This window comes from Cannabis sativa, chromosome 3, assembly GCF_029168945.1.
Source record: "Cannabis sativa cultivar Pink pepper isolate KNU-18-1 chromosome 3, ASM2916894v1, whole genome shotgun sequence".
NCBI lineage: Eukaryota > Viridiplantae > Streptophyta > Magnoliopsida > Rosales > Cannabaceae > Cannabis > Cannabis sativa.
In genome coordinates, this window is record NC_083603.1 from 38,273,815 (window position 1) to 38,345,903 (window position 72,089).

The window sequence follows — 72,089 nt, forward strand, 5'->3', positions numbered from 1 at the left end:
TACACTAATATCTTGAATTAAATTTAAAAAATATTAAATTAATTCAAAATGATAATTAGAATTGAATTAGGAATAGTGATAGTATAAATACAAAACTATACCAAAAATCGGAAGTTAATTCCATGAAAAAGCATGAAAAATCGAAGTAAAACAAAAAAATTCGAAATTGTACGGACAGATTTGCGATCGAACGAAAATATCAGCACAGCCCCGATTTTTTCAAATCTTCAAAAAATCATAACTAATTTTAATAAAATCCAAATTAAGTTCTGTAAAAGGCTAACTTGCTTAATTTTTTCCATACTATCCAATAAAAATAATTCCAGAGATAAAATCGCAATTATTTTTCACGAAAATTTCACAAACATCAATCAATCATCAAATAACACTCAATACAACATGATACCATCCAAAGAACATACAAACAATCGTTTTAAAGTCCAAATTTCATGTAAGTAAATCAATTACCATGGCTCTGAGGCCAGTTGTTGGAAATTATTTTACCAGGATCTTAGATCTACTCGCAAGTATGTTATTTAAACACCCTAAATATGAACTTTCTAAAACGATAAAATAAATACATATAAAGTTAAGAAAACCTTACATTGATGCAGCGGAATTAATGTCTCCTTCCACTTAGATCTCTAACCCTTGATTCCTTTCTGTAGCAGAGTATAATCAAGATCTGAGCCCGCATGTCCTTCTTCTTCAAGTTTGATCCTTCACAGTCTTCCAATCTATGATTGAGTTACTGCTTGCTGTGTGTGGGCACTTACTCTTTCACTAGGGTCACGAAAAAGATGAAGGAAAAAGAGAGAGAGGTATTTCGGCCAAGGTATAGAAAGTGGGGAAGGCTCAGTTTTCTGAAGAGAGAAAATTTCTGTCAGAAAGGCTTATTCAAAGATGTATATTTGACTGAGCCATCACTTTCTATTTATAGGCAACTACTAGGTTTAGGTTTAGAATTATTTGGCATTAAAATAATAAAAATATTAATTTGAAAAAGCTAATCTAAGTGGCCGGCCATGGTGTTGATTGGGCCTCACTTGATTTTGCAATTTTATCAAATTTTATCTCTATTTTCTCAAAAACGCTAATGTTCCAATTCTAACCTTTTAAATGCCAAAACTAATTATTTAATAACTAAAATAGATTATTAAATAATATTGTCATTTAATTTAATTATTAATTAGACATAAATAGTCTATTAATAAATAAATAAACCTAGAAACTCTTTTCTTTACAATTTCACCCCTGAATAGTGAAAATTCATAAAATTAGACATAGTCTAACTTTAAAATTATAATTGATCAATCACGAGTCAATTAATGAGTCTTACAAGCAGAATGTTCTCAACTAGAATGGGGACCATGGATCTATATGCTGAGCTTCCAATAAGTGAACCAAATTTACCAAGTAAATTCCTACTTATTAATTCTTCGTTGAATCCACTCTTAGAACTTAGAATTGCACTCTCAGACTTATATAGAGCATATTGTATGTTCCACGATATCAATATACTATCTCATTTAACCATTGTTATAATCTTATTGTGATTTAAAGATCCTCTATATAGATGATCTACATCGAGATGGGATTTCTATTTGCTAAGCTCGAAGGGAATCATCACTTGACTTCTATACACCAGTAGAAGCTATAGATTCCATATTTATGTTCAGCACTCCCACTCAATCATACTATCATGTTCCCAAAATATAAGTATCACCCTGACCCAAAAGTAGGCTTAACTAATAAATCAAAGAACATGAATAGCACTCCTGAGTTGAGCCCAAGCATATCAGGATTTAGATTCTTTTAATCTTAAGATCAACTATTGATATTGACTTGGAAAGATATGTATAACGGTAAGTTTGTAATATCTTAACTCAGTTGCAATATCGGTCCAGTCCAATGTATACTCCATACATTCGAAACTAGTATACTTTACTAATGTCCTGGAAAGAACATAACACTTACTCCAAGTGTAAGTACACATCATTGTTGATTATCACATTAGTGTAAATCCAATAACACTGATGAAACAGGGACCCAAACTTTTGATTCATATGATCACAATCACATTCCACTTTGTTGACGATACTGTAATTGTGAATAAACATATGATCTGGATTTAACTGATTTTGTGTGTATGAATGTAATAAACATATTAAACATATTAAACCATTAGCATGTAAAATTCATGCAAACATCAATCACTTCAAATTTCTTATATTGATAACTAATCAGATTGTAAAGAGTTTTATTTAGGGCATAAAACCCAACAGCAACCACATCTTGAAACCCCGTGAGAAGCCAATTCGGATACGGTCTCCCTCCCCTTTTATCACCATTGTTTAGAGTATTATTTAAATCCCCAAACAAGCACCAAGGAAGAGTCGACTCACCTAAAAGCTCTCTGATTAACCTCCACGAGTTACCCCGCAAGCTTCTTTGAGGCTCACCATAAAATCCTGTAGCTCGAAATGTAGGATAACCATCCATCTTCACCTCCATATCGATATGGTTATGGCTAAAGCTTAACAATTTTCCTTCATATTCTTTCTATTGGGTTTTGTGCCCTAAATAAAACACTTTACAATCTGATTAGTTATCAATATAAGAAATTTGAAGTGATTTATGTTTGCATGAATTTTTCATGCTAATGGTTTAATATGTTTATTACATTTATACACAAAATCAGTTAAATCCAGATCATATGTTTATTCACAATTACAGTATCGTCAACACAGTGGAATGTGATTGTGATCATATGAATAAAAAGACTAAGTCCCTGTTTCATCAGTGTTTTGGATTTACACTAATGTGATAATCAGCGATGATGTATACTTACACTTGGAGTAAGTGTTATGTTCTTTCCAGGACATTAGTAAAGTATACTAGTTTCGAATGTATGGAGTATAGATTGGACTGGACCGATATTACAACTTAGTTAAGATATTATAAACTTACCGTTATATCTTTCCAAGTCAATATCAGTAGTTGATCTTAAGATTAAAAGAATCTAAATCCTGATATGCTTAGGCTCAACTCAGGAGTACTATTCATGTTCTTTAATTTATTAGTTAAGCCTACTTTTGGGTCAGGGTGATACGTATATTTTGGGAACGATAGTATGATTGAGTGGGAGTGCTGAACATAAATATGGAATCTATAGCTTCTATTGGTGTATAGAAGTTAAGTGATGATTCCCTTCGAGCATAGCTAAATAGAAGTAAATGGATGAGCTCTTGTTTAAGTACCTAATTCTTAGATCACTAAACATCATTTACAGGTAGCTAAGTGTTTTAAGGGGCAAAATACATTCAGGGGTGAGAACGGTAAAATTATCCCATCTCGATGTAAATCATCTACATAGAGGATCTTTAATCACAATAAGATTATAACGATGGTTAAATGAGATAGTATATTTATATCGTGAAACATATACTATGCTCTATATAAGTCTGAGAGTGCAATTCTAAGTTCTAAGAGTGGATTCAACGAAGAATTAATAAGTAGGAATTTACTTAGTAAATTCGGTTCACTTATTGGAAGCTCAGCATATAGATCCATGGTCCCCATTCTTGTTGAGAATATACTGCTTGTAAGACTCAATAACTGATTTGTGATTAATCAATTATAATTCTAAAGTTAGACTATGTCTAATTTATGAATTTTCACTAAGCAGGGGCAAAATTGTGAAGAAAAGAGATTTTAGGTTTATTTATTTATTAATAGACTTTATATGTCTAGTTAATAATTAAATTAAATGACGATATTATTTAATAATCTATTTTAGTTATTAAATAATTAGTTTTGGCATTTAAAAAGTTAGAATTGAAAAATTGGCGTTTTTGAGAAAATAGAAATTAAATTTGTGAAAACTGCAAAAACCAAGTGGGGCCCAATACACACCATGGCCGGCCACTTAAAGTGGTTTTTCAAATTGATATTTTCATTATTTTAATGCCAAATAATTCCTAACCTAAACCTAGTAGTTGCCTATAAATAGAAAGTGATGGCTCAGTCAAAATAAGAACTTTGAATCAGAAAATTTTCTCTTCAGAAAAACTGAGCCTTCCCTTTTCTCCTCTATAGCTGAAATCTCTCTCTCTCTCTCTCTCTCTCTCTCTCTCTCTCTCTCTCTCTCTCTCTCTCTCTCTCTCTCTCTCTCTCTCTCTCTCTCTCTCTCTCTCTCTCTCTCTCTCTCTCTCTCTCTCTCTCTCTCTCTCTCTCTCTTTTCTTCTTCATAAATTTCGAACCTTAGTGATAGAGTAAGTGCCCACACACAGCAAGTGGTAACTCAATCATAGATTGGAAGACTGTGAAGGATCACACACAAAGAGAAGGACATTCGGGCTCAGATCTTGATAATACTCTGCGACAGAAAAGATACAAGGGTTAGAGATCTGAGTGGAAGGAGACATTAATTTCGCTGCATCAATATAAGGTTTTCTTATCTTTATATGTGTTTATTTTATCGTTTTAGAAAGTTCATATTTAGGGTGTTAAACAACATACTTGTGAGTAGATCTAAGATCCTGGTAAAATAATTTCCAACAACTGGCCTCAAAGCCATGGTAATTGATTTGCTTGCAAGAAATTTGGACTTTAAAACAATTGTTTGTTATTTGGATGGTTTGATGTTGTGTTGAGTGTTATATGATGATTGATTGATGTTTGTGAATTTTCGTGAAAAATAATTGAAATTTTGTTTCTAGAATTATTTTTATTAGATAGTATGGAAAAAATTAAGCAATTTACTTTCTTATAGAACTCAATTTCGATTTAATTTGAATTAGTTATAATTTTTTGACGTTTCGAAAAAAAATCAGGATCGTGCAACCGGGCCACGCGCGCGGACAGCACGCATTCATGCAAGCTGCTCGATGAGCGCCTGTCTGAACCGCTCATCTGCGCACGGAAATGCTGCAATCCCTCCCCTACGCCGAGGTTTCTCGGCCAAGCACTCCCCATGCGCGCGCGGACATGTATGCACAGCATACTGTCCGTACAGCTCGCATTTTTTTCGTTTTACTTCGATTTTTCATGATATTTCATGGATTTAACTTCCGATTTTTTGTGTAGTTTTGTATTTAGACATTTACTATTCCTATTTCAATTCTAAATATCATAATTCAATTAATTAATATTTTTTTTAATTTAATTCTTGATATTAGTGTAATTTGAATTTGAAAATAGTAAATATCTATCTTTTTGCTTAATTATCTATCTTATTTTTAAATTTGATTATATCTTATCTTATTTTTTAAATTTAAGGTCAGATATTAATATTTTTTTTAATTAATATTTTTTTAAAATTATTTACCTTATTTAAATTTAAAATAACATAACTATAATCATGATATTTTAAATAGATGTAAGATATTTTGCTAACTTTTAAATTTTGCTAGTTTATTTATTTAAATTAAATCATAAAATCTGAAAAAGATATTTATTTATCTTTTTTTAATATTTATTTATAAAATAACATTAAAAAATTTTAAAAGTAGTTAGCAAATTTTGAAATGATATTTAGGTTAGTTGAAACCTAATTTTTCAAAATTGTAGGTTTAATTTTAAATATTTATTTTAATTTTAATTTCGAAATATATATATATTTATTTTTTAATTTCGAAATAAATATTTTTTTTATTTATTTTTTTTCGAAATTTAGTTATTTAAAATTAAATAAATCTTACATCCAACTATCGAGCTAACCTTATTGCAGGAGTATATGTTTTAGCTTGTTTGTAAGTTTTTAAAACCTATTATTACTTGATTTAGTCATGGTTAACTTGTTAACAGATCCAATGATCTAATTTTAACTCATGACTCCCTTGGTCAAGTAAATAATTTGTAACAGGTAATTTTCACAATCTTCTTTCATTTGTGTATGACCTAGCAACATGATAGGATCCATCCAAATGTGTACCTGTGTGAGCCTATATGTTTATTTTATTATATAGATACATATAGGTTGTTGCTAAATAAAATGTCACACCATGATAGATTTTAGGGTAAATACTTATTTGGTACCTTGTGTTTTGTTAAAATACATACTTAGTACCTTATGTTTTGAATAATGATGAATTGGTACCCTCTGTTTATAAAAAACTACTCATTTTAGTACCCTCAGTGCATTTAAGATTTTAGTATTCCCAAACTACCCTCTTTTTAATATTAATCTGTTTATTATATTCATTTAATAAAAATAAATAAATTATAAACCATTATAGTGATTTTTATACATGGATAAAAAAATTATTAATTAACTTTAACATAAAAAATAATTAAAATATTTATTCAAAAATAAATTTAGTAAAATGTAATTCTAAATTACAAATATAATTTAATATAATTAAAGAAATAAATTTAAAATCAAGACAATCCACTAATATTATATTGCATTCATCTGCTCTTCTTCTCATTAATCCAGATAATTCCAACTTCAATAATATTGCCAATTCTAGCATGTTATAATCAAAAGTAATTAGAACATGTATTCAAATCATACCCAAATCCAAGTCGAAGCATTGAAACTAAAAGCCAATAACAAAATAAAGTCAAATAATTCATGTATTCACAATTTCATGTATTCAAATCATACCCAAATCCAAGTCGAAGCATTGAAACTAAAAGCCAATAACAAAATAAAGTCAAATAATTCATGCATTCACAATTTTCATCAACTTAAGTTTAACCATTCGAGAACCCTTACATCAAAACAAACTATAGTCCAGAACCCAAATCAAATCCAAATGCCAAAAATCAAACTCAATAAATTCAAGAATTCTAAAACTATTCCAAAATCCATATTCTCAAATCAATCTAACAACAAACTCACAAATTATTACAGATTTGAAGCCAAGAGCAAACACTTCAATAAAAACACAAATCTAAATTCAATGTGGTGAGTGAACCAAAAAAAAAAAAAACCAAATCGTCTCCCATGAAAACTTAAATCTAGAATCTATCATCCAGGTACACAAGCATATCCCCCGTCCTCATCGTCGACAATCCAAAACTCGGCTTCTCTGTCCACCTTCGTCACCGATGTTGTTAACCCAAAAGTCGGGAACACCAACCTCGCAAGCTAAAGCTACCTTCAACTTGCCATCACAAGGATGACGATCACTCAAACCAAGATCTGACATTGTCGACGGCGATGCCTTAGGCTTAGGGGTGTGCATAAATCGATCCAATCCAATGACAACCGACCGATCCAATTACAACCGACCACCGAACATTGGATATCCAATTGTGATTGGATCGGATTGGATGTTATTTTTGAATATCCAATTGGATCGGATCGGATGTTGGATGGAGTGTCAAAAAATCCAATACATCCAACATCCAATTAAACTAATTAGTATTTTCATTTAGTTTGAATGAGTAATTAGATTTTATAATGTTATACATAAAATATATATGTATACATAAAAATTAACATTAAAATTTTACTCTTTTTTTCTTAGATTGGATGGATCCAGTCTAATCCAATACATATTGGACCTAAAATATTTGATGGATCCGATCCGATACAAAAAATCTAGTCTAATATATTGAATAAATCTAAATTAAACCAATCAATATGTATGAAATACATCCAACGGATAGAAGCGATCCAATCCAACATCCAATGGATGTTGGATCGATTGGATGACTGAAATCAATTGGATCGAACCGGATGGTAAAATCTAACATCCAATATATAATTGGATCGGATCTGGATAGGCCTAAAAATATTGGATATGATCCAATCTTAGGCTTGAGAAGAGGAATAATCGAGAAAGAATAGAAGAAAAAAAAGGAAAATAGTCTTATAGAATTTATTTATTGAAATTATTTTATATTCTGGAATTAATATATGATAATTGATAAATTACTTTTCTATTAAATACATATAATAATCAGAAATGAGGGTAGTTTAGAAATACTAAAATTTTAAATGCATTGGGGGTACTAAAATGAGTAGTTTTTATAAATAGAGGGTACCAATTCATCATTACTCAAAACATAAGGTACTAAGTATGTATTTTAACAAAACACAGGGTATCAAATAAGTATTTACCCTAGATTTTATTAAGGTCCATTAGTTTTTGGACCTATTCAATGAATAACAGTTATTTATTTTAAATTCCTCTCTTTTGGGCCTTGTGTGAGAGTTGGGGGCCAATAGAAGTGGGTACGACATACTGAACCCAGCTCCCCTCACATGAACTACCCCAATTGTGAAGGCCCATTTGCCTGATTTGAATAACTGTGCTAGGTTAATTAAATTAGTTTAACCTAATAAAATTGAATTAGCAACATAATTAACTTTTAAAATATATGAAATTTATTTTCATTTTAATATTTTAAAGTTAATTTTAAGAAAAACACTTTTAGTTTTAGATATTATTTCTAGACAAACTATTTGTATTTTTCTTGTATTTAATTAAATAAAGAATTTTAACTAACTAGATTCCTTCTGGAGCTTATTTAATTAAATATTCCTATTTAAGTTATAAATTAGTTATCTTAACTGATTTTTCATATCTAACTTAAATTTGAATATTTTATTTAAATTTAAAATTAAGTTGAGGAATTCTAGGCATTAGTTATTAAAGATTCTTAAGATATTTTTTTAAGTTAGTTTTAAACTTAAAATGGAATATTTTTCAAATTAAGTGGTTACAACTTAATTTTTGATATTTAATTAAATTTAAATTTGAAAATATTTAAGTTCTAGATTTTTTCTATAACAACTTAAAAAATATTTTTTCAAATTTTTTGTTGAAAAGATACTTAGTCAAATAAGATACTTTCTAGATAGTTATTTCTAGACTACTTATTATTTCTAATATTTAAATAGGAAAATATCATACATTGTGAAATTAATTATTTAAATAATTAATTTTGGTACAATTTATTTAAGTATATTTTTTCCTAGTATTAAACTAGAAATTAATAATTAAGCTTTCTCTACACTTAATTATTTATTTCTTGAATTTAATACATTTAATTAAATTAAAAAATTAAAATATCTAAGTTGATTTTCATCATGATACTTAAATATTTATTTTTCATGACACTTAATTAAATAGAAAATTATTTTTTAGTTGAAATTTAATTTTTCAACTTTAATTTAAATAATTTTCAAAATATATATTTTTTTTATTTTATTAATCAATTTCGAAATTGCATTTTAATTATGCAAGATGATTTTGAATTTATCTTGAAAAATAGATTAAGTTGTAAATTAATTATTTATTTTAATTAATTCTTGGACCAACTTAAATCAATGATTTTTTTTCATTTATTGATTAATTTAAAATAAATGAATTAAAATATATTATTAGAAATTTAATTAATTAGTCAAAAGGAAAATCTAGATAGGTGATATTTTTGCTTGAAGTATTTTTTCCTAAGTATTTATTATTTAGTATTTTCGAAAATTAGTATAATTTTATACTTTCTTTTTCAAAATACAATAAATATATTCTCATGAAAATTTATTTTAAGTTGCTGATTAATTTAAATTAATACAACTTAAATTAATTTTTCTTAATATTTTTATATCAAAATTATTACTATGATGGAAATAATTCACTTTATTTCAATCACCATCTAATTATAATTTTATAAATATTAAATTAAATTCTAATTTGGAATTTTTAATTCTAAATTTAATATTTAATGAATATATTTTATTAAAATAATAAAGAAAATACATTTTAAAGAATGAGCTTTATTATTATTAAGACATTCGATCTCCATTGTTGGTTTTACATCGCGTTTGTTTTAGTGAGTAATCCTCCCTAATGGAGGAACGTTGTAATACCCTAACTAGCGTAGGCGTATTACGTGATTTTTTAAACATACTGTGCAGCTCGTTGCTAATCAACGAGGCTTATGGAAATCGTGATTAACTAAAATTTTTGCTTTTTAATTAAACTTATAAAATATTTCATACCAAAATACTGTGGGATCCCATTTACAAAAAGCTTTACAAAAGTTTACTGTCTAATACAAAATATTTGACGCCTAGCAACTATTTACAAAAGCACTGCTGTCCCGAGGATCGTACGCTCCAGGCGTAACCGCCCCGACATGTACAATCTTCACCGGCTCGCTCTCACTGTTCCTCAGCTTTGGCCTTGCCCTTACCTACACATAAACATAGCATAAACATAATCATACATAAATCCCGGGTTATGATCAGACGCCCATACCCCTGACCATAACCCTAACTGTCGTGTCCCACACGATACTGAGTCCCGAACGTTCATAAGACGGTACTACTGACAAGTAACAGCCTATACTCGGTTCACTGGTCATACTCCAGCTGCTAGTCATACTCTAGCTTAACCGATGTGTTACAGTATCAGCCTATACTCGGTACACTGGTCACACTCCAGCTGCTAGTCATACTCTAGCCTGTACCGATGTGATACGGTCAAATAGCACAGTACCACCAACCATAGTATCAGCCTATACTCGGTTCACTGGTCATACTCCAGCTGCTAGTCATACTCTAGCCTAACCGATGTGATACAGTCGGATGGTACGAAGCCAACATACATATCTAATGTAATCTAACAGGCTTCCTAACATGCACGCTAAACATGTAATACATATGCATACTGTCATACTAATCTTACCTCAAATCCGAATTCAGGTGTACCGGTCAACCTGACTGGAACGAACTGCACGGCAGTTTACAGGCTCCTAAACCATAACAATCACAACACTAATAAGTGATACGCTAAATCACTTCCCGGGGACTTAAACTAGAAACTAAAAGTTTCCCTATCGATAAAAAGCATGGCAATACCCCAAATTACATAAAAACGAGAAAATCTAGGGTTCCTAAAAATCCCCCAACCGGCAGACCGGTTCTGCAACCGGAATTCCGGTTCTGGGAATTCCTGAACCCCATCCGGAATTCTAGATGCACAACCGGAATTCCGGTTCCTCACAGGAATCAACCAAAAATTCATAACTCACTAGAATCAAATCCAATTCACCCCAAACCTTCCAGACCTGTTCTAAATACCCCAAATAACAAAACCAAAGCATCAAAACAGCCCAGAACACACAGATACAAAAAATGCCATGTGAGCTCCAAGCTTTGAGTTTCAAACTCAAACTTGGCTAAAGCTCACCTACAAGCATCAAAACCTGAATAAAACTACATATTCATGCATAATAAAGCTGTAGAAACCATTCTCAAACTCATGCAACAAACACAGCAACTAATTTCGAAATTTCTCTTTGAAAACTAAAGCTTTTGAACAAAAAACTCTAAACTAGATTAAAGCCAATCAAACATGCACCAAAATAGATTCAATCCACTCAATCCAACATGCTTAAACCTTTGAATACAACATATAAACACAGCAGCACAAGCAACTCAAAACTAGCATGCAACACTCATCATTTTCATCAAAGTTTCTAGAAACTAAAAGAGCAAGATGAAGAAACTTTACCAACAATTAGAGATTGAAAAATCTTGCTTAAAAGAGCTTGAATCACCAAGAAAAATTCCACTTCCTTGCTGCTCAAGGAGGGCCGAAAAGAGAGGGAAAGAGAGAGAGCTTTTTCACAACAATTTTTTTTTTCTAACTTTTTTCTAAGTTTTGAAATCTTGAATAAATGAGAGAAATACAACTTAATAAACGTTTATTTCAGCCAAACAATTGCCACATAATCACATAATTTCCAATTACAAAGTCCACTAAAGGACAAAATATCATTGGGGAAAAATGACCAATTTGCCCCTCCATACTAAAATAACATAAAGGGCACTAAAGGGGTATTTTGGGAAATTCTAAATTCCCGACCAATCCCGACATTCCCAATGTCTAATAAACCGTCCCACAATACTAACATACTAAGTTGTGATTTTACTGAGCCAAACACCGAGTTCCATGTTACCGGGCACCGGAAATGCAAAATTATGAAAATCACTATATGACATAAAATGCATTTCAGAATTCAATAATAACAGCATAAATAATTATTTAAATATCTATAAATAATTCTCCATAACTAAACATAATTAACGGCTAATTTCTAGATTAAACTAAGCGGTCTTTACAAACGTTCATTAGCAATTTCGCACCGTTTAATCTCGAAAGATAAGTAGCTTTGTAAGTGTTTTATATGGTATGGATCACCCTAATGGTGGCGACCATATTTGACTTGAAAAATACGAAACAATGGTAGAAGCTCATAAGATAGAATAGGCTTGACTCTCGCCTAAACGGGACGACGCTGGATTCCAATCTTGATCGAGTAAAAGGTTGCTAGAATGTTTAACATTTTAGATGAGCTGACAACTCTATTAAATGGATGGTAGCTTTGACCTCGCCTAAACAGGACACTGATATCAGTTTGTTGAAAACCTTGGAAATTATTTAGGATTGTATTTTTTAGTATTTTCTCTTATCATTCCTACATGCTATGTGCTTATAATTTCTGAATTGATTTTGTGTTAAACCATTATTGATTTCTATTTATTATTTTGTAGTATCATGTATAACCATGATGAATTCCATGTTATCACTGTTGACTGAAAATAAGCTAAATGGATCTAACTTTCCAAAGTGGAATGAGAACATTAATATTGCTCTCATAGGAGAAAGTGCCTTGTTTGTGTTAACTGAGCCGTCTCCAGAAGTGCCGGGGTACAATGCATCCAAAGCTGTGAAAGAAAAGTATGAGCGTTGGCAGAAAGCAAATGACAAAGCTCTATACTTTATGCTTTCCAACATGGTTGACACCCTTAAAACTCGGTTTTCTAAAACCGAAAAGGCTGCTGAAGTAATGGCGAAGTTAACTGAGCTATTCGGTAGGGCATCTCTTCAGTCTCGCTTCGACGCGACTAAGAAATACATCAATGCACGGATGGAACCCCATCAAAACGTGCGTGATCATGTTCTCCTCATGGCAAGTTATTTCCAAGAAGCCCAGGATCATGGTGCTGAAATGGATCATACTACTCAAGTAAATCTTATCTTGAATAGTCTAACTCCAACATTTCTGCCCTATACATCAAATTATGTCATGAATAAAAAGGACATAGACTTTCATGAGTTAGTCAATGACCTTCAGACATATGAAAATTTGATTGGAGGACCCAAGAAGAAAGGGAGTAAGCCTCAAAATTCTGGGAATGGTAATGGGACAGTCAAACCTGAAGCAAATGTTGCCTCTGCTTCTAAGCCCAAATCGAAGAAAAAGTGGAAAAACACCAAGAAGCGTGCAAAATCCATGAAAAACAATAAGGCTATTGCTTCTGGTGATACACTCAAAGGAAAGTGTTTCTACTGCAATGAGAAAGGTCATTGGAAACCCCAGTGTCCTAAACTTCTTGCAAAGAAACAAGATATTTCTTTTTATAAACTTTAAGAGTTTTAGTGAATTATTATCCAATTGGATTTATGATTCTGGACTAACTTTCTTTATTTGTTTCTTCTTCTTATAGGCCAAGCTACTTGAACTCAAATGAGTTGAATCGGAAAGCTGGACAAAGGGTGAAGATCGTCCAAGTTAGAGATGAAGCTCATTAATCTATTTTTTGAATTAATTGTTTTAGTTTAAAGACAATTTGGATTTCGAATTTTAGTTAGGGATTTTTATCCCTGTTTTTCTCATATTGTTGCAATACATTTTTTTATTTATTATTAATAAAGTTTATTTTATTTTCTATTCAAACCAATTACAATTTATGAGATTGAGCTTCATTTACTTTATCTTAAACAACTATTACCACATTATATTTATATGTTTGTATGTGTAAGTGTTTTTATTATTGATGCAAATTCTATAATATATACAACTCTTTATAGAGTTATATTAAATAAACACTGGAAATTATTTCTATGTTTAATAATAATTGTTAATTCTAATACAATTATTAAGAATTTGTTTAATAAAAGGATCTTTTGATCTGATAGGGGTGGAGAAAAGTTAAGAAAACTATGCAGTTCAACGATCTTTTATATCTAATGAACTCTAGATTGTTTTCAACTCCACATAAACTCTATCACACTTAGAGAATCATGATCTTTACAACCTTTAGGGGTGGATCATAATCTCTATATACTTAGGGTTGGAGTTTATCCACAATACCCTATATACTTAGGGGTGGAGTTTACTCCACAATACCCTATGTAACACATATTTTCTTTAAACATGGAAGTAATATAATGACTTAGCTATTATCAATATAAATTCTTGATCTTGATTGTATGTTCCAATTCGTTTTACTATTGTAGTGAAAATTGATACCTATAAAAGTTCTTTGATAATGTTTCACACTACCTTAATTGAGTGGGAGAATTTTAAAATTCTTTACCCATCTTCATTATTTTGACACTTGTGATAGGAACTTAAGAACACTACTGAAAAGGAAATCTAACCATTCATGTGGATAGATATAACTTATCAGAATTATGAGAATAAGATACAAGAACTCTAGTTCAGTCTATTCGAATGACTTGAACTATGAATTCTTAATCCTCATAAAATTTTATGGTATCTTAATTTTGATTACTTAATCTCTGGCAAGTATCTTTCACTTCAAATACTAATCTGCTATGTTGATGACATAGTATTAAAAGAAACTTAAAGTTTTGGACTAATACAATAAGTCACAACTAGATAACTCTCCAAACAATAAAGAGGTTAATGCATTATTTAACCAGACATCTGCTATTGAGTGGGAGCTATTGAGATGTAATCAAATAAGGAACATTAGAAGGTATTCAAGAAAGATTTATGAAAGTGATCTATATGTTAGATATTAAGGAACTATATATCAGTTATTCTTGTATCTTCACCAACTCATTCGAAATTGTGATATGGTGGTTACTTTGGGGGTGGAGGAATTATTCTATAATAATTCAAGCTCTACCAGAGAAGAATTATAACTTTGTAAATTCGAAATTACCAGAAAGTTATATTGCTGAAGAAAAGTCTACGCTGTATTATCTCAATTCCATATTTTAAAATATGAGAGATATGTCTTCTGTTTATTCAGATGTACTTTAAAACAGTAAGATTACAGTATCCCTTGATGAGTAAAGCATATAGTAAAGGATGTTTCATAAATGTATTTATGAACTAGTTTCCAGAAGTTTGGGTGGATTCAAATATACTACACTTGATTTGAAGATCAAGACATCAGATTGACTTATTTGCACACTTTGTTTTATGTTAGTGCAAGTGGGAGTTTGTTGGGTTTTGTGCCCTAAATAAAACCCTTTACAATCTGATTAGTTATCAATATAAGAAATTTGAAGTGATTTATGTTTGTATGAATTTTTTATGCTAATGGTTTAATATGTTTATTACATTTATACACAAAATCAGTTAAATCCAGATCATATGTTTATTCACAATTATAGTATCGTCAACACAGTGGAATGTGATTGTGATCATATGAATCAAAAGACTAAGTCCCTATTTCATCAGTGTTTTGGATTTACACTAATGTGATAATCAGCGATGATGTGTACTTACACTTGGAGTAAGTGTTATGTTCTTTCCAGGACATTAGTAAAGTATACTAGTTTCGAATGTATGGAGTATACATTGGACTGGGCAGATATTGCAACTTAGTTAAGATATTATAAACTTACCGTCATATCTTTCCAAGTCAATATCAGTAGTTGATCTTAAGATTAAAAGAATCTAAATCCTGATATGCTTAGGCTCAACTCAGGAGTACTATTCATGTTCTTTGATTTATTAGTTAAGCCTACTTTTGGGTCAGGGTGATACGTATATTTTGGGAACATGATAGTATGATTGAGTGGGAGTGCTGAACATAAATATGGAATCTATAGCTTCTACTGGTGTATAGAAGTTAAGTGATGATTTCCTTCGAGCTTAGCTAAATAGAAGTAAATGGATGAGCTCTTGTTTAAGTGACTAATTCTTAGATCACTAAACATCATTTACATGTAGCTAAGTGTTTTAATGGGCAAAATACATTGAGGGGTGAGAACTGTAAAATTATCCCATCTCGATGTAAATCATCTATATAGAGGATCTTTAATCACAATAAGATTATAACAATGGTTAAATGAGATAGCATATTTATATCGTGGAACATATAATATGCTCTATATAAGTCTGAGAGTGCAATTCTAAGTTCTAAGAGTGGATTCAACGAAGAATTAATAAGTAGGAATTTACTTAGTAAATTCGGTTCACTTATTTGAAGCTCAGCATATAGATCCATGGTCCCCATTCTACTTGAGAATATACTGCTTGTAAGACTCAATAATTGATTTGTGATTAATCAATTATCATTCTAAAGTTAGACTATGTATAATTTGTGAATTTTCACTAAGCACGGGCGAAATTGTAAAGAAAATAGATTCTAGGTTTATTTATTTATTAATAGACTTTATATGTCTAGTTAATAATTAAATTAAAAGAAAATATTATTTAATAATCTATTTTAGTTATTAAATAATTAGTTTTGCCATTTAAAAGGTTAGAATTGAAAAATTGGCGATTTTGAGAAAATAGAAATAAAATTTGTGAAAACTGCAAAAACCAAGTGGGGCCTAATACACACCATGGCCGGCCACTTAAAGTGGTTTTTCAAATTGATATTTTCATTATTTTAATGCCAAATAATGTTGGAAGTTATTTTACCAGGATCTTAGATCTATTCACAAGTATGTTGATTTAACAACCTAAATATAAACTTCTAAAACGATGGAAAATTAAACACATAAAAGTAAGAGAAATCTTACATTGGGTGCAGCGGAATATATGTCTCCTCCCACTCAGATCTCTAACCCTTGATTCCTTTCTGTCGCAGAGTATAATCAAGATCTGAGCCCAATAGTCCTTCTTTGTTGTTTCTGAATTCTACACAGCCTTCCTCACTATGATTGAGGTATTACTTGATATGTGTGGGAACTACTCTATCACTCATAGATTTCGAAAGAGAGAAGGTAGAGAGAGAGAGGGCGGCTCAGAGAGAGTTTTTGTGTGAGAAAATTCTGTTAGAATATTGGGTGTACAAAAATTGAAGTCTTTACCTTCTATTTATAGAAGACCACCTAATGCTATGGTTGAATTAATTGACATTTAAAAATTGAAAAATCAATGTGAAAAGGGAAGCATAGTGGCCGGCCTAGGCATTGTGGAAACAAGGCTTGCCACTTTTCCAACTTTCCTTTTCCTACATTGCTAGATTCCTGTTTTGTCAAAAACTGCCAATTCCTTTGTTCAACCACATAAATGTCAAATCTAATTATTTAATAATTAAAATTAATTATCAAATAATATATTGTCATTTATTTATTAATAATAAAACTAATTAAAGTTTCCTAATTAATAAATATGCCCTTCAAAATCTCTATTTACTGTTTTGCCCTTAATAAGTGATAAATTCTCAAATAGACATAGTCTAACTTTGAGAATTATAAACAGAAGTAAGGTTTTGGTTCTATAAATTCATACACAAGTTCAGAAAATAACAAATAATCACATGTGTTATAAAAATACTAAATCTAACATAGTTTATTTTCCAAGGTTTCCAACGAACTGATACAGTGTCCCGTTTAGGCGAGAGTCGAAGCATCATCCATTGAATAGAGTTATCAATTCATCTAAAATGTCAAACATTCTAGCAACCTTTTATTCGATCAAGATTGGAATTCAGCGATGTCCCGTTTAGGCGAGAGTCAAGGCAATTCTATCTTATGAGCTTCTAACATTGTTTCATACTCTTGTAAGTCTTATATAGTCGCCACCATTAGGGTGGTCATAAACAGTATAAAAAACTTATAAGAATACTTATCTTTCGAGATTAAACGGTGCTAACTTGCTAATGAACGTTCTTCCATTAGGGAGGATTACTCACTAAAACAATAGCTATGTAAAACCAACAATGGAGATCGAATTTCTCTTGATTAAAGCTCATTATTTAAAATATGTATTTGTTTAATCATTTATGTTCCATATCTCAATAATGAAACATTACAAATTAAAGTAAAACTTTAATTAAATTTCAAAATAGAATAAAACTGAAAAATATCTTATTTAAGTTCTTTAGAAAAAATCTAAATATCCAACTTAAATAATCTTCAATCAATGACTTAATTAAATATTACCAATTAAGTAGTAACCACTTAATTTAGAAGATATTCCATTTTAAGTTCCCATATTTATAAAATATCAACTTAAAAAAAATATCCAAAGAATCTTAATAACCAATTCCTAAAATTCCTCAACTTAATTTATAATAGGAAATTCAAAAGATATTCAAATCTAAGTTGATTTGTTAGATTTAAGTAAATCTCAACTTAAATAGGAATATTTAATGAAATTATAAAATTAAGATTCAGAAAGAATTTACATGGTTATAATTCCATATTTAATTAAACACAAGAAAAATACATATAGTTTTTCTAGAATATTATTCATCAAAATATGTTTTTCTTAAATTAATTTCAAGGAAGAATGAAATTAATTATGTTGCTAATCAATTTTATTAGGTCAAACTAATATAATTAACCTAGCACAGTTATCCAAATCAGGCAAATGGGCCTTCACAATTGGGGTTGTTCATGTGAGGGGGGGCTGGGTCCAGTATGTCGTACCCACTTCTAAGGCTCCCAAATCTCACACAAGGCCCATAAGAGAGGAATTTAACATTAAAATGAACAATTGTTATTAATTGAATAGGCTCACTACTAAATGAGCCTAAATAAAATCTATCAGGTTATGACATTTTATTTAGCAACAACAACCTATGTATATCTATAACAGAAATTAAACATATAGGCTCACACAAGCACACAAATTTGGATGGATCCTATCATGTTACTAGGTCATACACAGATGAAAGAAGATTGTAAAAAATTACATGTTACAAATTATTTACTTGATCTATCATCAATTAAACAATTGGTTAAAATCAGATCATTGGATTTGTCAATAAGTTAACCATGGCAATTTAGATCAAGCAATAATAGGTTTTAAAAAACTTACAAACAATAAACACATACTCCTGCAACAAGTTAGATTTGGATAGTTGGATGTAGGATTAATTTAATTTTTAAATATAAATTTCGAAAATAATAAAAAAAAATCGGTTTTTAAAAAAAATTATTTAAAAATTAAACCTAAAATTTTGAAAAATTAGGTTTTAAGTAACCTAAATATCATTTCGAAATAAATTGCTAACGTTCCTTTTAAATTTCAAATTATATAATAAATTAAATAATAAAATAGAAAATGGTAAATACATACCCTTTTCTTATTTTACAATTTAATTTAAGTAAGAATAACAAAATTTAAAAGTTAACAAAAATATCTTATTTCTTCTTTTAAAATATCATGATTATTTTGATCTTATTCTAATTAAGGTCAAGTTACCAAAAAAAATTTAATATCTGACCTTAAAAAAATAAAATAATCAAATTTTAAAGGAAATAAGAAAAGAGGTAAGCAAAACTTGATTTTTCCCATTTTCAAAAAATCAAATTACACTAATATCTAAAATTTATTTTGAAAAATCAAATTAATTTATTTCTGATAATTAGATTTGAAATTTGAAAAATAAAAATCAATATACAAAACTACACAAAAAATCGGAAGTTAATTCCATGAAATAGCATGAAAAATCGAAAAAAATTGAAAAATTGGATGAACAGTACGGATGGCATGCCAGGCATGTCCATCCGCGTGCACCCAGGTGATGCACACCGAGATTTCACGGCGCAGGAAGGCTGCTTGCAGCCATTCCGCGCGCGTGAGAGGGTGTTCATCATCCCGATATTTCCAATTTTAAAAAATTCATAACTAATTCAAATTAAATCGAAATCAAGTTCTGTAAAAAAGTAAATTGCTTAGAATTTTCCAAACTATCCAACAAAAATAATTACAAAGACAGAAAAGTAACTATTTTTCCCAGAATTCACAAACAACAATCAAACATCAATATGACACACAAAGCAACATGATACCATCCAAAACACAAACAAATCGTTTTAAGTCCAAATTTCTTGCAAGCAAATCAATTACCATGGCTCTGGTGCCAGTTGTTGGAAGTTATTTTTACCAAGATCTTAGATCTACTCACAAGTATGTTGATTTAACAACCTAAATATGAACTTCTAAAACGATGGAAAATTAAACACATAAAAGTAAGAGAAATCTTACATTGGGTGCAGTGGAATATATGTCTCCTCCCACTCAGATCTCTAACCCTTGATTCCTTTCTGTCGCAGAGTATAATCAAGATCTGAGCCCGATAGTCCTTCTTTGTTGTTTCTGAATTCTACACAGCCTTCCTCACTATGATTGAGGTATTACTTGATGTGTGTGGGCACTACTCTATCACTCATAGATTTTGAAACAGAGAAGGTAGAGAGAGAGAGAGGGTGGCGGCTCAGAGAGAGTTTTTGTGTGAGAAAATTCTGTTAGAATATTGTGTGTACAAAAACTGAAGCCTTTACCTTCTATTTATAGAAGACCACCTAGGGCTATGGTTGAATTAATTGACATTTAAAAAATAAAAAATCAATGTGAAAAGGGAAGCATAGTGGCCGGCCTAGGCATTGTGGAAACAAGGCTTGCCACTTTTCCAACTTTCCTTTTCCTACATTGCTAGATTCCTGTTTTGTTAAAAACTGCCAATTCCTTTGTTCAACCACATAAATGTCAAATCTAATTATTTAATAATTAAAATTAATTATCAAATAATATATTGTCATTTATTTATTAATAATAAAACTAATTAAAGTTTCCTAATTAATAAATATGCCCTTCAAAATCTCTATTTACAGTTTTGCCCTTAATAAGTAATAAATTCTCAAATAGACATAGTCTAACTTTGAGAATTATAATTGATTAATTAAAATCAATTAAATGAGTCTTACAAGTAATATTATCTCAACTAGTGGGGGGACCATGGGTCTATATATCCGAGCTTCCAATAAGCAGTTCTAGAATTTACTACTTAAATTCACTGACTTATTAATTCTTCGTTGAATCTACGCATAGAACTTAGAATTGCACTCTCAGTATATAGAATGCTCTATATGTTCCACCATAGAGACACATCATTAGTTATCCATTGTTATAACCCTAATTTGATCAATGATCCTCTATATGGATGATTTACATTGTAAAGGGACTAAATTACCGTAACACCCTACAATGTATTTTATCCTTAAAACACTTAACCCTGTATAAATGATATTTCAGCTAACTGAAATGAGTACTCCACCATTTATCTCGTTTGCTTAAGCTCGAAGGAAATCATCCTTTGCTTACTATTCGCCAGATAGAAGCTATAGATTCCATATTTATGTTAGCGCTCCCACTCAATTGCACTATCGTGTTCCCAAAATGTACGTATCACCCTGACCCAAAAGTAGGCTTAACTAACAAATCAAAGAACACGAATAACACTCTTGAGATTGAGCCTAACCATATCAGGATTTAGATCATGTGATCTAGGATCAACTTAGTGATATTGAATTGAATAGATATTACGGTAAGTTTTATAAATCTATTTCAAAGTTCAATATCGGTCCATTCCAATGCATACTCCATGCATCCAACCTGAGCTTTACTTTAACCAATGTTCTGGAAAGAACATAGCATTTCTCCAAATGCAAGTAAACTCTGTTGTAGATTGTCATATCAGTAAAACCCAGTGTTCTGATAAATCTAGGAATCATTTATTCACATAGTCATGTTTACTTTCCACTGTGTTGACAACACAATAAACATGATCAAGTATGTGAAAGAGGTTTGGATGAATTTATAAATCAAATAGACAAGCAATTGATAAAGTGAACCAAAAGATACACAAATGAATGAAAAATACTTCTGTTACTTTATTGATATTGAATAATCTGGATTACATTGAAATGAAGTTTTATTTAGGGCATAAAACCCAACAAATAATTCCTAACCTAAACCTAGTAGTTGCCTATAAATAGAAAGTGATGGCTCAGTCAAAATAAGAACTTTGAATAAGCTTTTCTGTCAGAAAATTTTCTCTTCAAAAAACTGAGCCTGCCCTTTTCTCTTCTATAGCCGAAATCTCTCTCTCTCTCTCTCTCTCTCTCTCTCTCTCTCTCTCTCTCTCTCTCTCTCTCTCTCTCTCTCTCTCTCTCTCTCTCTCTTTTCTTCTTCATAAATTTCGAACCTTAGTGATAGAGTAAGTGCCCACACACAGCAAGTGGTAACTCAATCATAGATTGGAAGACTGTGAAGGATCACACACAAAGAGAAGGACATTCGGGCTCAGATCTTGATAATATTCTACGATAGAAAGGATACAAGGGTTAGAGATCTGAGTGGAAGGAGACATTAATTCCGCTGCATCAATGTAACGTTTTCTTAACTTTATATGTCTTTATTTTATCGTTTTAGAAAGTTCATATTTAGGGTGTTAAACAACATGCTTGTGAGTAGATCTAAGATCCTGGTAAAATAATTTCCAACACTTTCTTCCATAACATAGCAAGCCCACCACTATGACCACGGGCCTCCACCACATAACTACCCTCAAAGCCCAACATTCTTTTAACATAATTAACTCTATCACTTTTACAAATAGTCTCACAAAGAAAAATAATTGCGGGTTTCTTTTGGAAAACAATTTCCTTAAGGAATTGATCCACCCTCAGGTTCCCAAGCCCTCGGCAATTCCAACTTAACAAACTCATAACGATTGGCGGGCCCCAAACTGAGTACCCGCCAAAGAATCGTTTTTTTGGAAAACTACCAACATTAGCTTCAGATTTCTTTCTTAAAAATCCATGTCCACCATTGGGCTTTTCTACTTGTATTACCCCACTATCTTTTTCATAAACCCCATTTTCAAAAATGCCACTTTCTCCATTTATTCCTTCCTGAAAGATACCCACGTCCACTTCATCACCATTCAACACCGGCCCCACAATATCTTCACTTGATTGACCAAGCACCTCCTCCCCATTCACACGTCTCCTCTTTAAATCCATATTAAATATACCCTCATTTTGAATTTCCTTATTTCTTCCTACCTCCCCATTCTTCTCCCTCTCCTCATTACTGTCCATGCTAATAGTGCTAGTAACAGATTTGTTATTAACACCAAAATACCTTCCACCAGTCACTCCACCAATCACTCCCTCCATCATCATCATATCCTCTGAATCATGGTCAGTATTCAATGCCCTCTCATCACTTTTCTCCATCGTACTATGTCCGGCAACCCCCTCCACTGGCTGCCCCATATTATCACGCAGCCACCGAGCCCCGATTTGTTTAGATTGCCTCCGGTCAGGCGCTTTCATGAACAAACCATAAGGTTTGGCAATGGTGTTTGCTGATTCCTCAAAAAACCTATCACAGAATCGTTCGGAGTGTCCGATAATACCGCAAATAAAACAAAACGTGGGAACCCTTTCATATTTGAAGTTAGCCCAGAACCACTCCACCTTGTTCTTGTAAATTCGCATAATTCGTTTAAGGGGCTTCTCCACATTAATCAAAACCCGAACACGGAAGTAATCTCACCATATACCGGCAAAATTCTTTGGACAAGAGGAAACATATTGCCCAATATAAGCGCCCACCCCCTGCAGGACTCTATCCGATCGAAACCCCACTTCCAGATTATAAACTTGAACCCAAATCTCCATAGTGTTCAGTGCTTTGTTCCTAGGATTCTCGCCTTCCTTCAAACGTTCAACAATCAAAGGACTCTTATTAAACGTCCATGGGGTACCGTCAAGGACTCTACCAATATCCACTTCATGGAAGAATTGGAAGAGATACTTATTAGTTTCCAATTCCTTGACGTACATTCCTTTCCCTGGCCTCCACAGCGATGCCTGTAAAGACGGCTTAGTTTAATTTGGAAATTAGCAGTTAATCACGTTTAATTATGAAATTATTTATAGCTATTTAAATAATTTATTATACAGTTATTAATGAATTCAGAGATGCATTTCTATGTCATTCAGTAGTTTTCATATTTTTGCATTTCCGGTGCCCGGTATTTTGGAACTCGGTGTTTGGCTCAGTAGAAATCACAACTTAGTATGTTAGTAATTTGGGGCAGTTTATTAGACATAGGGAATGTCGGGAATGGCCGGGAATTTAGAATTTCCCAAAAATACCCCTTTAGTGTTATTTATGTGGTTTTAGTGTGGAGGGGCAAAATGGTTTTATTGCCCCAATGATATTTTGTCTTTTTGTGACTCATTAATTGAAAAATAAATGTTTATTTAGTTTTTATTTGGCTGAAAGTAAGTGTGATATGCCTTAAAATTCTTTTTCTTTCACATTTTCAACACTTAGTCAAAAATAGAAAAAAAATTCAAAAACACACACTCTCTCTTTTCCTCTCTCTCTCTCGGCTGGTTGTGGGTGTGCAAAGGGCTGGATTTTCTTTGATTTTCAAGCTGTTTTTGGGTGATTCTAAGCTCTAGGTAAGCCTTGAAACTTGCTCTTTAGTTTTCTTAATTTTCAAGAAAAAATGAAAATGGTTGCATGTTCAATTTGGTTGTTGTTGCTGCTGTGTTTTGTTGATAATTTCAGAGATGTAAGCATGTTAATTTGAAGTTATTTAAGCTGTTAGTAATGCATGTTAATTGCTTTGTTTCAAGTTTGGAATTTTTAGCTCAAAAAATATGATTTTTGAAAGAAATGTCTTGAATCTGTTGCTGTGATGTTGTTGATGTTTTTAGTTGTTTTCAGAGGCTTTATTATGCATGTTTAAGTAGATTTAAGCTGGTTTGATTGCATGTTAGCTAGGTTTACTCAAGTTTGAGTTTAGAACTCAAAGCTTGAGCTTTAATGGTGATTTTTGATTATCTGCAATCTGGGTGGTTTTGATGCCTTAGAAATGTTATTTGGGTCATATGGAGTAGGTCTGGAAGGTTTGAATTGATTTGGAGTTGATTTGAGCAAGATATGAAATTTTGATGTTGCTGCCTGCGAGGAACCGGAATTCCGGTTGTACATCCGGAATTCCGGATGGGGTTCTGAAATTTCCCAGAACCGGAATTCTGGTTGGGCAAGTCTCTGGGTTGGGGAAAATTCAGGAACCCTAGATTTCCTCGATTTTATATTTTTGGGGGTATTGCCATGCTTTTTATCGATAGGGAAACTTTTAGTTCCTAGTTTAAGTCCCCGGGAAGTGATTTAGCGTGTCACTTATAGTGTTGTGATTTTTATGGTTTAGGAGCACATAATCCGCGCAGATAGTTCCGGTCGGGTTGGCCAAGCACACCTGAATTCGGAATCCAGGTAAGATTAGTATAATAGTATGCATATGTAGATTACATGTTTAGCGTGCATGTAGGAAGCCTGTTAGATTACATTAGTTATGTATGTTGGCTTCGAACCATCCAACCCTATCACGTCGGTACAGGCTGGAGTATGACCAGCAGCCGGAGGATGACCGGTTCGACCGATCAGGCTGACACTTAGGTTGGTGGTTTCGTACTATTGACGTATCCCGTCGGTACAGGCTGGAGTATGACCAGCAGCCGCAGTATGACCGGTTCGACCGATCAGGCAGATACTGTAACACGTCGGTACGAGCCGGAGTATGACCAAGAATGGAGTATGACCGGTTCGACCGATCAGGCTGTTACTTGTCAATGGTACCGTCCCTATGAACGTTCAGAACTCAGTGCCGTGTTGGACACGACAGTTAGGGGGACTCAGTATCGTGTTGGACGCGGCAGTTAGGGTTATGATCAGGGTATGGGCGTCTGATCATGACCGGGTTTTATGTATGAATATTATTATGCTTTTCTTACTGAGTCTGTCGACTCACAGTTCTACGTTTATGTGTAGGTAAAGGCAAGGCTAAAGCTGATGGACCGTGAACGAGCTTATGAAGGTTGTACATGTCGGGGCGGTTAGGTCTGGAGCGTACGATCCTCGGGACAGCAAGGCTAATTTTTGTAACTAGTCGCTAGGCGACAATTATTTTGTATGAACTGTAAACTTTTGTAAATGATTTTGTAATCGGGATCCCGAGTCTTTTGTATAAATATTTTAAAAGTTTAATTAAAAAGGAAAAATTTTAATTAGTCACGTTTTCCATAAACCTCGTTGATTAGCAACGAGCTGCACAGCATGTTTAAAAATCACGTAATACGCCTATGTTAGTTAGGGTGTTACAATTTGGTATCAGAGCCGCCAGGTTGTCTTCCGAAGATCGTCACGACATGTACAATCATCATCAACAGTTAGCTCGTTTCATGGTTCAGTAAGCCTTTATTGCTTTAGTAGTTTATTTATTTATTTATGAATAAGAAAAGCATGATAGGGATCATGTTAGTAGCCTGATAGTAGAATAGGCGCATGTTTCGTTTTTTAATTTCCAAATTAAGTGGCATTAGCAAGCTCTCCTTGAATACGACCTGATATGCCAACTCTTGGTTTCGCAGGCGGTTCTAACTAGATGGACGCCAGACGGACTACCAGGAGTCAGGGCAATTCAGTGGGGTCAAATCAAGGATAGGGAGCTCAGTTTCCCCCGCCAGTTAGGGGCCGAGGTAGAGGTCCTTGAGGCAGGGCTCGTGGTCGGGGTGATGAGAACCCGCCACAGGCTGCCCAAGCTCCCCCAGCCGATCAGGGAGCCCAGAATTGGGAGGTTCGATTTGCTGAGATGCAAGCCCGGATAGAAGAGCAAGACCTCGAGATTCAGAGGTTGAGACAGCAGGGTGCTCCTGCAGTTCCGGTGCCAGTAGTTCCAGTGGCACCTGCCTCTGCTGCCCAGGCCGAGATAGTGGTGGCGGCTAATAGATTGGAACCTTTGTATGAACGGTTCCGGAAGCAAGCACCTCCGGTTTTCTTGGGAGGTCCAGACGTGATGAAGGCCGAGCAGTGGCTGACGGTGATTACCAAGATCCTGAACTTCATGGGTGTCACCGGTAATGATAGAGTGGTGTGTGCCACTTTCCAGTTCCAGGAGGACGCTCTAGTCTGGTGGGACATGGTGTCTCAGATTCATGACGTCACCACCATGACCTGGGAAAGGTTCCAGGAACTTTTCAACGCCAAGTACTATAATGAGGCGGTTGGAAGCGCCAAGAGGAAAGAGTTCGCTCACCTGACCCAGCGTGAGAATATGAGTGTAACTGAGTATACTACTCAGTTCGATCGGTTGGCAAGGTTAGCCTCGGGAATTGTGCCAACCGACTTCAGCAAGAAAGAGAAGTATCTGGATGGGTTGAATGCAAGGATCAAGCACGATTTGATGATCACCACGGACGACCACACCACCTATGATGAGATGGTGGAGAAGGCACTGCGAGCTGAGGGCGCAGTTGGGTGTATGTCAGAGTCAGCTAGTACTCCGGCGAGTGGCGGGGCTCCTACCCCTCCTGCATCAGGCTTTAGCAGGGGGAGTAGTGGTTCGGCCATTGATCAGAGGAAGAGAGCACCCACTGCATCCGGTGGCTCGAGTCAGAACAAGAGGTTCCAGGGGAACCAGAATAGAGGTAGTCGTCCTGGTGGTACTGAGACCCGATTCTCCTATCCCGAGTGCCCTAGCTGCAAAAGGCACCATCGGGGTGAGTGCAAAGGTCAGGGATGCTTTCACTGTGGCATGCCCAGACACTTCAAGAGGGACTGTCCCCAGCTCCGCTCAGAGGCACCGAGAGCTCCGGCGATACCCACTCCAGCCAGGGTGTTCGCCATTACTCAGGCTGATGCAGATGCCAGCCCATCAGTTGTGACAGGTCAGCTTTCTGTTAATAACTCGCTTTACTCAGTACTGTTTGATTCTGGGGCTACACATTCTTATGTGGCAGCCAGAGTCTTTAGTAAATTGGATAGACCGTACGATAGTTATGAATCAGGGTTTGGAACCCTATTACCTGGCGGAGAATTGGTTATCTCCAACAGATGGATTAGGTCTATGCCGATCAGGATAGATGGTAGAGAGTTAAGTGCTGACTTGATAGAGATGAGTCTAGTAGAGTTTGATATTATTTTAGGAATGGATTTCCTATCTAAATATTCGACGAGCATTGATTGCAAAAGGAAGATGGTGATCTTCCAACCGGAAAGTGAAGAACCATTCGTGTTTGTTGGTTCAGTTCGGGGATCTCGGATCCCGGTGATTTCGGCCATGTCAGCTAGAGAGTTATTACATGGTGGTTGTTTAGGGTTTTTGGCCATGGTGGTGGACACCACTCGGCCAGATACCATTCGGCCAGAGGACATCAAGGTGGTTCGGGAATTTTTGGATGTTTTTCCCGAAGAACTTCCAGGGTTACCACCTCAGCGGAAGATTGACTTCGTGATAGATTTGACACCAGGGGTGGAACCGGTTTCCAAAGCCCCATATAGAATGGCTCTAGCTGAACTTAAGGAGCTAAAGATTCAGCTCCAAGGGTTTCTTGACATAGGGTTTATTCGGCCTAGTGTGTCACCCTGGGGAGCCCCGGTTTTATTCGTCAAGAAGAAGGATGGATCTATGAGGATGTGCATCGACTACAGAGAATTGAACAAGCTCACGGTGAAGAATAAATATCCATTACCTAGGATCGATGATTTGTTCGATCAGCTTCAGGGGAAGACGGTCTTTTCTAAGATTGATCTCCGTTCGAGTTATCATCAGTTGAGGATCCGAGAGGAGGACATTCAGAAGACGGCTTTCCGCACTAGGTATGGACATTATGAATTCCTGGTTATGTCGTTTGGACTAACCAATGCTCCTGCGGCGTTTATGGATTTGATGAATAGAGTATTCAAGGATTTCCTCGATATCTGTGTGATTGTGTTTATCGACGACATCCTCGTGTACTCTCAATCAGAAGAGGAGCATGAATTACATCTTCAGATGGTACTGCAACGGCTTCGGGAACATAAACTTTATGCCAAGTTCAAGAAATGTGAATTCTGGCTATCTCAGGTGTCCTTCCTAGGGCACATTGTGAGCAAAGATGGGATCAAGGTAGATCCCGGGAAGATCGAATCCGTCAGGGATTGGCCGAGACCGAAGACACTGGCAGAGATCAGAAGCTTCTTGGGTTTAGCTGGGTACTACTGTAGGTTCGTGGAAGGGTTTTCAAAAATTTCAATGCCCCTAACCGAACTTACAAAGAAGAATCAACGATTTATCTGGTCAGACAAGTGCGAAGCTAGTTTTCAAGAGCTGAAACAGAGGTTGATTACCGCTCCAGTGCTAGCTTTGCCTTCAGACAATGAAAAGTTTGTAGTTTATTGTGATGCATCCAGACAGGGTCTGGGGTGTGTGTTGATGCAAGCCGATCGAGTTATCGCTTATGCCTCCCGTCAGTTAAAGGATTATGAACAGCGATACCCGACTCACGATCTAGAGTTGGCTGCAGTGGTTTTCGCATTGAAGATTTGGCGGCATTACCTTTACGGAGAAAGGTGTGAAATCTATACCGACCATAAAAGTCTCAAGTATTTCTTTACTCAGAAGGATTTGAACATGAGACAGAGACGTTGATTGGAATTAGTGAAAGATTACGACTGTGAGATCCTCTATCACCCTGGGAAGGCCAATGTAGTGGCCGATGCCCTGAGCAGAAAGGGTCCCGGGCAAGTAGCTAGTATGGTTCAGATATCACCTCAGCTAGCAGAGGATATGGTTAGATCCAGCATTGAGTTTGTGGTAGGTCAGCTTCACAACTTAATGCTGCAATCTGATCTGTTGGAAAGAATAAAAGTCGCTTAGATGACGGATCCAGAATTAGTGAAGATCAGAGATGAGGTGTTTGGTCAAGCCAAGGACTTTTCAGTGTCAGACAGCGGAATGCTTCTATATAAAGCTAGGGTTTGTGTTCCGAATAGTGTGGAACTCAAGAATGAGATCTTTGAGGAGGCTCATTCTACCCCGTATTCTCTGCATCCCGGCACCACTAAGATGTACCAAGATCTGAAACCGTACTTCTGGTGGAGCGGTATGAAGAAGAATTTGGTAGAATTCGTATCGAGATGCCTCACTTGTCAGCAGATTAAGGCTGAACATCAGAGACCAGCAGGGTTGTTGCAGCCTCTAACCCTACCAGAATGGAAGTGGGAAGATATCACGATGGATTTTGTGGTCGGGTTACCTAGGACCACGGGTTTATTTGATTCCATCTGGGTAGTGGTGGATCGATTTACGAAATCTGCTCATTTTCTGCCGGTTAGAACAACATTTTCAGTGGATCAGTTGGCAGAATTGTATGTCAGAGAGATAGTAAGACTTCACGGGGTATCGAAGTCTATAGTTTCGGACAGGGATCCGAAGTTCACCTCCAAATTTTGGCAAAGTTTGCAGCGAGCAATGGGTACAAAGCTGAAATTTAGTACAGCATTCCATCCTCAGACAGATGGTCAGTCCGAAAGGACAATTCAGATATTGGAGGACATGTTGAGAGCCTGTGTTATGGATTTGGAAGGCTCATGGAATAAATATCTACCGTTGATAGAATTTTCTTACAACAACAGTTATCAGAGTACGATAGGGATGGCTCCCTATGAACTGTTATACGGTAGGAAGTGTAGATCTCCCATTCACTGGGATGAGACAGGGGAGAGGAAATACCTAGGTCCAGAGTCATTACAGCGGACCAATGAGGCAATAGAGAAGATAAAAGCTAGAATGCTTGCCTCACAGAGCAGACAGAAGAGTTATGCAGATCCGAAACGCAGAGATGTTGAGTTCCAAGTAGGGGACCATGTGTTTTTACGGGTATCTCCGATGAAGGGGATCAAATGTTTCGGGAAAAGAGGCAAGTTATGCCCTAGATTTACAGGACCTTTCGAGATTCTCGAGAAGATAGGTCAAGTGGCATACCGGTTAGCATTGCCTCCAGCTTTATCAGCAGTTCACAACGTATTCCATGTCTCGATGTTGAGAAAATACGTTTCAGATCCCTCTCATATACTTAGTTATGAGAGCCTAGAACTGCAGCCAGACATGACTTATGAAGAACAGCCAGTGCATATCCTGGATAAAAAGGATAAAGTCCTTCGGAATAAGACCATAGCTTTGGTCAAGGTTCTCTGGAGAAACAACAAGGTGGAGGAAGCCACCTGGGAGCTAGAGTCAGATATGAAAGCTCAATATCCAGAGTTATTCAGGTTAGATTTCGGGAACGAAATCCTTTTAAGGGGGGAATAGTTGTAAAGACCGCTTAGTTTAATTTGGAAATTAGCATTTAATCACGTTTAATTATGAAATTATTTATAGCTATTTAAATAATTTATTATACAGTTATTATTGAATTCAGAGATGCATTTCTATGTCATTCAGTAGTTTTCATATTTTTGCATTTCCGGTGCCCGGTATTTTGGAACTCGGTGTTTGGCTCAGTAGAAATCACAACTTAGTATGTTAGTAGTTTGGGGCGGTTTATTAGACATTGGGAATGTCGGGAATGGCCGGGAATTTAGAATTTCTCAAAAATACCGCTTTAGTGTTATTTATGTGGTTTTAGTGTGGAGGGGCAAAATAGTCTTATTGCCCCAATGATATTTTGTCTTTTTGTGACTTATTAATTGAAAAATAAATGTTTATTTAGTTTTTATTTGGCTGAAAGTAAGTGTGATATGCCTTAAAATTCTTTTTCTTTCACATTTTCAACACTTAGTCAAAAATAGAAAAAAAATTCAAAAACACACACTCTCTCTTTTCCTCTCTCTCTCTCTCGGCTGGTTGTGGGTGTGCAAAGGGCTGGATTTTCTTTGATTTTCAAGCTGTTTTTGGGTGATTCTAAGCTCTAGGTAAGCCTTGAAACTTGCCCTTTAGTTTTCTTAATTTTCAAGAAAAAATGAGAATGGTTGCATGTTCAATTTGGTTGTTGTTGCTGCTGTGTTTTGTTGATAATTTCAGAGATGTAAGCATGTTAATTTGAAGTTATTTAAGCTGTTAGTAATGCATGTTAATTGCTTTGTTTCAAGTTTGGAATTTTTAGCTCAAAAAATATGATTTTTGAAAGAAATGTCTTGAATCTGTTGCTGTGATGTTGTTGATGTTTTTAGTTGTTTTCAGAGGCTTTATTATGCATGTTTAAGTAGATTTAAGCTGGTTTGATTGCATGTTAGCTAGGTTTACTCAAGTTTGAGTTTAGAACTCAAAGCTTGAGCTTTAATGTTGATTTTTGATTATGTGCAATCTGGGTGGTTTTGATGCCTTAGAAATGTTATTTGGGTCATATGGAGTAGGTCTGGAAGGTTTGAATTGATTTGGAGTTGATTTGAGCAAGATATGAAATTTTGATGTTGTTGCCTTCGAGGAACAAGAATTCCGGTTGTACATCCGGAATTCCGGATGGGGTTCTGAAATTTCCCAGAACCGGAATTCCGGTTGGGCAACCGGTCTACCGGTTGGGGAAAATTCAGGAACACTAGATTTCCTCGATTTTATGTTTTTGGGGGTATTGCCATGCTTTTTATCGATAGGGAAACTTTTAGTTCCTAGTTTAAGTCCCCGGGAAGTGATTTAGCGTGTCACTTATAGTGTTGTGATTTTTTTGGTTTAGGAGCCTGTAATCCGCCGCGCAGATAGTTCCAGTCAGGTTGACCGGCACACCTGAATTCGGAATCCAGGTAAGATTAGTATAACAGTATGCATATGTAGATTACATGTTTAGCGTGCATGTAGGAAGCCTGTTAGATTACATTAGTTATGTATGTTGGCTTCGAACCATCCAACCCTGTCACGTCGGTACAGGCTGGAGTATGACCAGCAGCTGGAGTATGACCGGTTCGACCGATCAGGTGACACTTAGGTTGGTGGTTCCGTACTATTGACGTATCCCGTTGGCACATGCTGGAGTATGACCAGCAGCCGGAGTATGACCGGTTCGACCGATCAGGCGGATACTGTAACACGTCGGTACAGGCTGGAGTATGACCAGCAGCCGGAGTATGACCGGTTCGACCGATCAAGCTGTTACTTGTCAATAGTACCGTCCCTATGAACGTTCAGAACTCAGTACCGTGTTGGACACGGCAGTTAGGGGGACTCAGTATCGTGTTGGACGCGGCAGTTAGGGTTATGATCAGGGGTATGGGCGTCTGATCATGACCGAGTTTTATGTATGAATATTATTATGCTTTTCTTACTGTGTCTGTCGACTCACAGTTCTACGTTTATGTGTAGGTAAAGGCAAGGCTAAAGCTGATGGACCGTGAACGAGCTTATGAAGGTTGTACATGTCGGGGCGGTTAGGCCTAGAGCGTACGATCCTCGGGACAGCAAGGCTAATTTTTGTAACTAGTCGCTAGGCGACAATTATTTTGTATGAACTGTAAACTTTTGTAAATGATTTTGTAATCGGGATCCCGAGTCTTTTGTATAAATATTTTAAAAGTTTAATTAAAAAGGAAAAATTTTAATTAGTCACGTTTTCCATAAACCTCGTTGATTAGCAACGAGCTGCACAACATGTTTAAAAATCACGTAATACGCCTATGTTAGTTAGGGTGTTACAATGCCATAACATTTTTAAAGAATCAAAATCTGCAGGTCTATCCGACAATAACTTGCCCACTAAGCACCATCTTCCATCGAAATCATCAACCAAGACCTCCTCTTGATCAAACAGTAAGCCCCCTCCTTCTTCGTCTTCAACCTGTAGGTCGGCCCACTGCACTCCCAACTCATTGACAGCATGACTACTAGACGCCATTGCACCAGAAACAAGGATCTTATCAACCAGACAAAACGATAACACACAAACGCAGACTCACAAACTCACTAACATGTCATACGACAAAACTCCATTAGTGTTTTCTTATTACATTTTAGTTACTCAATTATGATAAAAAAAAAAACATATATTTTCTCCTTGACTCATTAGTAATTAACTCAAAATGATTGAGACATGAGGTGATTGACATAATAGTTTTCTTCTATAGTAGTTAATTCATTGTTTGATTTATTTTATGTGGAGAGCAAACTTAATTACAATGATAGTGACAACTATGAGTGAGATATGATGATGACATTAATTTTGAATGTAGTGGTGAGAACAACGATTTTTAAATCATATGATGAGTTATATATAAATTTATCAATTATACTTTAGATCTCTATTTTATACAAGGATTCTTCAATGTTTGATCCTTTTTTTTTTTTTTTGTATTTTAATTATAACATTTGATATCTCTTTGTTTACTTTCATTTTTAAATAAAAAATTGTATAATGAATTTTTCTACAATATTAATGTATTTTTCAAAGTAAAAAAAGTTTTTCTTATTATTAAAAGAAATTATATCAAAAATATTAAAATTTGAAATTTGATATACTGTTAAGACTTAATGATTACTAAACAAAATACAACCGCACGCGAAGCGCAATTTGTTTCCTAGTTAATAATAAAACAAATAATTTAAAAATAAATATTAGAATTTGTATAATGTGGGAGTCTCTCTCAACATTAGGAATAATAGAAAATTAATAAATAATTTTTATTGATAAGAAAATTATATAAAACATGCGACAAAAAAGAAAACTTTAGTTTATAAGTTTAGAGCCTACTGATTAAGAGTTCTTTTCACAATTTGTAAAATTTTGAAGAATGTTGCAGCCACAAGTTAGTATAAACAATTTAAAAATGACTATAAAATTTTATTTTTGGCTACAACTTAGTGAAAAAACTAGAAGAATAAATAGTTAACATTTCAATGAATGAATTTACATATATTGGTGACTACAAGTGAATATGGTGATAATAACGATTTTTAATGTAATGGCAACTGCAGTAAAATACGGTGACGACATTGACTTTAAATGTATTCACGACTACACAACGGTGATGACAAACGACTTTGAATATAGTCATGATTAAAAGTGAGATACGATGATCTTAATTTAGGTATTTTAAAATTTATGTTTTCATTTTATTATTTTAAATTTCTACAATAAGTAATTAATTAATAATAAATCAACAAATATAAAATAAAATTAAGGCTAATTAGAATTTTTGCTCGCCGAACTTTGATATGTACCAAATCATGCCCCTTGAACTTTTCTAGCAATTAAAAATTCTCCCTGAGCTATTGAGATTGTTGGATTTAAGGACTTTTGTCCAATTTCATTCAATTTAACTAATTTGATGATTGTCCATGAACTAAATCATGCTCCTCGGACTTTGATATTTACAAAATTATGCCATTCGAACTTTGACATGTGCCAAATCATAGCCCTAAACTTTCATCCATGTTAGACTTTTCTTACTAAAATTAGACCAAAGTCTTTAAATTCAACAAATTTTTAACGGTCTTTAAAGTTCAACAGACATGATTTGGTACATGTCAAAGTTCGGAGACAAACATCTTAATTAATCTAAAATTAATAAATAATTAAAATAAATTAAAATGTAACACCGAAAAACAAATGTTACCTAGTTTGTCAAGAAAAAAGAAAAAAAAAACATGAGGAAAGTAAATGAACAAAACCCAGGGCTGAAAACCTTAAACCCTAAAAGCACCAATGAAGCGGTCTCTGCTCAGAAATGTCTCTCACTTGGCCCGAAATCATTTTCTTTCGTCTCCCACTCCCATTCCAGGACCCAACCCTTCACTCCTCCTACTCCCCGCTTCGACTCGCTCCAGACTCCGCTTCAGGCTCTTTTCTTCTGAGATTAACTCCTCCAATGAAACCCCTAATGCCGAATATACGACCGAGGTCTCCCAATCCGTGAACAAAGATATCTCTATTAATGTCCAGGATGTTGGTAACAAAGGTAAACCATTTCTTTTTTTTTTTTTTTTTTTTTCAGTTAGTGTCAAGCGAAACAATTGTTTGGTTACTGAAAAAGTAAGATGAAAATTTATGTTTTTAGTTAGTGGGTCTTTTGGCCTGAAAAATTTGATTGTTTATTAGGGGTAAGTATGAACGTTTTCAATGTTAATTATGTTTGTGGCATTTGCCTGAAATTGATTCGTTGTTTGTAATTGTACAGATTCAATATTGTAATTTTATACATATTATGTTAAGGCGGTTAAAAATTTGCGTCCTGAGGTGTAAATGGATGATGTTAAGGGTACTTATCCCTTTTTGGATGGGTACAGTTCAATTATTTGTAATATGATTTGTCAATTTTATTTTGTGCTGTAGAACTGAAAACCAGGATAGAGAAATACTTCAAGGGTGACAATGAAGCTCTGCCAGAGATTCTTGAAGCAATTCTGCAGAGGAAGTTAGCAGGAAAGCATGAGGAGACAGATGACGAGTTGATGGAAGAGCTCCAGTTGCAACCCTTGAATGATGTTAATGACAAGGAATTTGAATCAGATTTTGAAGAAATATATGTGACTGATGAAGAGATTGATAACCTGTATGATGCAAGAAGTATTGTAACAAAGAAACTGATGAAGGATGAGTATTTCAATATGGATGAAAAGAAGTGGGATGATATTGTAGAGGATGCTGTTAAGCATGGGTTTGTCAAGGACACCAGAGAATGTGAGGAGATTCTCGAGGACATGCTTAGCTGGGATAAACTTCTTCCAGGTATTACCCTGTTTTCTTGACTTTGATTCACATGAATTAATGTGGATGATTTGATGCTACATTATATTTATTGCTTAGTAAACTACTTGTTGTGGTCGTATTTCTGAAATTTACAGCATAATATATATGTGTATTATCTTCTTTATGCTTTTCTTTTCTTCAGCTCACAAAGTCAATCAATTGAAACAATACAGACTTGTTATTTTTTAGTTTCTTGTATATGTAGTACGTTCTGCTATGGACCAGTGTGCCAGTATTAGCAATATGTACTGATTGAACACACAAACATAGACAAGTAGTAGTATAATATAGTATGTACTAAACACTTTGAACTTAGAGACAGTTTTTTGTAAATTATAATTGCTACTAGGAGTAGGAGGTATACATTTGTGAATTTTAGTTTCTACTGTTTATGCTTGAAGTGATGGATCTAAGATAATAAGCTATAGCTGCATCTGGAGCATTATGATGGATGTGAATCCATGTGTAGTGACTTGCATTCTGTCTGATCTTATTGAACCCTTCTTTTTCAATATCACCATCCCGTGATAAGATGCGAGACTATGCGTGTTTGATATTAATTAGAATCGCAGACCTTGTAGAAAGGCTGACTATCATGGCTCTATATTGAACACTATTGATCTTGAAAAAAGATGTATGATACAAACTATTCTAGGAATCTGTGAAACTTTTGTTGCTTGTCTTACTTTCTTTTATTTGATTACAGAGGATGTTAAAAAAAATGTTGAAGCAAAGTTCAATGAACTTGGGGATATGTGTGAAAGAGGGGAGCTTGAACCGGAAGATGCCTACAAACTGTTCAAGGAGTTCGAGGATAAGATTGTGGCAGAATCTATGGAAAAGATGGATGCAGAGGAATCCCCAAAGTTTGATGAAACTGATTTGGTGGACAACAAGAAAGATTTAGATGATCCACCAGGTGAGGGACCGATTCTTAGGTGGCAAACACGAGCTGTGTTTGCTCCTGGTGGTGATGCTTGGCATCCAAAGAATAGAAAGGTGAAGTTATCTGTTACAGTGAAAGAACTTGGGCTTTCAAAGTACCAATTCCGTCGACTCAAAGAGCTGGTTGGAAAGCGTTACCATCCGGGGAAAGATGAGCTTACAATTACTAGTGAGAGGTATGAACCAACAATGATGTCCTGTCTTATTGTTTACATTTAGTGACTTGTAACCACTTTGAATGTTGCATGCTTTTATGGTTGAGTTTTGAATTTTGGCCCTAGGTGATAGGTGATTTTCGTGGTGCTTTGGTTGGGTGTTATTTGCCATAGATTCTGTTGAATATTTCTAATTCTACCAATATAAAAAATGCATCAAATCCTTGAAATTCTGTTTTCTTTTGATACTAATGTAATTTGTCATTGATGATGTTTTCCAATCCTTTCTTATTCTCTATATGTTTGATTGGAAGTGCTATGATTGAATTAAGAATTTTTGCCCTATGTGATAGGTGATTTTCATGGTGCTTTGGTTGGGAGTAATTTGACATCGATTCTGCTAAATATTTCTAATTTTACCAATATAAAAAATGCATCAAATCCTTGAAATTCTGTTTTCTTTTGAAACGAAGGTAATTTGTCGTTGATGTTTTCCAATCTTTTCTTATTCTCTATATGTTTGATTGGAAGTGTTTGGAAATAGTAAATCATTTGCATGATACATTTTATTGCGAGGTGGGTTGAAACTATAAAGTTTACACACTGTAGCAAGCATATAGTTATATAGCCAAAAATAAAAGGAGCATAGAGTAGAAAAACAACAAGAATTAGATAACTACCATCTTAGGCTCTTAGCAGAATAGCATTAGGAAATCGACATAATTGTTGGTGCAAAGCTTACACTGGAAAAGCATTTAGCATAAATTTTTCGATTAATTAACATAAAAGTTTTGAAAATTACATTCAGATCTGAGCCATTGCAGGGCTACCTATAGACATTGGAAAATAAATTAATCTTGTTCATTCTTTCTCTGAAGGTTTGAGCACCGAGAGGAAAACAGAAAGGATTGCCTTAGGACTCTCCTTTCTCTTATTGAGGAAGCAGGGAAGGCTAACAAGCTGGTAGATGATGCTCGGGCTGCATATGTGAAGGAGGGATTGAAGGCCAACCCTGCATTTATGACAAGGTTGCGTATGAAGACCTCAGAATTGCAAGGATGTAGTACTGTGCCTGCTTAAATTTGGTCTTTGATGGTTAGTGGTTGTGTAAAAACATATTTCAATTGAAATACCAATCATTGAAGTGTAGCCATTCCAGTAGGCGGAAGCCACTCCAAGATGACTATTTTGCATTTCAGTTTGTTCTCACAATTCATATCACATCACATGCATGCATGCATGCACATTGCTAGTTGCTGATTTAGCAGCCTGCATTTTTGTTCCTGGAATCTTTACATGGATGATATAATTTCTTGGGAATATAGATGTTCGTTTTTATTATTGTACCAAGAAGTTTTCAACTTCCAGCAATAAGTATCTTGAGAATATAACGTATGCCATTTACTTTCTGAGCTTGTGTTCTACCAGTACTTGGTCAATTCTCAGTGGAACATCTCCACTTTCTTTTTGTATTTATTGACCCATTTCGTCGGTTATATTTTAAGTTTCGGATACAATCTGTCTGATATTGACTTAACTATTGCATATTACGTGGTCTTTTTAAACTATGAATGACTTGTTTTCTGGTCGTTGCTTCTTTGAATTCTCATCTTTGGTGTGATTGTAAGCATAGACCAAAGATAACCTATTCCATTATGGCGCCCATGGCTAACAATTATCGTGCGGTACCCAATCCTTTGTAAAACAAGAGTAAGTTTCTTCTTAAATTATGACTGGGAACATCGACCATGGAAACATTCTTTTTTTTTTGCTATAAATTGCTTGGAAACTCCCTTGCGAAAAAAAAAGAAAAAGAAAATACTGCATGGCATTTGTCTAAAACTATTGTTACTCCACAAATATCCATAAATTGCTTTTTTAGCAGATAAAATATAGAATACACTCGCTAGTCTGCAAGGAAAGCTAACTTGTTTGATGTTGCTTTTGTTTGATTTGGTAGAAGTGAAATTGTAGTTAACCTGTTGTGGTGATTAATACTCCTAACAAACAAGAACACATATAACAGAAGCAACTCAGTCAGCACAGTTTTGATTGGAGTCAACTGAGGTTTGACTTGGAGTAAAAGGTCTATATTAACCTTGAAGACTTGATTTATTATTTCTGTTAGATATAGGGTTAAAGGCGTAATTTCCTAAAAATACTTCAAGCTGGCCACACAGAATTTAAATCGCAACTCGCAAGCAAACCGTCCAAGTTTAAGATTTTGAACTATATATACACGTGTTACCCTACGAATACTTCAATATCTTTGCTATATTAAAGTATTTTTCAGACATACAACTAGGCAAGTGTAATACTTTCAAATCATTGATAGCCTTACCTTTTTCCTCTGCCTTCGTTTACTGTCAGATGGAGAAAATGTATTGGAGGGAGGAGCAGAAACAATCATTAAATTCTCCATTGATTCAAGTTTGTGGAGAAACTGAGGTTGAGAATGGTGTTAGAAGAAAAGAAATTGTTGAAGAAGTAAAGAAGCAGCTATGGCTAGCTGGGCCTCTTATTTCTGTGAGTCTATTACAATTTTGCTTACAGATGATATCTGTAATGTTCGTTGGTCATCTTGGTGAGTTAACTCTCTCCGGTGCTTCCATGGCAACGTCCTTTGCTTCAGTCACTGGTTTCAGCTTACTGGTGAGTTGGGTCTTCACTGCAACTAACTAATATGTTGATCTTTGAAAAACTAGTTTATTTTAATTTTCTGTTCTAGGTGTTAAATACTTATGACAAAAACAATTTAAAAAAAGAGCTCTTTGCTATGATTTTTTTTTTTTAATCAAATGACGCAATACAGATTTAATTACTTTCAAGCTGATCAAAGATTCAAAGCAGTGGTAGTTGCTGTTTGATTTATACTTTTTGCATCAAAAATGTTTCCTGCCTTTTAAATAGATGGGAATGGCAAGTGCATTGGACACCTTATCTGGGCAGTCATATGGGGCAAAACAATATCACATGATGGGTATACTTATGCAGAGAGCCATTCTTGTACTTGTAGTTGTTAGTATACCTCTTGCTGTTATTTGGGCAAACACAGAACCTATTCTAGTAACCTTAGGCCAAGATCCTGCTATAGCTGCTGAAGCTGGGAAATATGCCAAGTTCATGATCCCAAGTATCTTTGCCTATGGCCTTCTTCAGTGTCTGGTTAGATTCTTGCAGACCCAAAACATTGTTTTCCCAATGATGGTTTCCTCAGGAATGACTACTTTGATCCATATCCTTGTGTGTTGGGTACTGGTATTCAAATCTGGACTTGGAAGCAGAGGAGCTGCCATGGCGAATTCCATTTCTTATTGGATCAATGTGTTATTGTTAGCACTTTATGTGATGTATTCTCCTTCGTGTGCAAAAACATGGACCGGCTTTTCCAAAGAGGCTTTAAGAAACGTTCCGACATTTGTAAGACTTGCCATTCCTTCAGCTGTGATGGTGTGGTAAGTTATCTTTCTGTTTATGACGCGGTGTCTTCATAACAAAGTTTTCGCTCATCAAATATTGTGTTGCTATGGATTTCTCTTAACAGCTTGGAAATGTGGTCTTTCGAAATGATGGTCCTTTTATCAGGCCTTCTACCCAATCCAACTTTAGAAACCTCAGTTCTTTCTGTCAGGTTTGTTATGACAAAGTTTCACTTGGTTTGTTTGTTTGTATAATCAATTTTGGTAAAGAGCTCAACTTTTTTCTAAGTTAAGCCATATTTATTGTCAGTCTAAACACAGCTTCAACTGTATGGATGATCCCTTTCGGACTCAGTGGTGCTGTAAGGTGAGCTAGTATACATATTATTTATTCCTTTAGCTGTTACTAGAATATAATGTCCTAATAAGAATCTGATAAATTTTTGCTCAAGTATATTACTGTAACATTACCCATAGCTAATCATAATTGTAAACTATACTTATTGTACTTTCAAAATTCTAAAGATTCTGTGTTTTATTTGATCTTCTTGTTTCTGTGATTAATAGTACTCGGGTTTCAAATGAACTGGGAGCGGGGCGTCCAGACGCAGCTCGTTTAGCAGTGTGTGTTGTGTTAGTTATGGCCATTACTGAGGGTTTGTTGATTGGTTTAGTATTCATACTTGTCCGCAATGTCTGGGGCTATGCTTATAGCAATCAAGTAGAAGTAGTCAAATATGTAGCAGCAATGATGCCAATACTAGCGATCTCCAATTTCCTAGATGGGCTGCAGTGTGTTCTCTCAGGTTTAGTCAAATTTACATTTGCTTACGAACTTCTTATTCTCTTAAATATGTTCTTTCAATAATCAGAAAGGACATATAAGATAAAACTCCTTATTAAACTTACAACGTATGCAATTTTTATTTGTTCATAAACAAAATAAGAGAAACAATTCCTGCCTTGGTCCCATCAACTATTGTAACTAATAGTTCTTCTAAGCTCAATAGAAAGTATTTCTAAACCTTTGGAATCTAAAACACAAAGTGATTAAGGTTAGATTTGGTTGGTGTTTACCCAAAACCTTTGGAATCTAAAACACCAAGTGATTAAGGTTACATTTTGTTGGTGTTTACCCAAAAATTTTGCTTGATGACGTAGACAATATTTTTGACACGTGGCACGAAAGAAACAACATTGGGGGCTCCGCATCCTAGGATAGGGTAGTGTTACCTGCACACTGGGGCACCCAGGTAAGTACCAAGATCCACCGAAGTCGTTTCTGAGTGTTATCTTTCAACAAATAGGTCGCCATGATCCTAAAACGATGAACCATGAAGCTAAGGATGTCACGTGGACATCCTAGGGCTGAACTTGGGACCAACATCAGTACTGGCCGCCCAAGTTGACATCCTGTGTGGTGTCTCGCATCAGCTTTGGTTCCTATCAACTTCTTACGGGAAATCTTCTTAGCCATTGTCATTAGATACATGAGAGACATGTCGCAGCTAAGTTTTAGACTTTGGAGATAAGTCTACGAGAAACAGCACTCGGGCTCCAGGAAGCCCTAGTGGGCACCCAAGTTGACATATAGTCGATTTAGGCGCACCGCGACTAGGGTTGAGGTTTCTAGGGACATCTTTGGACCCCGATTCCTCAAATCCATCAAGGAACAATGTCAGGATGTGATATTTCATGAATGACATCTTGAAGGAGCCCATTCTTAACTATGGGCGCTCAGGTTGACATTTCAACATGGGCAGCAGTTTCGTTTCAACGGGTGATGCCCGTGCAAATTTGACGAAACTGAAATCCGTGGAGTACTTTTCACCAAAAAGAAAATTGAACATCAACAAGACCAATTTCGAAGATGAAGCCCCCCACCTGGACATCCAGTGCCCCAAGGCCACTATGGACACCGAGGTTCACGTATCTCAACCTAGGGCACTTCGAGACTCCATTCTAGAGAAGTTTTTTGGACATTTCCTTTATTTTCATCTACGAGGAGGATACATGTTTTCTCGGGAAGCGAACAAGCCATCTAATCCCCAAATAAAAAGTTGGGCGCCCATGGTGACAACACCTGAGTCACTGGGCGCCCAAGTTGACGTCGATCCAATTTCGATTTTGTCTCATGCATTCTTCTTGTTTTTCTCCAAAAACAAGATAGGGGACTTAGAATCAAGAGAAAATATCATCCGAGTGGTGAGTTAGCTCCTAGTCATCACCGGACGCTAGTGTGCAAGCTCATTGGGCGCCCAGGTTGACATTAGCTTGGGGCTCAATGTTCTTTCATTCAAATAACAGTTTTGCTCTAGGCATTCGGCCTTATTTTGCCTGCCAAATAAGATTTGGATGCTTCTGCAAGTCAATATCTTATATACATGTGTCACGCGCAAGTCCACCGACAACCATATGCACTAGTGATCACCCGGGTATCATCTAGTCATCAATAGTGATTCAACGGGCATCACCCGTGCATATCAAGTAAAATTTCTAAGAGAACTTCCCCATGGTCAAAGAGTGAACTAATGATAGCTATCACATCATTCAAGCATCTTAAAATAGGGAAACTTACAAAAATACTGAAATTTGGGTTAACTTTTACAAAAATACTATCACACGAATTTTTTTTCAAAAATACTGTGTTTTGTAAAAACCAGTAAAACACAAAGCAAAATAACTCAAAACAACAGTAGAACACCTAAAAAACACTAGTAGAACACCAATGAAAACTTAACACAGTATATTGCAGTATGAAACTTATAAAAAAACACAGTAAAAAAGTAAAAAATACCGCCTGGCAGTATTTTTGGAAAAAAATGACAAAATTTAGTATACCATATGAATTTCCCCTTAAAATATACCTAAAGCCCAAGAAACCATGTTCTGGGTACGTCAACTTGGACTTTCAAAAGTTAGCTTGATCTCGCAGTCACTTTTCAGCAGTGCACACCTCTCGCTAAAATGGCCATAACTCTTTTAATTTTTTATCCAAATGACCTGATTCAAGTAGTCAATGGAAGCTCTTTTCAAGACGGGTGTAAGTGTGTCTCACACTCCCGCCGCAATTCTGACAATTTGGGCCTCAAAATTGACTAGCAAGATAATGCTGGATTTTCCAATGAATTTCGTGTTAATTTTTCTATTATTTTATAGTACTTTAGTTAGATATCCTTGCCTATAAAAAAGGAGAGCTCCCTTAGCTCATTATTCACACTTTCCATTCTCCCTTCAAGGTCAGAGCTTCTCTCTCTAGATTAGAAATTGTGAAGTGAATCTAGACTTAATTATTTTTTCCTGAGTTCTCTTGTAAGACAATTGGCTTTTGCGATAATAAAAATTCGAAGTAAACGCAGCTCCATTACCATTGTGATATGGGGAGTAAACTACTATAAATTGTGGTATTCTCTCTTTAGTTCTTATTTTTTTTTTGTTTGCCAATATCACTTATTAGACGATGTAGAGTTGACCATTTTTTAGCGTCAACTGTTGGGAGGAATGAATACATAAGCATGAGAATCGAAATAAAAATAAAAGTAACATTTGAAAAACATAAAAAAGAATAATAAAAAAAATTATTAATTGTATTTTTTGTCATGAATTTGGGTGGTCTTTTTTTTATTATTATTTCAAAATGAAATAGTCATTTCTTTAAAATGGTAAAAAAAGTCATTTATTAGACTGATATTCTAATATTATAAAATGTAACTAATAGAATGAAGACTGATTTATTTGAAAAGAATAGACTGTATTCAATTTCATTAAAGGCAATCTAAAAGTTTTTTTCAAGTTCAGAAATAAATCTGACATCAGAAAGTAGTTTATAGTGTCATCTCTCATTTTGAACCAAGTCCTGAATATCAACACATAAAAAGATTTTTGCATGTTATGATTTGAAAAGAACACTTTCACCCCTGCCTCCTGCGTCTGTAAGGAAAGTACATTTCTTTAAAACAACAGGTTGAGTATAATTTCTATTTATTTGAGATTTACAAAATATAAAGTTTAGTAACAAGTGGTTAATTTTACAATATTAGGTACTTGTAGAGGATGTGGATGGCAGAAAATTGGAGCATACGTAAATCTTGGGTCCTATTACTTAGTAGGAATTCCATCAGCTGTTTTGATGGCTTTTGTCTTGCACGTTGGTGGAAAGGTGTCCTCCATAAATCATTAAAACTTGTCTTGTTCTTTTAAACATACTTTATCTAGATTTGAGATAAATTATTTATTTTTGTTATTGGAAACATTTTCTTTCTTCATTGTAGGGTCTTTGGTTGGGGATAATATGTGCACTCATTGTACAAGTGATATCTCTTTTCACATTCACCATAAAAACAGACTGGGAGCAAGAGGTAATATATCTTTGCCTCTATCTCTTTGGCATTGAAATCTTTTCTTAGTCTGACCTCTCAATCTCATCATTTTGGTTTAGGCAAAGAAGGCAACAGACAGAGTCTATGATTCTATAGTTCCTGTACAGCTAGTCTCATGACGCTGAGCCAATGCTCATAAACAAGCTAGATAAACATAAATTTAATTCAATGCACAAAAAATTTGATCAATAAATGGTTTCACTTATCATGATTTGAGTGAGGTACTGATCATTTATTGTCTGAAGAGTAGAGATATACAACCTAGTTGTGGGCCTCAACACGCGAGCCTATCAAAATAATTCTTAGATGTTAGTATATTAGTTTTTCATGTAATGATGTCATTTTCAAACTGGAAGTAAGTGTTTCTCATAGAGAAAGCACAAACGTTCGTGAATCTGTGCTTTAGTCAACTTGGTTTGTAGTATATCTTTTTAATTGGGTCATATTGTATTGTTTTCGTATATGTAATATTATTACATTTTTTTTTTTTGAATGAAATATCAACTTCATTAAATTAAGGGCATTCAGAAAACAAGATATCCCTCAAATTAGACTAGATATCTTGCTCTAAAATGCAACCACAAGAGATAAATCGAGAGTGCCTTGCAATAGCATGGGCAACTCGATTAGCTGATCGTTTTACAAAACATAATTTAACATCCTTTAAAAGAGATAATAACAAACGACAATCATCTATAACAATACCAAAAGTAGAAGACATCTTTTGGTTGCTTCTTATTGCTTGCACACATACAAGACTGTCAGACTCAAGCTCAACATTTTTTCATGACTTGTTCTTTATCCAACTTAGAGCTTCCTTGACCCCAAAGCTTCAATCACTTCGGAAGGGTAGGTGCCATTACAATGGCATGTTTTGGCCTCTAAGAACCTACCTAAATGATCCCTCGCCACTACTCCATAGCCATAAGAGTTGTCTTGTTGATAAAGGGCCGCATCTACATTTATCTTGAGGTTGTTTGTTGCAGGTGGTGTCCAAAGCTCAGCCCCTTCATCACTATTGCTAAACGACAGTGTTAAAAGAGCACTTTTATTTTGAGCTTTCCTCCAATGTTCAAAAGTAATAGAAGAATTGGCCAGAACTTCTTTGACAGTAGACTTATGTTTATTCCAGAAAACTTTATTTCGAGCTTTCCACAAGGCCCAACAAAGAGTTGCTGCAGGACAAATAAAGTTAATATCGCAAGTATGCGCAACATCTTAAACCAGTAGCCAAACGAGGAAGAGGAGTCAATCATGACAGGCTGTCCAAAACTAGCCCAACAAGCTTCAGCAAAGCCGCAAGACAGCAGGGCATGGGTTGTTGTTTCTGCTGTAGTATGACAGACCGGACAATGTGAAGAAATTGGGACATGTTTCGTGACAAGATTCACACAGGTTGGGAGAGAACCTGCTATAGCTCGCCACAAAAAATTCAGAACTTTGGGAGGTATCTTCAAATGCCAGAATTTACGCCAAAAACAAGAGTTGTTTGGCCTTGGACCGATTGGTTTTTGGCTCTACAGAAGATGATAGGCACTTTTTACAGTAAACTTTCCGTTGTGTTCTGCTGTCCAAGACCAGCAGTCAGGTCTAGCAGTAGAACTTAGTGGAATGTTGAGAATTAGATCAACTTCTTGGGGAGAAAACAAATCACGAACTACTCCAGCATCCCAACATAACATGTTTGGTGTAAATAGGGAACTTGCAGTGTGTGTGCTAAGCCCAGGATGAGTAGAAGAGACATATTTGTTACTTGTTGATGGTAGCCAAGGAGAACCCAAAATTTTAGTACTTGTACCATCACCAATAACTCGAGCAACCCCAAGCCGAACCAAATCCTTAGCACCCCAAATACTACGCCACACAAAGCTTGGGTTATGTCCGAGATCAGATGAAATGAAATCAGAATTTGGGAAGTACTTTGCTTTGTAGATTCTACCAGCAAGAGAGTCGGGCTTACACAATAATTGCCAACCTTGTTTGGCAAGCATGGCAAGATTAAAGTCGTGGAGATGCCTAAATCCCATTCCACCTTCTTCTTTAGGAGTTGCTAAGCGATCCCACGACATCCAGATAATACCTCGCCCTTTACTGGAGTTTGTCTTCCACCAGAAACTAGCCATCAATTTTTCTATCTCATTGCAAGTACCAATCGGAAGAAGAAAAACACTCATAGCATATGTTGGCAAAGATTGTATGACTGTTTTGAGTAAGATTTCTTTCCCAGCACGAGAAAGAAACTTACCATCCCAGCTATTAATTCGAGCAATGACTTTATTTTTAATAAAGCCAAGCACAACATTCTTGTTGCGGCCTATAATATTTGGAAGGCCTAGATAGAGACTGCATTCAAGAGCTTCAGACATATGGAGTGTAGCACAAACCATATTACGACTGGTAGTATCGGTATTGGGGCTGAAGAAGATCGAAGACTTTGTGTAATTGACTTTCTCGCCAGATGCATTTTCAAAGATATGCAGGAGATTTGAGATACTATCAGCAGCACCTCGTGTGGCTTGACAAATTAAGTAACTGTCATCCGCGAAAAACATGTGTGTTATAGAAGGTGCCTGTTGAGGAACACGACATCCTTGAATAAGTCTATTAGCTTCAAATTTCTGGATAAGAGCTGAGAGGCCTTCGACACTTATAATGAAAAGATAAGTAGAAAGTGGATCTCCCTGACGGATACCTTTGGATGGGGAGACAGAGTCAATCACATGCCCGTTATGAACAACTGTGTAGTGAACTGTAGATACACAACTCATAATGAGATCAACCCATTTGCTAGCAAAGCCCATACGAGTCATAACCGCTCTAAGAAAACTCCATTCAACCTAATCGTAAGCTTTGCTCCTGTCAAGTTTAAGAGCCATGAAACCTTTTTTACCTCTTGTTTTCTGTTTCAATAGTGCATGACTTCAAAAGCTACCATAACATTGTCCCAGATGAGTCGCCCGGGAATAAAAGCACTTTGGGTTTCAGAGATAACACAGTCAATTAGATCCCTCATGCAGTTCGCCAAAACTTTCGAGATGACCTTATAGAGGACATTACACAGAGATATTGGTCTGAGATCACCCATAACAGCAAAGTGTTTCTTCTTTGGGATCAACATGAGATTGGTGGCATTAAGTCCCTCGGGCATAAGTTCAATGTCAAAATACTCCTTCATGACTTTGATAACATCAGAGCCAACGATATTCCAATGGTGTTGGAAAAAGCCAGGTCCCATACCGTCAGGCCCAGGTGCTTTGTCAGGGTGCATAGAAAACACGGCCAACTTAACTTCTTCATCTTGTATTGGTTGCAAAAGAGCTTCATTGTGTGTAGCATTGACATAAACTTTAACATTGTCAATAACTTGAGCAGAAAATGAGTCTGTGGAATGTTAAAGCTCCTCAAAGTATTGCTTTATAAGTGATTCTAGGACTGTATTCCAGCTCTGCCAGGTGCCGTTGTTGTCTTGTAGTTGCTGAATATGATTTGATCTCTTACGAGCACTACCTGTAGCATGAAAATATTTGTTATTTTTGTCTCCCGAGTGTAACTAGTACTGCCTTGACCGTTGTTTCCAGTAAAGTTCTTGTTGTGCTAAGATCTTGAAATAGTTATTTTTTTCCACAATAAAGTTTTCAGCATCAAATTCATTAGCAGAGTTTTTGAATTTAGCCAGCAGTTTCTTACTTTTAGACAACTGAGACTTGAAATTCCCAGTCAAATGACGACCCCAGTCAGCCAATTGGACACCACAGAGTTCAATCTTTTTCATTACACTTTCGGTCTGGTTTGAGCCCTAGACATTGGACACAATCTGTTTGCATAGAGGCTCCCTATGCCAAGCATTTTCATATCGAAATGGGGCAGAAGAAATTGTACCAGTAGACATTTCAGGGAGTAAAAAGATTGGGGAATGATCAGAGGATGAAAACTCAAGATTAGTAAGAGATACCTCATTGTAAACATCCAGCCAACTTTGTGTAACCATAGCCCTGTCAAGCCGAATTTCAACTGCTCGAGATGAACCTCTACTTCGTTCCCAGGTATACGGATAACCCCTGAGCTCTAAATCGATGACTTGACAATCACGTACAGCAGCTTGGAAGCCAGTGATTAGGGATGAAGGGTAAAGGCGACCTCCCTTCTTATCTTCATTACTCTTAATATGGTTGAAATCACCAATAATACACCAGGGTAAGTTAGATTTGGACACTATATCACGAAGCAAATTCCATGTACGATACTTGAGGTTGCGATTTGGCTCCCCATACAATCCTGAGAGTCGCCACGGATCCATACCAGAAAGACTAACAACCATGTCAATATGATTATGAGAGTAATTAAGGAGTTGGGCTTCAGAGGAGTCACGCCATAACATAGCTAAACCACCTTTTCTACCATTAACATCAATTGAGAAACATCCTTCAAAGCCCAATCTAGTTCTGACTTTCTCAACAACATCTTTTGTACACGAAGTTTCACTAAGGAAAACAAACTTGGGTTTCTTTTGGACACAAATGTCAGCTAAGAATTGTTGGGCCTGTAGTTCCCGAGCCCACTACAATTCCAACTGATTGTACTCATAATGTTTGGTGGGCCTGGAATCTAAGACCCCCCTTATCAAATTTTTTGAATTAATCACATTTGCAGAGATATTTTGATTATTCTCCACCTCAGCTTCAGTTCCTTCTTTTGGAGAAACCTCGGCCCCACTTGAAGAAACCATGTCCAATCTTTTCCTTTTTAAATCAGCTATTTCAATTAATTCCTCGTTTGAGTAGCTGGCTGTGTTGTCATTGACCAAGATAACATGGTCATTATGTGATAAGTCCATATTTATCTTATAAATATGATTAATTCATTTATTAATATTCTTAAATTGATTCTTTAAATTATTGATTAGTGTGATTTTAATTTGTTAGGTTATTTTAAATACTATTCATCCATTTAGAGTCTTTTGGAGGGATTTTAACATATTTTGGTAGAAAATAATGGAAGTCGGCGTGCTCGATTGTACAAGGCGGAACTTAATTGCAAATTCGGACGAACTTAAAGGCAAAATTGGACTTGGAGCTCAACATGAAAGTTTTAGATCTTGTTCTTAGCTTTCTAGAACATCTTGAATCGTCCAATTTTGAGTAATATTGAGAGAAAAAAATACTCCATTTGTAGTCTAAGAGGTCTTATTTATAGTAATGGGAAAGTTAGTTGAATCCTATTAGAATTAGGATTCTATTTATAGTGGATAGATAAATCCTCTTAGAATTAGGATTCTATTTATAATAGTATTAGGAAATATCTCGGATAAAGATAACTCATCTTTTAAACAAAAGATAAAAATTGCAACTCTTCTTGAAAATTTATCTTTATTTTCGCTATCTTTTTTTTAGAAATTTCCTGCTGCGACGACTGATAGTATTTTGGCCATAACTCTCTCAATATTACTCGAAATAGGACGATTCAAGATGTTCTGGAAAGCCAACAACAAGATCTAAAAATTTCATGTTGAGCTCCAAGTCCAATTCTGCCTTTAAGTTCGTCCGAATTTGCAATTAATTTCCGCCTTGTACAATCGAGCTCGCCGACTTCCATTATTTTCCACCAAAATATGTTAAAATCCCTCCAAAAGACTCTAAATGGATGAATAGTATTTAAAATAACCTAACAAATTAAAATCACACTAATCAATAATTTAAAGAATCAATTTAAGAATATTAATAAATAAATTAATCATATTTATAAGATAAATATAGACTTATCATTATGAGAATTATTTTTATTCCCAGGATCTTGTGAATGAGTAATCATGGGATCATAATTGACATATGACTTGGGCTGATTTTTAGGCATTGCATTAATCTCTGGGGATGTGGTTGCAGCTGGCGGATTGTTTGGTGTTATGCCCTAAATAAAACTCATTTCAATATAATCAGATTTACTTATTAATATAGATCAGAAATAACATTTAATATTGCATGGTTCACATGATTTATTTCATGATTATATGTACATAATGTATGAATTCATATGAAACTCTTTTCACATACTTGATCCTGTTTATAGTGTTGTCAACATATTGGAAAGTAAACATGACTATGTAAATAAAGTTTCCTAGATTTATCAAACACAGGGTTTTACTGATAATGATAATCTACAACAGAGTTTACTTGCATTTGGAGGAATGCTATGTTCTTTCCAGAGCATTGGTTAAAGTAAAGCTCAGGTTGGATGCATGGAGTATGCATCGGAAGGGACCGGTATTGAACTTTGACTTAGATTTATTAAACTTACCGTAATATCTATTCAAGTCAATATCGCGTAGTTGATCCTAGATCAAATGATCTTAATCCTGTTATGATTAGGCTCAATCTCAAGAGGCTATTCGTGTTCTTTGATTTGTTAGTTAAGCCTACTTTGGGTCAGGGTGATACGTACATTTTGGGAACACGGTAGTGCAATTGAGTGGGAGCGCTAACATAAACATGGAATCTATAGCTTCTATCTGGCGAATAGTAAGTAAAGGATGATCTCCTTCGAGCTTGACCAAACGAAAATAAATGGTGGAGTACTCATTTCACATAAGCTGAAATATCATTTATACGGGGTTAAGTGTTTTAAGGATAAAATACATTGTAGGGTGTAACAATAATCTAATCCCTTTACGGTGTAGATCATTCATATAGAGGATCATTGATCAAATTAGGATTATAACAATCGATAACTAATGATGTGTCTATATGTTGGAACATATAGATCATTTTATATACTGAGAGTGCAATTCTAAGTTCTATGCGTGGATTCAACTAAGAATTAATAAGTCAGTGAATTTAGGTTATAAATTCTTGATCTGCTTATTGGAAGCTCGGTTATATAGACCCATGGTCCTCCCACTAGTTGAGATAATATTACTTGTAAGACTCATATAATTGGTTTTGATTAATCAATTATAATTATCAAATTAGACTATGTCTATTTGTGAATTTTTCACTAAGTAAGGGCGAAATTGTAAAGAAAGAGTTTTAGGGGCATATTTGTTAATTATGATACTTTGTATGGTTCAATTAATAAATATGATAAATGACAATATTATTTAATAATTATTTATAGTTATTAAAGAGTTAGAATTGACATTTAAATGGTTGAATTAGAAAATTGGCGTTTTTGAGAAAATCAGATGCAAAAATAATAAAACTGTAAAATTGCAAAAAGTGAGGCCCAAATCCACATGGTATAGGGCCGGCCACTTTTATAGGAATTATTCTCTGATATTTTCATTATTTTAATGCCAAATAATTCAATACTAACCCTAGTGGAATGCTATAAATAGATAGTGAAGGCTTCAGGAAATTTACACTTAACTTTCTACTTTTTCCTTCAGAGAAAAACCTGAGCCTTCTCTCTCTATACCTAGCCGCCACTTCTTCTCTTTCTTCTTCCTTAAAATTTCGAAACCACTTAGTGATTAGAGTAGTGCCCACACACAGCAAGTGATACCTCAATCATAGTGAGGAAGATCGTGAAGAAAGACTTTCAGCAAGAAGGAGTTTCAACACTAAAGAAGGAGAGAAAGAGATCCATGTTCAGATATTGATAATGCTCTGCTACAGAAAGGAATCAAGGGCTAGATATCTGAACGGAAGGAGTCATTTAATTCCGCTGCACCCAATGTAAGGTTTCTAATACTTTATATGTGTTTATTTCATAATCGTTTTAGAAGTTCATATTTAGGGTGTTAATCAACATACTTGTGAGTAGATCTAAGATCCTTGTAAAATAATTTCCAACAACTGGCCTCAGAGCCATGGTAATTGATTTGCTTGCAAGAAATTTGGACTTTAAAACGATTGTTTGATGTTTTGGATGGTATCATGTTGTATTGAGTGTTATATGATGATTGATTGATGTGTGTGAATTTTCGTGAAAAATTGAATATTTGTTTCTGGAATTATTTTTATTGGATAGTATAGAAAAAATTAAGCAATTTACTTTTTTACAGAACTCAATTTCGATTTAATTTGAATTAGTTATGATTTTTTGAAGTTTTGAAAATATCGGTGTGGTGTCACTACACCACGTGCCCGCGCAGAAATCATGCAGCCTCCCCTTGCGCCGTGTGTCCTCGCCCATGCAACCCTTAGAGCGCGCGCGGACAGTATGCTGAGCATACTGTCCGTACAACTCGCATTTTTTTCGTTTTTCTTCGATTTTTCATGCTATTTCGTGGATTTAACTTTCGATTTTTTTGTGTAGTTCTGTATTTATACATTTACTATTCTTAATTCAATTCTAATTATCATAATTAAATTAATTAATATTTTTTTTTTTAATTTAATTCATGATATTAGTGTAATTTGAATTTGAAAATAGTAAATATCTATCTTTTTGCTTAATTATCTATCTTATTTTTAAATTTGATTATATCTTATCTTATTTTTAAATTTAAGGTCAGATATTAAATTTTTTAAATAATTTGACCTTATTTAAATTTAAAATAAGATAACTATAATAATTTAATTTTGAATAGATGTAAGATATTTTGCTAACTTTTAAATTTTGTTATTTTATTTTTTTTTTTAAATTAAATCATAAAATCTGAAAAAGATATTTATTTATCTTTTTTAATTTTTATTTATAAAATAACATTAAATTTTTGAAAGTAGTTAGCAAATTTTGAAATGATATTTAGGTTGGTTGAAACCTAATTTTTCAAAATTGTAGGTTTAATTTTAAATATTATTTTATTAATTTCGAAAATATTTAAATTTTATTTTATTTTATTATTTTTCGAAAATAATTTTTTTTTATTTAATTAATTTTTCGAAATTATTTATTAAAAATTAAATAAATCCTATTTCCAACTATCCAGCTAACCTTGTTGCAGGAGTATGTGTTTTAGCTTGTTTGTAAGTTTTTAAAACCTATTATTGCTTAATTGCAAATAACCATGGTTAACTTGTTGACAGATCTAATGATCTGATTTTAACTCATGGCTCCCTTGGTCAAGTAAATAATTTGTAACAGGTAATTTTCACAATCTTCTTTCATCTGTGTATGACCTAGCAACATGATAGGATCCATCCAAATTGTATGCCTGTGTGAGCCTATGTTTAATTTTGTTATAGATGCATATAGGTTGTTGTTGGTAAATAAAATATCATAGTTTTTGATAGATTTTATTTAGGCCCATTTAGTTTTTGGGCCTATTCAATTAATAACAGTTGTTCATTTTAAGGTTAAATTCCTCTCTTTTGGGCCTTGTGTAAGAGTTGGGAGCCATAGAAGTGGGTACGACATACTGAACCCAGCACCCCCTCACATGAACTATCCCAATTGTGAAGGCCCATTTGCCTGATTTGAATAACTGTACTAGGTTAATTAAATTAGTTTAACCTAATAAAATTGATTAGCAACATAATTAATTTCATTTATTTTGAAATTAATTTAAGAAAACCACAGTTTAAAGAATTTTATATTCTAAGCTAAACTATATGTATTTTCTTGTATTTAATTAAATACAGAATTATAACCATCTAGATTCTTTCTGAAGCTTAATTTAAATTTTTCATTAAATATTCCTATTTAAGTTGATATTTAGTTATCTATAACTAACCAGCTTAAATCTGAATATCTTTTGGATTTAAAATTTCAAATTAAGTTGAGGAATTTTAGGCATTGGTTATTAAGATTCTTTAGATATTTTTTTTAAGTTGATATTTTTTCAAATATTAACTTAAAATGGAATATTTTCAAATTAAGTGGTTATAACTTAATTTTAAATTTAATTAAATGTAATTTGAAAGATATTTAAGTTGATTTTTTAGATTCTTCTAAAACAACTTAAATAAGATATTTTTTCAAATTTTGTGGAAAAGATACTTAGTCAAATAAGATATTTTCTAGATAGTTATTTCTAGACTACTTATTATTTCTAATATTAAATTAGAAAATATTATACATTGTGAAATTACTTATTTAAATAATTAATTTTGGTACAATTTATTTTAAGTATATATTTTACTAGTATTAAACTAGAGATTAATAATTAAGCCTTCTCTACACTTAATTATTTATTTCTTAAATTTAATACATTTAATTAACTTGAAAATTAAATATCTAAGTTGATTTTCATCATGATACTTAAATATATCTTTTTCATAACACTTAATTAAATAGAAAAATATTTTTAGTTGAAATTTATTTTTTCAACTTAAATTTAATAATTTTCAAAATATATATTTTTGTTAGGTTTTATGTCCTAAATAAATCTATTTCAATATAATCTATTTTATTCAACATCAATAAAGAAACAGAAGTATTTTTCATTCATTTGTGTATGTTTTGGTTCACTTTATCAATTGCTTGTCTATTTGATTTATAAATTCATCTTAAACCTTTTTCACATACTTGATCCTGTTTATTGTGTTGTCATCACTTTGGAAAGTAAACATGAATATGTGAATAAAGTTTCTTAGATTTATCAGACACAGAGTTTTATAGATATGATAATCTACAACAAGAGTTTACATGCATTTGGAGAAATGCTATGTTCTTTCCAGAACATTGGTTAAAGTAAATCAGGTTGGATGCATGGAGTATGCATCGGAAGCGACCGATATTGAACTTTGACTTAGATTTAATTAAACTTACTGTAAAATCTATTCAAGTCAATATCGCCAAGTTGATCCTAGATCAAATGTTCTTAATCCTGTTATGATTAGGCTCAATCTTGAAAGGCTATTCGTGTTCTTTGATTTGTTAGTTAAGCGTACTTTTAGGTCAGGGTGATACGTACATTTTGGGAACACGGTAGTGCAATTGAGTGGGAGCGCTAGCATAAACATGGAATCTATAGCTTCTATCTGGCGAATAGTAAGCAAAGGATGATCTCCTTCGAGCTTGACCAAACGAACATAAATGGTGGAGTACTCATTTCACATAAGCTGAAATATCATTTATACGGGGTCAAGTGTTTTAAGGATAAAATACATAGTAGGGTGTTACGGTAATCTAATCCCTTTACAGTGTAGATCATTCATATAGAGGATCATTGATCAAATTAGGATTATAACAATGGATAACTAATGATGCGTCTATATGGTGGAACATATAGAGCATTCTATATACTGAGAGTGCAATTCTAAGTTCTATGCGTGGATTCAACGAAGAATTAATAAGTTAGTGAATTTTAGTGCTAAATTCTTGATCTACTTATTGGAAGCTCGGTTATATAGACCCATGGTCCCCGCACTAGTTGAGATAATATTGTTTGTAAGACTCATGTAATTAGTTTTGTTAATAATGATACTTTGTATGGTTCAATTAATAAATATGATAAATGACAATATTATTTAATAATTATTTATAGTTATTAAATAGTTAGAATTGGCATTTAAATGGTTAAATTAGAAAATTGGCATTTTTGAGAAAATCAGATACAAAAGTGTTAAAATTGCAAAATTGCAAAAAGCAAGGCCCAAACCCAATAAGCCATGGCCGGCCACTTTTGTAGGCATTTTAAACTGATATTTTCATTATTTTAATGCCAAATAATTCAAACCTAACCCTAGTGGAATGCTATAAATGGATAGTGAAGGATTCAGGAAAATTACACTTCTGAATCAGAAAACCTAAGCCTTTCTCTCTCAACCTTGGCCGCCACTCTCTCTCTCTCTCTCTCTTCTTCCTTCATATTTCGAAATTACCTTAGTGATTAGAGTAGCGCCCACACACAGCAAGCAATACCTCAATCTTAGTGAGGAAGATCGTGAAGAAAGATCATCAACAAAGGAGTTTCAGTATCAAAGATTCAGAGAAAGAAATCCAGGTTTAGATCTTGATAATACTTTGCTACAGAAAGGATACAAGGGTTAGAGATCTGAACGGAAGGAGTCATTACTTGTTAGATTTAGTATTTCTATAACATATGTCATTACTTGTTATTTTCTGAACTGTGTATGAATTTATGAGCCAAAACCTTACTTCTGTTTTATTGATGTGTTGTAGTGTCATTATGATTAACCCTCACCCTGATCCTCACCTAGTTACTATCTTAGCAAAAGAACTCTATAGTGTGAAAATGCATCCTAGTAGTTGCATCAACTCGCACCTGTTGATGATGATTTGAAGTTCCAAAAGGTAAGTCTACTGGGAATTGATTTATCAAGAGAACAATAGGTCCAACTCATCCTTAATAGTCTTCCTCCAGAGTATAATGAATTTGTTATCTCTTACATGATCAACAATTCTAACTCCTCCGACATGGACAAGCTCGAAGCAGAATTATGAGCCCATGAACGGACTCTGATTGCAATGGGCCCCCCTGGGTTTGCAATTCATAATCAGAGGAAAAGGACTAGGTATGAAGGATCTAGCAAAGCTGCTTCTTCAAGTACAATTATCAGACATAATCTTCTATGATCGAATTGTAATGAAAAGGGACATCATGAAGAACGATGTCCCAGGCTTCTAAACAATTCAAACGAAGGTGATGCTTTTGTCTTTGAATCATGTGTTTTAGAGAGCGACAAATCCATCTGGATTGTTGATTCTGGGTCTACTAACCATGTATGTTCTTCACTGCAGTTGCTTGAAACTTGGGAAAATTTGCTTCCAGGAGAGTTAAAGCTTAAAGTTGGCAATGGCGAATTAGTATCGGTCAAAGCTATAGGAAAAGCCCGCATCAAGTTTCAACAAAGATTTTTAATTTTAGAAAATGTTTTATTTATTCCAAACTTTAGTAGAAACTTGATTAGTGTCTCATGTTTGCAAACACAATCTTATATATTGAATTTTTCGAGTACAAATTGTACAATTTCTCGTAATGGATTTCAAATATGTGCTGCTATAATGGAACAAGGGCCTTTTGTTTTAAGACCGAATACTCAAATCTCACTAAATAGTGAACTTTTCAGTGTAGCTAGACCTAGAAACCTCAAAAGAAAAGAGATTGATAATGATCATCAAACTTATCTATGGCATTTACATTTAAGTCATATAGGCTTTGATAGACTCAATAGGCTCACCAAAGACGGTCCATTGAAAAATGTCGTCTTAGGTGAACTGCCAGTATGCGAGTCCTGCCTAGAAGGAAAAATGACTAAACGTTCTTTCTCTGCAAAGGGAGAGCGTGCCAAAATCCCTCTAGGGTTAGTGCATTCTGATGTCTGGGGACCTTTGAATGTCGAAGCCCGAGGTGGTTATGAGTATTTTGTCACTTTCATTGACGATTTCTCTAGATACAGTTTTCTTTACCTAATGCAAAAGAAATCGGAAACGTTTGAAAAGTTTCAGGAGTTTCATGCTTTGGCCCAAAACCAATTAGGTAAATCATTAAAGATCTTGCGAACTGATAGGGGTGGAGAATATATGGATATGCAGTTCAAAGATCATTTAATTGAACTTGGAATTGAATCCCAATACATTGCCCCAAGCACTCCACCACAAAATGGAGTTGCAGAAAGAAGAAATCGCACTCTTTTGGAAATGGTTAGGTCTATGCTGAGTTATTCAACTCTGTCTACATCCTTCTCGGGATATGCTATTCAGATGGCAAATGACATTCTAAATGTTGTTCCATCTAAAGCAGTCCCTAAGACACCCGTCAAACTTTGGAATGGTCGTACATCTAGTTTACGCCATTACCGAATTTGGGGGTGCCCTGCTCATGTCTTAAGAAAGAAAGAAGGCGAACTTGAATCACGTACCGAAGTATGCATGTTTGTCGGAAATTCTAAAGAGACTAGGGGTGGACTGTTTTATGGTCACAAGGATAACAAAGTGTTTGTTTCAACAAATGCTACTTTCCTTGAAGAGAACTATAATAAAAACTACAAACCGACTCAAGGAAGACCAAATAGTAGTATTCCTGGTCCTTTATGTTGATGACATTTTGATTATTGGAAACAATGTCAAGAAAATGACTCACATCAAGGAATGGCTCAACACTCAATTCGATATGAAAGATTTGGGTGAAGCACCCTATGTTCTTGGTAGTCAGATTATTAGAAACCGGAAGAACAGATCTCTTGCGCTCTCTCAAACAACCTACATAGACAAAGTCTTAGAGAGATTGTCCATGAACAACACCAATGGGGCAAACATGCCTTCGAGATATGGTATTCGTCTATCTAAGGAACATTCTCTGACTGATCCTCAAGAGATAGAGGACATGGCGAAAATTCCCTATGCCTCTGCAGTTGGAAGTCTAATGTATGCAATGTTATGCACTAGACCTGACATCTATTATGCAGTTGGAATCGTGAGCAGGTATTAGTCTAATCCAGGACATGAACATTGGAATGCAGTTAAGTATATTCTGAAATACTTAAAGAGTACAAGAAATCTTGTGTTAGTCTACAAGGGTGGTGCTTTAAATCCCATAGGCTACACTGATTCAGATTTCCAGGCAAGTCTTGAAGACAGGAAATCTACATCTGGGATGGTGTTTACTCTTGGGGGCGGAGCAGTGGTTTGGAGAAGTGCTAAACAAACCGCGATATCGGACTCAACTATAGAAGCTGAATACATAGCTGCAGCCGAAGCTGCTAAAGAACTTGTCTGGCTAAGAAAGTTCTTCACCAGTAGAGGTGTTGTTCCTGAAATGGAAAAACCTCTATTCTTACTTTGTGATAACAATGGAGCAATAGCAAACAGTAAAGAACCTCGAAGCCACAAGAGAAGCAAACATATTGAAAGGAAGTATCACATTATCAGAGAATACGTGGCAAGAGGGGATGTACTAGTTGAGAAAGTTGACACAGAGGACAACCTAGCTGATCCATTTACCAAAGTCCTGGCCGTGACAGCCTTTAAAAAGCACCGTCAGAATTTAGGATTAATTGATATGTACTAATTAGTTTTATATTAGTGCAAGTGGGAGTTTGTTAGGTTTTATGCCCTAAATAAAACTCCATTTCAATGTAATCTATTTTATTCAACATCAATAAAGAAACAGAAGTATTTTTCATTCATTTGTGTATGTTTTAGTTCACTTTATCAATTGCTTGTCTATTTGATTTATAAATTCATCTTAAACCCTTTTCACATACTTGATCCTGTTTATTGTGCTGTCATCACTTTGGAAAGTAAACATGACTATGTGAATAAAGTTTCCTAAATTTATCAGACACAGGGTTTTACTGATATGATAATCTACAACAAGAGTTTACTTGCATTTGGAGAAATGTTATGTTCTTTCCAGAACATTAGTTAAAGTAAAGCTCAGGTTGATGCATGGAGAATGCATCGGAAGCGACCGATATTGAACTTTGACTTAGATTTAATTAAACTTACCGTAAAATCTATTCAAGTCAATATCGCCAAGTTGATCCTAGATCAAATATTCTTAATCCTGTTATGACTAGGCTCAACCTTGAAAGGCTATTCGTGTTCTTTGATTTGTTAGTTAAAGCCTACTTTTAGGTCAGGGTGATACGTACATTCTGGGAACACGGTAGTGCAATTGAGTGGGAGCGCTAGCATAAACATGGAATCTATAGCTTCTATCTGGCGAATAGTAAGCAAAGGATGATCTCCTTCGAGCTTGACCAAACAAACATAAATGGTGGAGTACTCATTTCACATAAGCTGAAATATCATTTATACGGGGTCAAGTGTTTTAAGGATAAAATACATAGTAGGGTGTTACGGTAATCTAATCCCTTTACAGTGTAGATCATTCATATAGAGGATCATTGATCAAATTAGGATTATAACAATGGATAACTAATGATGCGTCTATATGGTGGAACATATAGAGCATTCTATATACTGAGAGTGCAATTCTAAGTTCTATGCGTGGATTAAACGAAGAATAATAAGTTAGTGAATTTTAGTGCTAAATTCTTGATCAACTTATTGGAAGCTCGGTTATATAGACCCATTGTCCCCGCACTAGTTGAGATAATATTGTTTGTAAGACTCATGTAATTGGTTTTGATTAATCAATTATAATTCTCAAATTAGACTATGTCTATTTGTGAAATTTTCACTAAGTAAGGGCGAAATTGTAAAGAAAGAGTTATTAGGGGCATATTTATTAATTATGATACTTTGTATGGTTCAATTAATAAATATGATAAATGACAATATTATTTAATAATTATTTATAGTTATTAAATAGTTAGAATTGACATTTAAATGGTTAAATTAGAAAATTGGCATTTTTGAGAAAATCAGATACAAAAGTGTTAAAACTGCAAAATTGCAAAAAGCAAGGCCCAAACCCAATAGGCCATGGCCGGCCACTTTTGTAGGCATTTTAAACTGATATTTTCATTATTTTAATGCCAAATAATTCAAACCTAACCTTAGTGGAATGCTATAAATGGATAGTGAAGGCTTCAGGAAAATTACACTTCTGAATCAGAAAACCTGAGCCTTTCTCTCTCAACCTTGGCCGCCACTCTCTCTCTCTCTCTCTCTCTTCTTCCTTCATATTTCGAAATTACCTTAGTGATTAGAGTAGTGCCCACACACAGCAAGCAATACCTCAATCATAGTGAGGAAGCTCGTGAAGAAAGATCATCAACAAAGGAGTTTCAGCATCAAAGATTCAGAGAAAGAAATCCAGGTTTAGATCTTGATAATACTCTTCTACAGAAAGGATACAAGGGTTAGAGATCTGAACGGAAGGAGTCATTTAATGCCGCTGCACCCAATGTAAGGTTTCTTAAACTTTATACGTGTTTATTTCATCGTTTTAGAAAGTTCATATTTAGGGTGTTAATAAACATACTTGTGAGTAGATCTAAGATCCTGGTAAAATAATTTCAACAATTTTTTTTTGTTTTATTAATCAATTTCGAAATTGCATTTCATAATGCTAGATGATTTTGAATTTGTCTTGAAATATAGATTAAGTTGTAAATTAATTATTTATTTTAATTAATTCTTGGACCAACTTAAATCAATGATTTTTTCATTTATTGATTAATTTAAAATAAATGAATTAAAGTATATTATTATTAGAAATTTAATTAATTAGTCAAAGGAAAATCTAGATAGGTGATATTTTTGCCTGAAGTATTTTTCTAAGTAATTATTATTTAAGTATTTCGAAAAAAATAAAGTTTTTATACTTTCTTTTTCAAAATACAATAAATATATTCTCATGAAAATTTATTTTGAGTTGCAAATTAATTTAAATTAATACAACTTAAATAATTTTCTTAATATTTATATATCAAATTTACTATTGAGATGGATATAATTCAATTTATTTCAATCACCATCTAAGTATAATTTTATAAATATTAAATTAAATTCTAATTTAGAATTTTAATTCTAAATTCGAAATTTAATGAATATATTTTATTATAAATAATAATGAAAATACATTTTAAATAATGAGTTTTATTATTAAGATATTCGATCTCCATTGTTGGTTTTACATCGCGTTTGTTTTAGTGAGTAATCCTTTCTAATGGAGGAACGTTCATTAGCAATTTTGCACCGTTTAATCTCGAAAGATAAGTAGTTTGTAAGTGTTTTATATGGTATGGATCACCCTAATGGTGGCGATTATCTTTGACTTGCAAATTATGAAACAATTGTGGAAGCTCATAAGATAGAATTGCCTTGACTCTCGCCTAAACGGGACAACGCTGAATTCCAATCTTGATCGAATAAAAGGTTGCTAGAATGTTTAACATTTTAGATGAGCTGACAACTCTATTCAATGGATGGTAGCTTTGACTCTCGCCTAAACGGGACACTGATATCAGTTTGTTGAAAACCTTGGAAATTATTTAGGATTGTATGTTTTAGTATTTTCACTTGTCATTCCTACTTGCTATATGTTTAATAATTTCTGAATTGTGTATGAATTTATATTGAACCATGTTATTTTCTATTATTAAGTTGTAGTTTAATTTCGAATCTTCATTGTTTGTCTAACTTGGTTTGTTTATCTAATGAGATAAATCCCTAGTGGATTTTCACCATTAGACATACATAATAGTGTTAGATCTCGAAAGATAAATATTGTATATGCAACATCTAGCTGTGCATCAATTGATGACACCTTAGACTAGTATTTTTACGATATGAAATAAGAAGATTGTATAAATGAGATTACTTTGACTCTCGTTAATCGAAGCATCGTTGGATTCTTATTTATAAACGAAATTATCCTAATTCCTCTTAGCTTATTCATTGCGAATTAGCTCAATAACATATCATTGGATGTATGTTCTATAAATCATTTAATGTCATTCTATTAAGAAACGACATTTTTGATTATTTCTCAAAATTCTATCCCAAAATGATATAAATCCTCAATCTTAGAAATCTCCTACTTGTATGGGCAAATCTGACTTAGAGTTTATATCAGTAATGGTGGTCCAAGATAGAATTACTCATTATATTTGGTATAAATTTAAGTCTTTGACTTTAATTTTAGATTCCAAACAGAAATTTTCTTATATTTCTATTTCCAGAATACAATACAGTTACACTTTCACAAGTGTTTAATATCCATCTTCTATTAATGGATTCAGAACTGTATATTAAAGTATGGAATATGAGTTTAATATTCTGTTACCAAGATCGACTTGCACTATTCTATGAACTCATTGAAGTAACTAAACCTATGTCATCAAAAGACACAACCACATTTTCATTAATCTATGGCATTTGTATCTTGTTCATAGTGGTTTTGACAAGATCAATCTCTGTAAAGAGTTAATATGCCTATATCCACTGAAAGTAAGTTCATCTCATTCGCAGATGGATGTACATTCAGGGGTGGATATGAGTTTTTCGTTGTATTCTTCAAACGATCACTCTAGACTATACCTTATGCAAAGAAATTTGAAATGTTTGAAAAATTTCATTAATTTTTAGGAATGATGAAAAACCATTAAGGTAAGTGGTTAAAGATCTTGCGAAATGGTTAGGTCTATGCTGAGTTATTCAACTCTGTCTACGTCCTTCTGGGGATATGCTATTCAGATGGCAAATGACATTCTAAATGTTGTTCCCTCTAAAGCAGTCCTTAAGACACCCGTCGAGTCCCGAATCCCGATCCAAGTTCTGGTCCTTGTTTGGGGGCCCAATTCCTGGGTCTGGGTTTCCCATCTATGTTCAGGTCCTAGATCTCGGTCCGGGTCCAAGTTTGTGTTCCGATTCGAGTTTGCGTCTCGAGTCCTAGTCTGAGTCCAAGTTCCAATTTGGGTTTGTGTCCAAGTTCGCGTCCTAGTACCAGTGTGGGTTCGAGTTTCGGGTCCCAGGACTGAGTCTGGTTCTTAGGTCCTGGATCTGGTCCTGGTTTTTAAGTCTCGGTTTGGGTCTAGGTCTTGGTCCCGGTCTTGGTTTAGGTCCCAAGTCACAGGTCCTGGTCTGGGTCCAAGTCACGATATGGGTTATGGTCTGAGTAAAGGTTTAGGTTTGGGTCATATTACTGTCCCAAGTCTGGGTTCTAGTCCCAGACTTGGTCTGATTCTGATTTCGGGTCCGGGATCGGGTCTAGATCCCAATCTGGGTCCGAGTTCGGGTTTGGGTACGAATCCGAGTTTGGGTCATGGATTCAAACACTAACTATGGGTCAGCTCGAAGCCTCAGGTTCTGATTCAGATCTCGGTCTTGTTCCAGTTTGGGTCACAGGTCTTGGGTCGGGTCCTAAGTTTGGGTTTTGGTTTAGGTTCAGGGTTGTGTCCCAGTAGTCAGGTCCTGGGTTCTGGATCAAGGGTCGAGCCCCGTGTCTCGAGTTTTGGGTATCGGTCCACCATCTAGGTCTAGATCCTAAGTCTCGATCTAGGTCTAAGTTTAGGTTCGGGTTTGGATCCCAAGTTTGGGTCCGAGTTTGGGTCCTAGTACGGGTTTAGGTTTGAGTTTGGGTCCACGTCCCGATCTGAGTCCACGTCCCCATGTAATTCCAAGTCCCTATTCGGGTCCAGGTCGGGGTCCCGATCGAGGTTCCAGTCAAGGTCTAGGTCCCAAACCAAGTTTTTGTCTGGGTTTGGGTCCAGGTTCAGGTCCTGAGTCTTGGTCTCAGTTCGGGTCTGGATCCAAGTCCGGTGTCTGGATCCGGGTCCGGGTGTGGGTCCTGGGTTCCGATCTCGATATGGGTATGGGTCTGGGCCCGTGTCCAGGTTAGGATTTAGGGTTCAGGGTTTTGGGTTTAGTGTTTAGGGATTTAGGGTTTAGGGGTAAGTGTAAAGAGTTTAGAATTTAGGGTTTAAGGGTTAGGGTTAGGGTTTAAGGGTCCGCTTCCAATTCTGTTTCCAATTTGGGGTCACGGGGTTCGATTAATGGTTCAAGTGTGGGTCTGGGTTTAGGTTCCTGTTTGGGTTTAGGTCCCAGTCTTGGTCTGAAATCCAAACACCAACCACATGTCGAGTCTAGTTTGAGTTTTTGTACGGGTTCGGGTTCTGGTCCGAGTCTGGGACCACGTTCAGGTCCAATGCCCTAATTTAGACACCGACAATGGGTTGGGTCCAAGGCTCGTGTCTTGGGGTCCTTGGTCCCGGGTCCAAATCCAGATCCTAGTCTAGTTCTAGCTCATGTCTTGATCCTGGTTCAAGTCTCAGGTCCAGGTTTTGGTCTAGGTTTGGCTCTTGGGTCCTGAGTCATGGATCCGGGTGCCCGATTTAGCTCAAGGTCCTAGGTCCCAATCTGGGTAAGGGTCCCAGTTCGTGTGCGGGTTCCGGTCCGTGTTCGGTACTAGTCCTTGTCTCAAGTCTTGGCGTGGTCTGGGTCTGGGTCACGGTTTGGTTCTTAGGTCCCAGGTCCGAGTATCGAGTCCCGAGTATCAGGTCCTGAGTCCCGAGCTCAGTCCTGGGTCCCAGTCTCAGTGCCAGTTCTGGTTTTAGTCCCAGTCTAGGTTCGGGTCTCGGTCCTAGTCTCGGTCTAGGTCCAAGTCCTGATCTCGATTCGGGTCCGAGTCTTGGGTTCGAGTCCGAGTTTTGGTACGAGTCTGAGTTTGGGTCCGGCACTGGGTTTGGGTTTCAGTCCTTGCCTGGGCTTGGGTCTATGTTTGGGTCTTGGTTTGGATCTAGGTCCAGGTCCTGGTACAGGTCGGGGTTCTGGTCTAGCTCTAGGTCCCAAATCAAGGGTCCTGGGTTCCAGGTTCTCGGTCGCAGGTCCTGGCGCAATTCTGGGTTCGGGTTCGGGTCTAGCTCCGGGTATCGATCTCGGTTTGGGTTCGGGTTTGGGTCTGTGTTTAGTCCCGTGTCTAGATCCGATTTTGGGTCCAGGTCCAATTCCTGTTCTAGGGTCCTGACTCCGGTTCTTGTTCCGATTTTGAGTCTCGGGTCCGAGTTTGGGTATTGGTCCTGGTCTGGAAATGGTTCAAGGTTCGGGTCGTGGGTCCAAGCACCAGGTCGTGGGTCAAGATTTGAATCCCAATCTTGGGTCTCGGTCTCATTTCGATTCGAATCATGGGTCCTGGTCCATGTCCATGTCCGAGTTCGGGTGTGGGACCGACACTGGGGTTGGGTCTTCGGTCCCAGTCGCTGTCTTGCGTCCCGATTCTGATTCTAATTTTGAGTTTAGGTCCCCAAGCTAGGTCTGGGTCTTGAGTCTAGGTCTGAGTCTCCAATCCCAGTTTGGGTCCTGGGTCCAGGTCTGGGTCCAAGTCCGTGTCTTGGTTCAGGTTCATGTCCCGAGTCGCGATCTGAGTTTTGATTCCGGTCTGGCTCCTAGTCAGATTCCAGTTCTCGGACTCAAACCTAGACTCGGACTCGGACACAGGTCTGGGGTACGGGTCTGGGTCTGGGTCTAAGTCTGGGTCTGGGTTTTGGTCCGGGTATGTGTCCCAAATCAAACACTGACAACGGGTCAAGTCCAAGCCCTTGGTCCAGATATGGATAACGGTCTCGGGTGCAGGTCCAGGGTCGGGTCTTGGGTCTCGGGTCTCGGTCCTAGTTCACATGCCCGTGTCCCGGGTCCAGGTCCCCCATATAGGTCCGAGTCCTAGGTGTCGGTCCGAGTCTACGACCCGATCGGGGTTCAAGTCCTGGTCCGAGTTCGGGTTCGGGTTCGGATCTCGGTTTGGCTCAAGATTTGGGCTCGAGTCTAGGTCCAAGTTCGGGTTTGAGTCCCGAGTTTTGATTCAGTGTCTGGATTTGGGTTTGGTTCCAAGTTTGGGTTGGGGTCTGAGTCCTGGTCCGAGTCTGGGTCCGGGTCTGGGTCCAGGTACGGATCGCAGTCTTGGTTTGGGTTAGGGTCTAGGTCTAAGTTCGGGTCTCGGGTGCAGGTCCAGGTCTGGGTTTGGGTTAGGGTCTTGGTCTGGATCTAAATCTCGAGTTTCGATCCCAGTATGGGTTCAGGTCTTAGTTCGAGTCCCACTTCGTGTCTGGATCCCTATCTAGGTCTGAGTCTGGGTTTGGATCGTGTCCCAGGTCTAGGTCCGGGTTAGAGTTCGGTTTCGGGTCTCGGTCCCGGTCTGGGTACACAACCATGTCTGGGCTCGAGTTGCTATCTCAGTTTGGGTATGGGGTTAGGTGCGAGTTCAATTCTAGGCCTGGGTCTGGGTCCTGGTGACGGTCCTAGTCTTGTTCCAGGGTCCTGGGTCTAGCAGTTCTTGTTCAGGTTAGGGTCCGGATTTGGGTCCTGGTTCGGGTTCGGGTCCTGGTCTGAGTCCCAAATCTGGATTCCTATCATGTGTCCCAATTTGGTTCTGGTTGAAGTCTCGGGTCCCAAGTCCGAATTTGGGTTCGGGACCGAGACTGGAGTGCTGTTCTAGGTCCCAGCCCCAGTTTTGTGTCTTGAGTTTGGTTCCATGTTTGGGTCTGAGTTCAGGTCCCGAGTCCAGGTCTGGGTTTTGATCAGGGTCTTGGTCCCAGTTCGGGTCTAGGTTTGGGTTGGAGTCCAGGTCCTGGTCCGGTTACGGTTCTGAGTCTAGGTCCAGGTCCGATTACGGTTCCAGGTCAGGTCCAAGTCCTGGTTCCGATCTCGTTCCTAGATCAGTGTTTTGATCTGGGACCCATACTCGGGGCTTGGACCTGACCCGGGGCTTCGACCTAACTCGTAGTTAGTGTTTGGATCTAGGACCCATAACCAAACTCAAACCCACACACGAACTCGAGCCCAGACTTAAACCCAAACCTAAACCCGTACCCCAGACTTGGGTCCGAGTCCAAGTCTGGGTTTGAGTCCGGGATCGATACCCAGACCGAGACCCGAACCCGGACCCAGACTTGCAACCCAGAACCCAGAACCCAGGACTCGTGACCGAGAACTGGACTAGAACCTGGACCCGTACTAGAACCCGGACCCAGACCTAGACCCAAACAAGGACCCTGACCCAGACATGAACTGAAACACAGACCCAGACCCGGCAACAGACCTGGACCCAGACCCGGACTCGTACCAGAACTCAAACGTGGGACTCGAACCAAGACCGAGATTAGGACTAGGACCTAGACAGGGAGTAGGATCGAGACCTGAACCTGGACTGGGACTAGAACCTAGACTAGGATTGGGACAAAGACCCAGGACCCGAAGTAGGACCCAATACTCAGACTTTGGACTTGAGAGCCGAACCGTGACCCAGACCCGAGACAAGTACTAGTATTGAACATGGAACAGGACTTGGACTAGGACCTGCACCCAAACCTAAAACTGTAACCGGACCAGGTGCTGAACACGGACACAGACCCACCATGAGATTGGGTTCCAAACTCGAACCGGGACTCGAGACCCGAACCCAGACCTCAATTCATACCCGAACATGGAATATGACTCGAGACCCAGAATTGGGATAGAGACCCAAAACTGCACCAAAGTTTCGATCCCGGACCTAGAACGATACCAGACTGAGACTTGGGCGATGAACTGAAACTAGACTGGGACCCGTGATTAGGTTCCAGATCTTGTCACAGGATTTGGGAACTGGGGTTTGGACAAGATCCATATTTGGTATCTTGATCTAGGACTCAGAGAAGGACCTGAAGCTAGACCAAGACTTGGACCAAGACCCAGACCTGGCACCCGAAACCGAAACTTGATCCAGAACGTGACCAGGGCCCTAGAACAGGACCGAGACCGTAAATAGGACTTGTACCTAGACCGGGACCCATAACTAGTCAAAAACCCAGCACCAGAACTCGGGCTCTGACCCCGTCCTGGAGCAGGTTCTGGACCCAGATTAGGATTGAGACTCGATCCTGAACCCGACCCCAAACTCGGGACTCGATCTAAACCCAGAACAAGCCCCTGACCTAAATTGGGATTCAGACCTAAACATGGACACAAACCAAGACCCGCGCCGAACACCAACCCAGACCTAGACCAGAATTGAAACATGGGACCGTGACCCGAACCTAGACGGAGACCAAAACCCAAACCTGGGACCCAAAACCCAGGACCCAAACGTTGACCCAGACTCAGACCTGGACCTAGACAAGGATCTAAAAAATGCGTACCTGGACTCGGACTAAGACTCGGACCCCAAACCCAACCTAGACCAAGACCTGGACCCAGAATCAAAAGTGGAACTTCGACTAGGACCCAGACTTTCGACCAAAACTGAACCCAAACCATAACCCAAACTCAGACGAGAACATGGACCGAGACCTTGGCTACTTTTGGGATCTGAGTCTTGGGACCCGAACTTGGACCAAGACCGAGACCCGGACCGGGACCTGGACCTGACCTGGTCCTCAACCCTTGCTAGGACCTAAGACCCGTGACCCAGACTAGGATCCAAACCCAGACAAGGATCCGAACTTGAAACCGAACCAAGAGTGGGATCGAGACCTGGACGCGAATATGGACCGAGACCTGGACTAAAACAAAGATTCAGGACCAGAACCCAAACCTGGACCCACACCAAGACCTAGGAACCGAACTTGGATGGGGACCTAGACCAGGGACCTGGGCCCCGGAACGTAGACCTAGATCTAAATCTGAGACTCAAACCTGAACTAGGACCTAACTTGGACCCGAGAATCTGAAGTCCGACCCAGACCTAGCCCAAAACTTGCCCCAGACCCAAACCAGGACAAGAACCTAGACACGGACCCATACAAGGACAAAAATTGAACATAGACCCGAACCTAAAATTGGACCCGGGACCCGGGGCTCGAGACTCAAACCTGGGACCTGAGAAGTAAACCGTGACCTAGATTGGGGATCTGGGCCCCAAACCCGAAATTGGACCCAGACTAGGAGAAAGGATTCGTGCCTACATGGGGTACTTGGACCCAAAACTAGGCCCTAGAACTAGGACCAAGACCCAAAACCCATAAGACAAGGACTGGGACTGTAACAGTACCAAAACCTAAACTCAAACTCATACCAGAACCCATACCGAGACTTGGACCTGGACAGGGTCCTGTGAGTTGGGTCCTAAACCAAGACCGAGACCTTGACCCGAACCTAGAACCAGACCCAAAAATTGGGTCTGGACCTAGGACCTAAGAACCAAACTCGGATTTGGGACCCAAAACCTGGACCCAGACTGGGACTGTGACTCGAACTCAAACACAAACCCAAACGAGGACCTGGACTCAGACTCGGACCCGAGACTCAAACCCAAACTTGGACCCAAACTGGGACCCAGAATCCAAACATAGATGGGGGAACCAGACCCAAGAATTGAGCCCCCAAACCGAGACAAAAACTTGGGGCTCTAAACTTGGATCGGGATCAAGGACCCGACCCGAGACCCAAACCTGGGCCTAGGACCAACCTTGGGACTTGGGATCCAAGACACTATGCTTGGACTTAACCCGTACCCCATGACTAGAAATTTGAACCGAAACCAGATGCGGATCGGGACCTAGGAACAGGGCCAGGACCAGGACCTACACCTAGAACCAAAACTGTAATCGGACCAGGACCCGGACTAGGACACAAACCCACACTCAGATTTCGTGTCTGGGTTTGGGCTTGGGTCCGAGTTTGGGTTGGGGTCTGAGTCCTTGTTCTAGTCTGGGTCAAGGTTTGGGACCAAGTCTGGATCTTGGTCTAGGTCTAGGTTTTGGTCCAGGTCCGAGTTTAGCTCCCTTGTGCGGGTCAAGGTCTGGGTCGTGGTTAGGATCTCGGTCCAAATTTAGATCTCAGGTTTTGATCCTAGTCTGGGTCTGGGTTCGAGTCTAGGTTAGTATTTAGATCCTTATCTAGGTCCGAGTCTTTGTCTATGATTGGGTTCTAGATTTAGGTTCGGGTCTAGGTCTGGGTCTTGGTCTCGATCTCGGTCTAGGTACACAACCGTGTTCAGCCCAAATTCCAATCTCGATTTGGGTCTAGGCTAGGTCCAAGTTCGGTTCTAGGTCTAGGTCTGGGTCCTGGTCAAGGTCCTAGTCCAGTGGTTCTTATTGAGGTTCTAATTTTTGATTTTGGGTCTAGGTCTGGGTCTGGGTTTGGGTCATGGTCTGGGTTCGGGTCCTAGTCTGAGTCCCAGATCCCGACACAGACTATGGGTCTATTCCAAGCCATGTTTCTCGAATCTCGAGTCAAGATCTAGATCCTTGTCATGGGTCTTGGTCTGTTTCTGGTTTAGGTCCTGGGTCCTAGTTCTGTTGCCCAGGTCCCTATTCTGATTATGGATCCAGGTCCCGATTCTGGTCTCAGTTTGGGTCCCGGTCTAGGTTCAGGTTTGAGTCCTAGTCTCAGTTCGAGTTTGGGTCTCGGTTTGTGTTTTTATTTGGGTTCGGGTTCAAGTTTAGGTCTTGGTTCTAGTCTTAGTCCTAGTCCAGTTCCAATTCCAGTTGCGATTCTGAGTTCGAGTTTTGGTTCGAGTTTGGGTAGGGGTTC

General features: G+C 36.3%; 3 protein-coding genes across 4 annotated transcripts; 2 read left to right on the forward strand and 1 right to left on the reverse strand.

The window, feature by feature from the left end:
* Positions 1-35,365: 35,365 nt before the first annotated feature.
* On the forward strand, positions 35,366-39,000 carry LOC115708869 (uncharacterized). The gene is made up of 4 exons (XM_030636881.2): positions 35,366-35,700; positions 36,075-36,470; positions 37,198-37,612; positions 38,470-39,000. Exons 1-4 carry the CDS (start codon positions 35,448-35,450, stop codon positions 38,669-38,671), a joined length of 1,266 nt encoding a protein of 421 aa, XP_030492741.2. The 5' UTR covers positions 35,366-35,447; the 3' UTR covers positions 38,672-39,000.
* Positions 39,001-39,808: 808 nt separating this feature from the next.
* Positions 39,809-45,903, forward strand: LOC115708868 (protein DETOXIFICATION 16). 2 transcript variants are annotated; one of them, XM_030636880.2, is made up of 8 exons: positions 39,809-40,243; positions 40,502-41,046; positions 41,136-41,222; positions 41,321-41,377; positions 41,578-41,816; positions 45,051-45,169; positions 45,282-45,368; positions 45,449-45,903. In XM_030636880.2, exons 1-8 carry the CDS (start codon positions 39,962-39,964, stop codon positions 45,506-45,508), a joined length of 1,476 nt encoding a protein of 491 aa, XP_030492740.2. In that variant the 5' UTR covers positions 39,809-39,961; the 3' UTR covers positions 45,509-45,903. The 2 variants fall into 2 exon arrangements, with proteins under 2 accessions (XP_030492740.2, XP_060967856.1); XM_061111873.1 differs by having other exon boundaries at positions 40,114-40,243; positions 40,404-41,046.
* A 293-nt stretch (positions 45,904-46,196) lies between these two features.
* On the reverse strand, positions 46,197-48,199 carry LOC115710918 (uncharacterized). The gene is made up of 2 exons (XM_030639270.2): positions 46,927-48,199; positions 46,197-46,564 (listed from the first exon to the last, which is right to left on the reverse strand). The coding sequence occupies exons 1-2, from the start codon at positions 48,197-48,199 to the stop codon at positions 46,197-46,199; spliced, it is 1,641 nt and encodes a 546-aa protein (XP_030495130.2).
* Positions 48,200-72,089: the final 23,890 nt, after the last annotated feature.

Bases quoted from the DNA above. Each gene is read 5' to 3' on its own strand.
- LOC115708869 (XM_030636881.2), top strand. From the start codon at position 35,448: ATGAAGCGGTCTCTGCTCAGAAATGTCTCTCACTTGGCCCGAAATCAT. The intron at 35,701-36,074 runs GTAAACCATTTC...TTTGTGCTGTAG, and splicing joins CCAGGATGTTGGTAACAAAG to AACTGAAAACCAGGATAGAG. The intron at 36,471-37,197 runs GTATTACCCTGT...ATTTGATTACAG, and splicing joins CTGGGATAAACTTCTTCCAG to AGGATGTTAAAAAAAATGTT.
- LOC115708868 (XM_030636880.2), top strand. From the start codon at position 39,962: ATGGAGAAAATGTATTGGAGGGAGGAGCAGAAACAATCATTAAATTCT. The intron at 41,223-41,320 runs GTTTGTTATGAC...ATTTATTGTCAG, and splicing joins ACCTCAGTTCTTTCTGTCAG to TCTAAACACAGCTTCAACTG. The intron at 41,817-45,050 runs GTTTAGTCAAAT...TTACAATATTAG, and splicing joins GCTGCAGTGTGTTCTCTCAG to GTACTTGTAGAGGATGTGGA.
- LOC115710918 (XM_030639270.2), bottom strand. From the start codon at position 48,199: ATGACTCGTATGGGCTTTGCTAGCAAATGGGTTGATCTCATTATGAGT. The intron at 46,565-46,926 runs GTGCCTATCATC...TTTGTCCTGCAG, and splicing joins CGGAAAGTTTACTGTAAAAA to CAACTCTTTGTTGGGCCTTG.